This window comes from Acomys minous, assembly GCF_964271855.1.
Source record: "Acomys minous genome assembly, chromosome: 20".
NCBI lineage: Eukaryota > Metazoa > Chordata > Mammalia > Rodentia > Muridae > Acomys > Acomys minous.
In genome coordinates, this window is record NC_140502.1 from 18,714,148 (window position 1) to 18,786,236 (window position 72,089).

Here is a 72,089-nt window from a genome sequence, read left to right on the forward strand (position 1 = left end):
CTCGTCCTAGAGACCACACAATGAGCTACAAACTGATGAGCATCCATGATCCCTGGGAGAACAGCCATTCAACCTGGGATTCCCTCTGCTGTGTCCTGGACTTGGTCTGTCAGGAACAGTGAAGGAGCCTCTGAATTCCCTTTGTGACACAGAAACCCAGCTGTGCACTCAGTCTGACCTGTGTTCTCAATGCTCTGGAAACACGGAGTTTGCTCTCATCAAGCATGTGGGAAAATGCCTGTGAGGGATCCAAAAGAACCAGATGAGTGCCAAGTACAGAAAAGGACAAACTCATTCTCACTACAGTCACCAGTTAGGGTTCTGACACAGAACAAAAGCCCAGAAACATATGTGTCGGGAGCCTCTCACCCTCTGGGTGTGTGGGAGGAGGTGACCTGAGTCCCTGGAAGAGGGCTCTGGGCTCCACCATCCCATGCAGGGCTTCAAGACGGTGACCTCACATTCTCAGTTCTGTGATGGGTCTGCCTATGTGCTCCCTGGGCCTCTATGAAATGTCTCGGACCTCTCTCTAGGTAATTCCCTTAGGTTAACCCCTCTTTTCCAAAGGAAATACATAGAGAGAGGAAATATGTGTGTCTAGTGGAATCAACCCCTCCCACCAACCATGCTGAATCACTTACAGTAGACGAAGAGGTATATGGGTGATACTGATACAAGTTCTGCTTGCTTATTATAGCCTTCTAGAATATAGTATCCTGTGTCCTTCTGGGTGACATTGCGGATCTGCAGAGATCCGTCACCGTAGATTGTCTCTCTGCCACTGTATGCACGCCCCGTCATATTTCCTTTAGCATTCACTGCATACAATACAATCTCATGACTCTTTTCTCTTATCTCTTTTAACCAAACAAAGGATGTATGAGTGTCTGGAAGATTTATAACTTGGAGAATGACGTTTGTTCCTTCAAACACAGGAAATGGCACGAAAGTAATGCTCATTTGGGTAGTGGTTGTTGTGTGCCAGCAGCTTAAAAGGGAGGCTAAAAGGGAAGAGAGAGAAACAATCAACACTGAGTGGGTGTGATCATCACTCAAGTGGGTAGGTAGAGGTGTAACTTCCCACCTTAATGGAAGTGAGCAATATCACCACCATTCCCTCAGAGTCTCTCACTGTGAACTTACCTCTCTTAGAAATTCTCTGCTCAAGTGTCTGCCTGGCTTGGCCTTGAGTGTCCCTATATTTGGTGTGAGGATGCTTCACTGACCTCTTTCTCTAGGAGGTCTTCACTATCTGAATTTTTTTCTTTTTCCTTTGTGGTACCAAGCAACCCCTTATATTACCTTGCAGATACTCTGACATCTGGCCCACTATGACCAGGGCTATGTGAGGACAAGGCTTAGTCTGCCACATTAAGATTATTGTATTTCTGGAAAAGACTTGGACATGAATGGAGGGAGGGAGGAAGGAAGGAACAAAAAAAAGAAATGAAGGAACAAAGGTAGGAAAGAAGGGTGTGTCCATGGGTTAATCTACATAGTTGCCAGGTTTGTAGCTAACAACAAATAATTATGCTCAAGGATAAATTAAATATTCTCATATTACTTATGTATCATATGTGTGGGTTTGTGAAGGCTCACATCTCAATATATGCACATGGGAGTGCATGCCACAGCAAATATGTAAAGGGCTGAGAGGAGCCTGCATGAGTCTGTTCTCTCATCTAAAGTGTGGGAGCTGACGACTGAATTCAGGTTGCCATGGTCTCCACACACTGAGCCATTTCGCTGGACACTGCAGTTTGATTTCTATTTGGAGGGTCCTCTAGTCATGATTGGGAACATCAATCTTCACAAAAGAGCAGCCAACATGATTTGGTTTGAGTAGAGAGCATTGGGGCTCTTCTCTCCTCATCACTACCTGTCCCCAGAGAGCTTTAGGAAGCTGAATCATTCCCTCACTGTATCTTTTGCCCTATAATGTCAAGAAGAAACCCCAAATCTCATTTTGGGCTCCTGTCCTCTTTAGACAACTCAAGACTGACTTGTAATTCTCCTCCACCCACACATTGTGAGGGATTGGGGACACTTACCCATGAGCAGGATCCCCTGCCAGAAGTTCTCTTTGAAGGAAAGCATGGAGGAAACCACCACCAGACTTCTCATGTGACGTCCCCTGAGGAGAAGAGCTTCAGCTTCTGCAAGGCCCACAGCCTCTTCTGTCCTTCTGATCCCTGAACTGATTGTCTTTTTAGGCAGAAGCACTTCAGAGAATCCCACGGACTGTGAGTGGTGGGGTCTTTGTCCAAGGAGCTACTCTGTCCCTTCCACTCTCAGTGCTGCCTCTGCATCCTTCTCAACTTTTCTCTTTGCCTTTCTCCCCCAAGCAACACATTGAGCAACAAGGCTGATGAGCATCCCCGTGACCTCAGAGAACAACAGCTCATCCCAGGGCTGATATCTGCCATGTCCTGGCCTTGGGTCTGTCAATATCAAAGAAGGAAATGCTATCATGTCTGTGTGTCCTTGTGACACAGAGACAAAGCAGAGCACCCAGTCTGCCCTGGGTCTCCATTGCTCTTGGAATGTGAGATTTCCCAGCAGGAAAGTGACAGAGATACCTCTGAGGTCTTGACAGACACCAGCTAAGTAATGACCAGGGATGAAGATCAACCTTTTATTACTAATGTCACTAGCCAAATTCCTGAGCCAGGAGAGAAGCCCAGGAGCATTTGTGTGAGGAGTTTCACTTGCTCAGCGTTAGGGAAGAGGTTGTCAGTGTGTCCTGGAAAGAATTGTGGGCTCCCTCTTCCTATGGAGGGTTTCAAGGCAACCTTCCCGCATTGTGTGTTAGCTGAGCTGTGTGTTGGGGGAGCCTAGGTTCTTTCTAATCTTTCTAGGTCACCACTGTCCTCGTTCTAAGTGATTCCACTGAATAAATCCTGTATTGCCCTTGGAAGATGCTGGGGAGGGGGCACTTTAATGTTCCTCAGACAGGGTTGTTCTCAGATGAAAGAAACTGAGCCAGGACTTGGGAGGGAGCTCCAGGTTAGTAGGGACAGGACGGATACCAGTTTCCTGGCAAGGTCATGGCTCAGGGAAACAATTTTCTGAGTGTTGAGTGTGTGTACTGATATTGCTCCCTGGAGATCACTGTGAGAACTGCAATGTCTAGGCCAACAGTGGGCGCGGTCCTCAAGTCAAATGTGACCTGCACTGGTCCTTTCAGCACAGGTGTGAGATATGCCCTGTCATCCTGCCTACTGTGCACTCCAGACATTCAATTTCCATCTAATATGGTGTGGATCTAGACAAAGTTCCATATTTTTCCTGGAAAGTCCTGGACTAAAGGTGGAATAAGAGTTCATGCAGAGGATGGAGACCCTTATGCTCAGAAAATTTCAAAGAAAATTTCTAGGACATTGGCTATGCTTTCGAAGGCGAGGGGACTAACAGAGGGACTGTACCTTCATTTGAAGGCCCATCTTTAGCACCCAAATCCTTCCTTTTCTTTGCCCACCGTGTGCTTAGGGGCATCTGCTCATGACTACATAGAACATTGATTCAAGGGTCTGTGTCCTCTGCTCTTCCTTCACACTGTTCTAGGTATCTGGGTCTGGATCATTTTGTAGCACTGAAAGAAATCAAGACAGAAAACAGGATTCCGGCTGGCTAATCCGCTGGCTGGCTGGCTGGCTCATACCTAGATAGCTATCTCTTATGTAACCAGGGACAATCTGCATAGGGACAGTGCTGTCCACAGAGGCCTGGCCCCTCCTGCATCAATTAAGACAACCCCTCCCAGACCTGTCCACAATCCAACCTCATTAGGAAGTTATCCAACTGAAACACTTTTCCCCCAAAGCAACTCTGTGCTGTGTCAAATTGGCTAACTACAACATTGTTTCAGACTGTTAAAGCCTCGTTGTCCACTGGAAGACTGCAAAAGTAGTTCCCCATTCTCCAAGTAAATGTCGCTCTCTGTTCCCTGCAGCGATCACAAGCACTGGTGTCCACAGTCCTTCACAGCCAGACCCTCAGAGTTAGGACACAGATAACAGCATCTACACCGGGTTTCACTAGTCCCACTTCCCAGTGATGTCCACCACTGACATTGTGAGAAGTAACTGAAACAGCATAACCAAAACCCTGCTTTCGTCCTGACTCAGGACAAGCTTCCCAGGCACATACATCACCTCCCTCTTCCAGCTCCAATTGAATCAGAACAGATGCCAATGAACACCTGAGACAAGTCAGGAGCTGTGAGCATGTGTGGTAAAAGAGTGTGAACAAGGTTCAAGGCTCTGATTGGTCCTTCTGTGTCTTCAAGAACAAAAAAACATGAAAGCAAATAAAGGGGACAGGAAGGCATGAATGAGTGACTGAAAGAAAACCCTACTTGAGCTAAAGTACATTGTTCCCAGTGGATGAGTCCTCCTACTTGGAAAAATACCCCCACTCATATTGAAGACCAATCCAAGATTAACCAGAAGAAATCAGAGATACAGAGAGAGAAGAAAGAAATGAAGAAATGGAGCTGGAATCTCATGAGAGTTTTTGTAAAAATTTTTTTTCCGTGAGCGTCAGTTGGTAATTTACTTCTCAATTCATAAGGATTCACCCCAAAGCTCAGTGCTGTTATTTCATAGATCCACTTTCCAGGACTGTATTTCTTGACTGTGGCACCATTGAGGTCATTGACAGAGTTAGAGCCTAGGCATATATAGATTCCACCATTATTAGTAGAGATGTTTAGGATAAAGAGCTCTTGGGAGTATGACTGAGACTTACCATAGGTAACCAAGAGTACTGTGCAGGTGGGTGGGAAGCTGCATGTCAGGAGAGGTTGAAGTTTGCCCCTAGATGGAAATGAATATCTGAGGAGGATATAATCAGGGTCTCTGGACCATCCAAAGCAAACAGAATAAAGTCACATGTGATGTCAGAATGGTGAAGGGGAAATCCTGGTCTGTGGAAGGCTATGGTATCTGTACTACAACCTCAGTTAAGTAGTTATTCTTCACTGCATAGGTATCTGTACACAACAAGCACGTCTGATATCCACAGTAACCAGAAGGGGGCACTGGATCTCCTGAACCTCATGTTACAGATGGTTGTGAGCTGCTGTGTGTGTGCTGAGAATTGAACTCGGGTCTTCTATAAGAGCATCCTTATAGAGCAAGCCTTATAGAAGGCTCTTAATCATTGAGCCATCACACCAGCCCTCCAAGGTAGATGTTTTCAGAGGCAGATCTGACTGGTAAAGAGTACAGAGAAAGAACATGCTGGAACGATGGCAGGAAGGGACATGTGAGTTTGGCAGATGTGGGTTAGGGATTTAGGACACTAACTTTCTCCATATGAGAACATTGTATTTAATACCCAGGATTAAGGACAATCCATGCAGGATTACCTCTCCAAAATGCACCATAGGGTGAGATGAGAGGCAGACAGTAAAGTTATTTGAAATCAGTGACTCCCTAGGCAGAGAGTCCCTGTGTTAGAGACAGGTTCTACTGAAGGAGGAGGACTAAGCACAGCCCTGACCCTTATTTTCCAGAAGTAGAGACATCAGCCCACCAGAGAACACATGATATCCTGTCTAGTATATGACCTTTGGATTCCTGGAATTCTGCTGAAACGCTCCATCCTGAGGTGGCTTCGTTCTGGAGTCAAATCTAACTGTCTGTTTGTTCTCACTTCCTGGACCAGGTGTCCTGTCAATCTGCTGACCACCAAGATTAACATCAGCTTCTCTCCATTCCAGACACCTGAGAAGGCCTCCGGGGTGGAGACACTGAATACGTGACTGCAGACAGACAGCTTCTGCTTTCTCACATCTGTCACTGAGACTGTTCAAGCTTGATGTGGTCAATGTATTGGCTGTTCCTCACTACCCCAATGATACATGATTTGGGGTGTGAAGAAAGGAGATTTCCTCTGCAATCCATGTTACTGCTCTTTTTAAATTTTATTTAAGTAATTTGTTCAGATTACAACGCAATTGTTATCCCATACCTTGTACCCTTCTGTTCCTCCCTCCCTCCTGCTTTCACCCTATAGCCCTCTACTATGTTTGTGACTGAGGGGGAACTCCACCCCAATTATATGGTCATGGCTATCAAGACCCATGTTTATAGTCTCTTTATTATTTCTCTTAATGCCATCAGGCCTTCCCTCCACGGAGAAGTGGTCATATATGGGGCACCAGAGTTTATGTCAGAGTCAATCGCCACTCTCCACTCAGCTGTGGAGAATGTCCTTCCATTGGCTAGATCTGAGTAGTAATTTGATGTTTACTGCATATATTGTCCTTGGTTGGTGCAGTAGTTTGAGCAGGACCCCTGGGCCCAGATCTGCCCATCATGATGCTATTCTTGTAGGTTTCTCAGTCCCTCTGGATCCTTCTATTTCTCCATTCTCCCATTCTTCTATCACCTACAGCCTTTCAGGAGGTCCCCACATCTATCTATCCCAATCTCCTGGTAGGTGAAGACTTTCGTGGGACACGACTTTTGGGCTAGTGTCCAATTATAAGTGAGTATATACCATGTGAATCTTTCTGCTTCTCTGTTAACTCACTCATTATGATCATCTCTAGTTCCACCCGTTTGTCCACAAATTTCAGGAATTTATTGTTTTTAATAGCTGAGTAGTATTCCATAGTGTAAATGTACCACAGTTTCTTTATCCATTCTTCTACTGAGGGACATTTAGGTTGTTTCCAGGTTCTGGCTATTATGAATAAGACGGTCGTGACCATGGCTGAGAATCTTCTGAGTGTATTCCATGGAGTGGAATAGCTAGGTCTTGAGGAAGCTCCATTCCCAGTTTTCTCAGAAAGCACCAGATAGATTTCCAAAGTGATTGTACAAGTTAGCATTCCCACCAGTAATGAAGGAGTGTTCCCCTTTCTCCACATCCTCGCCAGCATGTGCTTTCACATGAATTTTTTGTCTTAGCCATTCTGATGTGTGTAAAATGGAATTTAAGATCGTTTTGATTTACATTTCTTTGATGACTAAAGACGTTGACCATTTATATAAGTGTTTTTCCACCATTCACTATTCCTCTGTAGTGAATTCTCTGTTTAGTTATGAGCCCCATTTTTCAATTGGGTTATTTGGTTTGATGGTGTTTAATTTCTTGAATTCTTTATATATTCTAAATTATAGACATTTGTCAGATGTAGGGTTGGTGAAGATATCTTCCCAGTCTGTGGACTGTTACTTTGTTGTGTTGATAGTGTTTCTGTCTTACAGAAGCTTCTCAGCCTCATGAGGTCCCATTTATTAATTGTTGACTTTAAGGCCTGGGCTGTTGGTGTTCTGCTCAGGAAGCTGTCTCCTGTGCCAATGTGTTCTATTGGCTCTTCCACACTTTTTCTTCTAACTGATTTAGTGTCTCTGGTTTTGTGCTGAGATCTTTAATCCATCTGGACTTGAGTTTTGTGCATGGTGATAAATATCAATCTCAATGGATTTTTCTCCATGTAGACATCCAGTTCAACCAGCACCATTTATTGAAGATGCTATCCTTTTTCCATTGAATAGATTTGGCTTCTTTGTCAAAAATCAAATGACCGTATGAGTGTGGATTCATTTCTAGGTCTTCAATTTGATTCCATTGATCAACCAGCCTATTGCTCTGCCAGTACCATTCGGTTTTATACTGTTGCTCTATAGTACAGCTTGTGATCATGTATGGAAATTCCTCCATGGGATCTTTTGTTGTACAGAATTCTTTGAGATATTATGTTTTTTTTGTTTTTCCATATGAAGTTGAGAATTTATTTTTCAATGTCTTCAAAAATTGTGTATTTTGATAGGGATTGCAGTGAATCTGTAAATTGATTTTGGTAAGATGGCCATTTTTACTATGTTAATTCTCCCAATCCACAAACAAGGGAGAACTTTCCATCATCTGATGTCATCTTCAATCTCATTCCTCAACTGTGTTCTCCCTGCTGAGACTCAGAAATGGGAAATGTCCAAGTGACCTCACCTAACTGTGGCTCTAATGGCAGTGCTCTGGCTGGTTCCATTATCCAGGTGATTCATATATCCAATTAAAAAATAATAAAGCTATATAAAGTCAATGCTGTATTTAGCAGGGAAAAAAATCTAACCTCCCTAGCCATATAAATGTGGACACACATCTGAACTTGAACACAGACATACACCCAAAGTAGCTTTAAGTCAATCTATGCACAACAAATTCATGATTATGTATACCTATGTATCTGTGTGTATAGGTACATTTGTATGCATGTGTCTGTGTGTGTATTTATAAAGTATTGCTGGAAATTCTAATATCTGCTATCTCATCATTGCAAAGGCTGCAACCAGTTATCCCAAAGCGATCATCGCTGGAAAGTAAAACACAAGAAAATGTCCTCAAATCCTTACAAATGAAGATGGTAATGGATGAAACAAATAAAATCCATAAACAAATCAGGAAGATACAGTCAAACAAATTGGGAACCTTAGAGAGGCCATGATAGAGGCTGATAGATAGGAAATGAAGAAATTACTCAAAGAAATTCAGGTATAAGCAAGTAATCATGTGAAGGAAATCAATAAAATGGTTCAAGATCTGAAGATGAAAATGGTAACAATGATAAATGCAGAAACTGAGGAAAGACTGGAAAGAGAGAACTTAGAAAAAAAACAGGAACTGCAGAGGTAACCATCACCAACAGAATACAAGAGATAGAGGAAAGAATAGCAGGTACAGAAGAGACATTGAAATAATTTAATGCAAGCATCAAAGAAAATGTTAAATCTAAATCTAAAAAAATTGTGACGTGAAACATTAAGAAATCAAGGACAACATGAAAAGACAAAATCTAAGGATAATAAGAAGCATTCATCAAAAGTCTCCCAAACAAAAAAATCCCAGGGCCAGACAGTTTCAACACAGAATTCTACCAGATGTTAAAAGAAGGGGTAATGACAATACTCTTCAAACTACTCCACAAAATAGAAATGGAAGGAACATTATAGAACTGTTCTATGGAGCCATAGCAACAATGATACCTAAACCAAAGACCCAACAAAGAAAGAGAACTTCAGGCCAATTTCTGTTATGAACATTGATGCAAAAATACTCACTTAAATACTGACAAACTGAATCAAAAAACACATCAAAGATGGAACTCACCATGACCAAGTGAGTCTTCTTTTTTTATCCTATTATGGTTGGTCTTTTCATAGTGTCCCAGATTTCTTGCATTTTTTATTTCATAAACTTTTCAGTTTTAACACTTTTTGATTGGTGTATTGATAACTTAAACCACGTCTTCGACACTTGAGATTCTCGCTTCCATCTTTTGTATTCTGTTGCTGTTGCTTGTGTCTGCAGTTCCTGTGCTCTTCCCTATGTTTTCCAAGGGCCTCCTCTGCTGCTCTGCTATTTCACTGGCTGTGTCCCAGTCACTAATGGTATTTTATCAAGCTGAATTTATACATATCTAAAGAATCAATCAAATGAGAAAAAATGAAGGCCCACAGACTGGCAGGGAATCTTTGCCAGCTATGCATCTGACAGAAAGTTTAATATCCAGTGTATAAAAGGACTCAAGAGTCAATGAGTCAAAATAAAAATGATCTAATCAATGAAGTGGGCCTGGGACCTGTACTGAGCATTATAAAAAAGAAGAAAGAAATGGCTAAAAAAATCTCTAAAATAAAATCATCATCCTTAGCTATTAGTAAAATGCAATTCAAACGAATTTTGTTAATTCATTTTACCTAAGATAGAATGTCAAAAATTCACCAAAAAAGTGGACAACTGTTAGGGGTGATGTCATCCTATTCAAGCTATTCTGAACCCAGGGAGTGCAGGTAGGGTGGGAGGAGGAAATTCTGCACACAGACCGTTAAGCTAGAGTAGCACAGAAAGACTAGTGAAATTGACCTGTGTCCAAGACCAGTAATGTTGATTCATTGCTATCTAAGAGAAGCCATTAATGCACAGTGATTCACACTCTGTGTTGGGCATAGCTTCCACTGTGGGCACCTTTGCATTAATATGCAGAATGGAACCATGCCTGAAACATTAGAGCCATGATTAAACACATCCCTTTGCTTTTGGAATCAGAGCCCTTCTCTCCTGAAAGCATTCACACACATGTACACACACACACACACACACACACACACACACACACACACACACACACTCACACACTTACACACGCGGTTAGATTTCTTTTTTTTTTAATTAATTAATTTATTTATTTTTACATTTTTTCTCCTTTATTAATTTATTCTTGTTACATCTCAATGGTTATCCCATCCCTTGTATCCTCCCATTCTTCCCTCCCTCCCAATTTCCCCTTATTACCCTCCCCTATGACTGTTCCTGAGGGGGATTACCTCCCCCTCTATATGATCATAGGGTATCAAGTCTCTTCTTGGTAACTTGCTGTCCTTCCTCTGATTGCCACCAGGTCTCCCCGTCCAGGGGACATGGTCAAAGGTGAGGCACCAGAGTATGTGAGAAAGTCATATCCCACTCTCCACTCTACTGTGGAGAGTGTTCTGTCCATTGTCTAGATCTGGGTAGGGGCTTAAGGTTTACCGCCTGTATTGTCCTTGGCTGGTGCCTTAGTTTGAGCGGGACCCCTGGACCCAAATCTTCCTATCATAATGTTCTACTTGTAGGCTTCTAGGACCCTCTGGGTCCTTCTACTTTGCCTTTCTCCCATAAGGACACCATGTGCTCAGGATATTAGTGGGTGGACCCAATGCTTTAGGATTGGGCATATCATGACAAAATGTCAATTCATTGATGCATGTGGATAAAAGAGTATTACAGAAATTCAGACTTCAGATTTACACAGGAAACCTGATTTCCACAATGACATTAAGCAGATCATTTTGGAAATCAAATCTGCAGAACTATTAGGTACATTATAAAGAGACACAAACTGTTCAGAGCAGAGATGGACATAATATTGGCATTCAGACATCCATCTGTAGGAAAAGGAACATTCTATGACTCATGGAGACCCAGGAAAGCAAGGCTGAGATTGATAGTCTCCCGTTCTACAGAGCATGGTGTCTGCTGTTGAGACTTGGTCAGGCCTGGCATAGGCCTTTTTTTGGCCTTCTTCCCTTTCATCTACCATGACATCATCTGGTGTGACATGTTTGTAATATCATAAATGGCTTTTCCATGAGTTGTCCCTTGGTTCAAATTTGTGGATGTATCCACCAAGGATTTCATGCCCTGGGGCTGGATCTCTGTAGTCTCAGATGAAATCATACTGCCTGTGGCAGAAGAAGATCCTAAAATAATATTTTTTTAATCAATAAATTTTGTTTAATCTGAATGCAAGGCCTCAGAATCAAAGCTTGTGGGAATAAAGCATTGAACAATTCCATGGAGGAATGAGGAGTCTTGTCAGAAAAAGCAGGGCATGATTCAAGGGATATCTTCAGTCACCAATAAAATTACAAACAAACATGCACACACACACACGTGAGCCACGTGTATGTGTGCTGGGCACTGCAGAGTTCACCTTATCATGCTCACAGATGGGCAGATACTTTGTTAGCATGCTGTTCTCATGGCTTTTTGTCTCTTGCTTTCTGCAGGTTCCAATTCTTGTGTGCTCCTACAGCAGCAGTGAGTGCTTGGTCAGAATAAATTACCATTTAAACAGTAAAGGAGATGTGGTGATCGCCGGATTTTTCCCTACTTTTACTGCCTACCCACTCAACAGAACAATTGATTGGAGAATCACTAAATTTACCAGAGATTTTATGATCGAGTAAGTCTTTTATCCATGTATTCCTTTTCAATATTTGGCATTCATGTGCCCCTGGGAAAGCACAGATTGAAGCATTATCCCAAGTCTTTACCCCATTAACTCATCTCCTCTCTTCCATTCCAGTATCTTTATGCAGTGCTGTGGCTCATCTGTTACTTTCAAAGGACAAGAAGAATTCTGGGTTTTATTCATTTTATTTTCCACTACAGACTGGGCATTTCCCCATATTCTTTCCCATGCCTATAACTCCTCAGAGTGTTGATGTTTTCAGTGTTAGCTTTACAGGAGAAAGATTATATAATAGAAGATTGATGGGATTCTAGAAATCTAGCTGTGCTCCTGGAAAGAGACATAATGCTACTGAATTAGTGACCAGCGATATCTTTGTGTGAGGCTGAAGTGACAAATAATGTCTGTGTTTGCTTAGGAGCAGGAATGTCAGAAGTAGGAATTGGGACCTTTATTATGCTTCAAAAATACCTTCATCTGTCTCTGATTATTTTATCTGATTTTTAATATTTATATTCTCTGATAACTTGCCATTTTACCTGTTTTCCTGAATATATATCCAGTTGTTGTTATTCACTGTCATGAATGTGTTCCTGTGCACACAGTGACTGTGATGCTGCCTCTCAAAGATGTTTCTGGGCATTCTCAATGATACAAGATTGAGACATGGTGTCAGACAAGTCTATTTGAGTTTCTTAGGTCCTACCAATGAGAAACAATCATGCATGTTAGTGCTTAAAGGATGTCAGGTGTATTTTATCTCAGGCAGATATGCCCACAGCTGCTGTAGGCAACTGCACAATAAGTATCTGAAAATGAGAAATGCAGCTTGGACTCAAGTCTGAACTCAAAACAGAACATGGTAACGCATATTCTGGCATTAGGTTGGAAACAATGGATGGAAAGTCACCTAAAATAAGCATAGGAGGGGGAATGGATCACTGTCAGTGTGGTGTTACTGTGTCTGCTGAAAAGTGGCTGTGGAGTAAGTAATCAGTTCAGAAGTGGAAGGGGAAAAATGTTCCAGTTAGAATGTCATTTGACATTAAGGATATTGTAATAGGTTTAGTCTAAAATGGACCTACAAAGGCAGCATGGGAAATTTAAAATTTGGTATCCCGATAAAATAGTCTACTGTCCTCAGGGATCATTGCTTACTTTAGATAAGATTGCAAAGCTGTATGGTCTACCAGACATTTGCACCTTGTATGCTAAGGAGACTGGTCTGCTTCACAGCAGATACTGTCCTCGTCCCTCACCTCCTCTCCTTTCCAATCTCAACAGTCCAGGAACCGCTGTGCATCAGCCTGAGTTCCTCTTCAGGGTGTACAGCAGCATCCCCGTGTCTGCTAAGATCACACTTGTAATTACATGATCTCCCCGGGGCTGGCTTGTCTAATATGTACAGCAAGAGAGTGCTGCGCAAGTGTGACTTAATACCTTATGAAGTTAGAAATGAAGCTAAAATAGTTAAAATTATAAAAGCAATCAACAATTAACATCTCTGATTAAGGCAACACATTTCAAATCATACTTTTTATAAAAAGTGGGACACATTCAAGTATATTATACTCTTCAAGGCTCACAAGCGATTTCACACTTTTGATAAAGTTTTTCACACAAATGTAAGAGACTTTACCTGTAATTTGAAAGAGGAATTGTTCTTTCATTGGTTAAGTTTCCTCAGATTCTATTTGTAACTTCATAAGTATATTTATCTTAATTACCATAAATGTAAAATATTATAAGTATTAGCACATCTAGCATTATATTCTCTGACATTAATTTTGTCTTGTCTAATTTTCTAATTGGATTTTACTTTCTTGTTGTCAAAATTATGAAGACGGTAAGTGAATACTTGATAGGCTCAGAATATGCAAACTATGACTACCTTCTAATTAAAGTGGATTAATTTACAAGACCACATGTATCTGCACTATAGGATCTTTATGCATAGTGGTTAACTTCCCTGCAAAATAATAATGACAGGCACTTCTCTCCCTGTGTAGGAGAATGATTTTCCTTCAAGTTAACTTAAAAATAGGACTGACTTAGTCATTTTACCAATTATGTATCTATTTGTATATTAATAACTTGAAATTATTTTTGTATTAAAGAATATATAAGGTCAGATTTTAATATTTTTCTTTTTCTGTGTGTATTTTGCATTATTTGTTGTTTTTTAAAGATTTATTGATTTATTATTAGTATTCAGGGATCTGGCTACATGTACACTAGCAGGGCAAAAAAAGGGAATCCAATCACATTATAATTGGTTGTGAGCCACCATGTGGTTGCTGGGAATTGAACTCAGGATCTCTGGAAGAGTAGTCTGTGCTCTTAACCGATGAGCCATCTCTCCAGCCCCCCTTTTTCACTATTTTTCAAATTAAAGGACATAGTATCTGCTTATTGGTTATTGAAAAACACTTTATGATGCAATATTTGTTGTAAATATTTATTATAGTTCGTGCTGAATATATAAAATGACATAAACTTTTAGTTGTACAAGGTGTATTTATCAGTTATCAAAGCCATATTTTTTTCAAAGCCATATTTTCAAAAATGGCATTTCTTTTCAGTTTTGTTAAAAAAATATTTACACTAATTACTTTAAGTTTTGCATTTCCATATCAGTAATACTATCAGTAATATTTGTACACATTCATTTATGATCATGACATCAATGTCTGTTTGTGAGGTAGAAGATGATAATTCATCCTATGTGAATTGTGCAATGATTGATTACAGTAACATACCCTTCTTTTCAACTTTAATCATTTTAATTGTACATCTTATAACAAACCCTGTGCTACCAAACCCAAATGTCTTTCTGGGCATCAGGGTAGTGCATGCCTTTAATGGAAGCATTTCGGAGGGACAAACATTTCATTTTGGTTTGTTTGTTTGTTTGTTTGTTTGTTTGTTTTTGTTGTTTGAGACAGGGTCTCTCTGTGTAGCCTCAGCTGTCCTGGACTCTTTGTAGACCAGGCTGGCCTCAAACTCACAGAGATCCATCTACCTCTGCCTCCCAAGTGCTGGTATTAAAGGCGTGCACCACCACACCCGGCTAAAACTGCCTGGATGGAACTTAGAGAACCAAGATCAACAGTACTGCTTAGTTTTTTGTTTTGTTTTGTTGTGCTTTGGGGGGATTGTTTGTGGTTTTTTAGACAGTGTCTCTCTGTGTAGCCTTGGCTGTCTAAGACTCACTTTGTAGACTAGGCTGGACTCGAACTCACAGTGATCTACCTGCCTCTGCCTCCAGAGTGCTGAGATTAAAGCCCTGCACCACCACTGCCCAGAGGCACAGATATTTCAAGGCAAGCATCATCTACACAGAAACTCTGAATCACCCAAACAAATATACTGGTACTCTTTGCAGAAATTATCTTTTTAACTTATCTTAAGTGCCAGGGATACTTTATAAATAGAACTAGCAAAACAGCATGGTTTGTAAATACTTTTGGTGAAAATTCATGTATATTACTGTCTGGGGAGGATACAAACCTCTCCTGGTTTTTTTTATTTTTTTTTTGAGACAGAGTAGCCTTGGCTGTCCTAAACTCGCTTTTGTAGACGAGGCTGGCTTCAAACTCACAGTGATTCACCTGCCTCTGCCTCCTGAGTGCTGACATTAAAGGCGTGCACCACCACCACTTTTGAGTTGCCCACAGTGTGTTTGTGTCTTGGTGTCGAGGAGGACAAAATGTCAAGCTCTAAGCCTGTGTGCTCACAGTGAGATGAACAACCATTGTCCTGTTAAGTTTTGCATTGTTGTGTACGTAGTGTGTAGAAACATAAAGGAGTCCTTATTTACATCACTTATCTCTAGAAATGTAAAAAAAAAAGCTTTGAAACTAATATATTTTGTGTTTCAAAAATTCTCAATTTTTATAACATAATAGGAACAAAATACTTATATTTTGAAGATACTTTGAAAGTATTGTTCTATGTGGGGGTCACTGAAGGCAGTTGAGTACATAGTAGACAAACAATACTTTCGGTACACATGTTTTCTACCTAGAGGTACACAAAAGCACAAGGCGTGTTAAATGTAGTGATAGAACTGACTAATGCTGTCACTTAACTTCATAATTCCTCTAATTTTCACCTGTATTAGAGGTCTATTGCTGAAAAGGGGGTGTTAAAACCACAAACCATCTCTGTGCTGGGGTTGATCTGTGCTTTTAAAACTAGTATTCTTTCAGTGGTGAAGTTGGGTGATCCTGTGTTTGACATGAATGTGATTGGGATTGTATTGCCCTGTTGTTGACTTTTTCCTTTAATGAGTATAAAGCACACTTCACCAGCTCTTCTGGATAGGTTCTGTTTGATGTTGATTTTGTTGCATCTCTTTTGGGGGGTTAGGGGATCTTTTAAGACAGGTTTTCTCTGTGTAGTTGGCTGTTATGGATTTGCTTTATAGACCAGGCTGGTCTTGAACTCACAGAGATCCACCTGCCTTTGCCTTTCCGAGTACTAGAACTACAGGCATGTGTCACCACACCTGGCTTATTTTGCTATAACTTAAGACAGCTATGCCTTCTTAGATTAGTTTTTCTTACTTTTATTATTTTCAATATATTGAACTCAGTTTTCCATCTCTCCACTTCTACCATCCCTACTCCAACTCCTTCTCCATCCAATCCACACCTCCATTTTCCTTCAGAAAATAGCAGGCCACTCAGGATTATCAACCAAACACTACATGGCAAGATACAACAGGACTAGGCACAAATACTCCTGTCAAGGGTGGGTAAGGCAAACCTGTAGGAGAAAAGGGGTCCTAAGAGCAGATGAAAGAGTCAGAGACACCCCTACTCCCACCATTAGTAGTCCCACAAGAACATGAGCCAGAAACCCATAACATATGCAAAGGATCTAGTGCAGACCAATATACACTCAGCCATTGCTACTTTAATTTCTGTGAGCCCCTATGAACCCTGCTTATTTGATGCTGTGGACTGTGTTCTCCTGGTGTTCTTAACCCCTCTGTCTCCAAAAATTCTTCATCCCCTTCTTCTATGTAGTTCCCAGAGCTCCAAGAGGCACTCCCAATGTAGATCTCCAAATTGGGCTCTCTCTCTCTCCGCCTAATGTTAGGCTGTGGGTCTATGCATTTGCTCCCAACAGCTGCCATCAGAGGCCTCTATGATGATGACTGAGCTCGACACTAATCAGTGGATATAGAAGAATATCATTAGGAATGTTTATTGATTTTTTTCTGCCTATGTCCCTAAGCTATCAAGCGTCTGTTTCCTGGTCATCCAGGCAGTGTTCAGCATGGGTTCCCTCTCCTGGTGTGGGCCTCAAATCAGACCAGTCATTTGTTGCCCAAGTTCTGCCTCTCCCTGGCCTCAGCACAATTTTTCAGGCAGGATACATTGTAGGTGGAAGGTTTTGTGTCATTGGTGTCCCGGTCCTAACACTGGAATGTTTGCCTGGTTACAGAAGATGGACGGTTCACGCCCCATATCCTCATTTACTAGAAACCCTCACTAGGATCACACTTGTAGAATCCTGGAAGCTTCTATTGCACTGTTTCCACATCACTCCCTAAATGTACCCCCAATTCCAGTCATCTCTCCACATATTCTCCCCCTTCATCCCATCCTCCACATATGCCTGACCACTACTATTCTCATCCCCACCATCCACAATCCATCCATAAAACCTATTCTACTTCCCCTTCCCAGGGACATCTATGCATTCTACTTTAGAGGCCTCCTTTTTATTTAGCCGCTTTGTGTCTTTGGGTTGTAGCATAATTATCATTTACTTAACAATTGATATCCATTTATATATGAATACATATCATGTATGTCTTTCTAGGTCTGAATTACCTCACTTGGGATGACTTATTTCTAGGTCCATCTATTTGCCTGAAAATTCCATAATGTCCTTTTTCTAAAAGCTGAATAATATTCCATTGTATAAATATAAAACATATTCTTTACCCATTCTTCAGTTGAGAGACATCTACATTGTTTGAAGTTCCTGGATATTATGAATAAAGCTGCTATGAACATAGTAGAGCAAGTGTCCTTGTGACAGGATGGAGTATCCTTTGAATATATGCCCAAGAGTGGTACAGTTGGATCTGAGGTAGTTCAATTCCCTGTTTTCTAGGGAACTGCCACATTGATACCCAAAATGGCTGTAGAAGTTTGCACTCCCACCAGCAATAAAAGAGTGTTCCCCTTGCTCCACATCCTTAATGACATGAGCAGTCACTTGCATTATTAACCTTAGTCCTTCTGACAGGCATTTGATGGAATCTCAAAGTCATTTTGATTTGTGTTATCCTGAGGACTAAGGATGTTAAGCCTTCTTTTAAGTGCTTCTCAGCCATTTGAGTTTCCTTTTTTGAGTATTCTCCATTTATCTCTGTGCTCCTTTATTTTAACTAGAATATTTTGTCTGCTGATGTCCAGATTCTTGAGTTCTTTATATATTTTGGATATTAGCCCTCTATCAGATGAGGAGTTGCCAAAAATCTTTTTTTATATTGACAATTTCCTTTGCCTTACAGAAACCTTTCAGTTTCACGAGTTCCATTTATTGATTGTTGGCCTTAGAGCCAGAGCTAGCCCATCCAAGTTCTGTTCAAAAAGTCATCTCCTCTACTAATACATCCAAGGCTACTCTCCAATTTCTCTTCTGTTAAGTTCTGTATCTGGTTTTGTCTTGAGAGCTTTGAACCACTTGGACTTCAGTTTTGCTCTGGATAATAAATATGGATCTATTTCATTCTTCTACATACAGACATCTAGTCAGACCAACACCATTTCTTGAAGATGATTTTTTCATTGTATATTTCTGGGTTCTTATTAAAAAATCAGGTGTCCATAGGTGTGTGGATTTTTGTCTCAGTGTTCAATTCAATTACATTGATCAACATGTCTGTTTTTGTGCCAATACCATGCAAGTTTGATTGCTATTGCTCTGTAGTACCCCTTGAAATCAGAATGGTGATAACTCCAAAATGTTTTTTTTTTTTTACTATTTGGGACTATAATAGCTATCCTGAATTTATCTTTTTCATATAACACTGAGTTTTGCTCTTTTGATGTCTGAGAAGAATTTTCACTGGGTTGGAATTTTGATGAGGATTGCATTACATTGCATTGCATTGCATTGAATTATATTATATATTGATTATATTTGGTAGGATGACCAATTTTACTGTTAATCTTACAATCCATCAGCATGGAATATCTTTTTCCATCTTCTGATATCTTCTTCAGTGTTTTCTTCAGTAACTTGAAGATCTTGACATACAGGTCTTTCACTTGTTTTGGTAGTAGCGCCAAGTTATTTTATATTATTTGAGTATACTGTGAAGGGAGTGTTTCTACAATTTCTCTATCAGTCCACTTGTCCTTTGTACAAATAAGGACTGCTTTTTTTACTTATTTTGTATCCATCCACTTCACTGAAGGTGTTTACTGGCTGTAGGAGTTCCCTGCTAGGACTCTGGGCTTCACCCATGTATATTATCATATCAGATGCAAATGGAGATACTTTGAATTCTTTATTTCAAGTTTAATCTGCTTGATCACTTTCAGTGTCTTATTGCTCTAGCTAAAACTTCAAGTACTATATTGACTGGATAGAGAGAGAGCAGACAGATTTGTCTTGAACCTGATTATAGTGGAATTTCTTTACATTGCTCTCTATTTAATTTGATGTTGGGTACTGGCTTGCTATAAGTTGCCTTTATTATGTTGAGGTATGTTCCTTGTGTCTTACTCTCTCTAGCCTGCTTACCTTTATTTACATTTGCTTGGATACCTGAAATGAAGCCTACATCGTCATGGTGGATTATATCTTTGATATGTTCTTGTATTCGGTGTGCAAGTATTTTATTGAGTATTTTTGCATCAATGTTCATTAGAGAAATTGGTCAGAAATCTCTTTTTATGTTGGGTCTCTGTGCATTTTAGGTATCAATGTGACTGTGTCCTCATAGAATGAATTTGGTAATGTTCCACTCATTTCTATCTTTTGGAGTAGCTTGAAGAGTATCAATATTAGCTCTACCTTTAAGGTCTGGTAGAATTCTTCACTGAAACCATCTGGCCCTGGGCTTTTTTTGGTTGGGAGACTATTAACAACTACTTCTATATCTGTAGGAGAAATAGGACTATTTAATTTGTTTATCTGATCTTGATTCAAATTTGACAAGTGGAATTGATTAAGAAAATTGTCCATTTCACTTAGATTTTCAAATTTTATGGCATATATGCCTTTAAAGTAGGATCTTATGATTCTTTGTATTTCTTCAGTGTCTGTTGTTATGTCTCCCTTTTCATTTCTCATTTTGTTGATTTGGATAGTGTCTCTCTGCCTTTTAGTTAGTTTGCCTAACAGTTTGTCATTCTTGTTGATTTTCTCAAAGAACCAGCTCCCGGTTTTGTTGATTCTTTGAATTGTTCTCTTTGCTGTAATTTATTGATTTCAGCTCTGAGTTTGATTATTTCCAGACATCTACTCCTCTTGGGTGTTTCTGCTTTTTTTCTAGGACTTCCAGATGTATCATTAAGTTGCTTACATGGGATGTTTCCAATATCTTTATAAAGGTACCTAGTGCTATGAATTTCCCTCTTAGTGCTGCTTTCAATGTGTCCCGCAGATTTTGGTATGTTGTTCTTTTATTTTTGTTGAATTTCAGGAAGTCCTTAATTTCTTATCTGACCCAGGTATCATTAAGTAAAGAGTTGTTTAGTTTCCATGTGTATGTGTAGGCTTTTTGATTTTTCTGGTCTTGTTGAAGTCCAGGATTAGGCCATGATAATCTGATAGTGTACAAAATATTATTTCAATCTCTCTGAATCTATTGAGGCTTGTTTTGTGACCTACTATATGATAAATTTTGGAGAAGGATCCATGGGGTATAATCCTTTTTGTGTGGGTAAAAAATTCTGTAGATATCTGTTAGATCCATTTGATTCATGACATTGGTTAGTGTCTTTATTTCTCAGTTTAGTTTCTGTTTTGCTGACCTATCCTTTGGTGAAAGTGGGGTGTTGAAGTCTCCCACTATTAATGTGTGGGGATCAATGTGTGGTTTAAGCTTTGGTAATAGTTCTTTTACAAATGTGGATGCCCTTGATTTGGGAGCTTTGATGTTTGAGGTTTTCAAAGCCTAGCCAAAGGCAGGATAACCGGCTTTATCTACACTACCTCAAACTGATCCTTGGGCTGCAGAGCACCAGCACCTGCCTCTGCTCATGCACTGAGGAGGCCAGGGTGTGGAGCAAAGTCCCTTGGGGCTGAAACAAGGTTGCCTGCCAGATCCAGGGAAGGATTCCCTGATCTCAAATGAGGGCCCTCGACCTATAGACACTCACCAACAAACTGCTCTCAAAGACAAGTGAAGGACACCAGAAATTACCTCCCAACATGAGAAACAGTAAGATCACTAAAGGCCAGCTTAAAAACACAAACAATAAAAACCAAAACAATATGGCATCTCTAGATCCCAGCTATCCCAAAGAATTCAACCCTGAGAACTCAAACACAAATGAAGAACAAGAAAATGAGCTCATATCCTGAGTAATGGAGATGATACTGGAGGAAATGAATAAAATCTGTAAACAAATGCAGGAAGATGCAGCCGAACAGACTGAAGGCATTAAAGAGGCACTGGAAGAAATTTAGGAAAATACAATCAGATAAGAGAAATCAATAAAACACTTCACGATCTGAAGTGAAAATGGAAACAATGATAAAAGCACAGACAGAAGAAAGCTGGGAATGAGAGAATTTAGATAAGAAAGCAAATAATGCAGAGGTAAGCTTCTCTAACAGAATTCAAGAGATGGAGGAAAGAATATCTGGAGTAGATGATACAACTGTAGAATTTGATGTAACCATCACAGAAAATGTGAAATCTGAAAAAATCCTGACACAAAGCGTCCAAGAAATCAAGAACACCATGAAGAGACAAAACTTGAGGATAATAGGAATTGAGGAAAGAGAAGACGGCCCCAAGGCCCAGAAAATATTTTCAAGAAACTTTCCCCAGTTTAAAGAAGGAGATTCATATAACCAAACAGGAGGCCTACAGAACACCAAATAGAATAGACCAGAAAAAGATCCTCCCACCACATAATAATCAAAACACAAAATGTACAGAATAAAGAAAAAATATTAAAAATTACAAGGGGGAAAGGCCAAGTAACATTTAATGGCATAGCTATCAGAATTATACATGACTTCTCAGCAGAGACCATAAAAGCCAAAAGAGCCCCGGCACAGGTCCTGAAAACCCTAAGAGATCATAGATGCCAGTCAAGACTACTATTCCAATCAAAACTTTCAATAACAATTGATGGAGAAAACAAGATATTCCATGACAAAAAAATTCAAACAGTAATGATCCACAATTCCGACCTTCCTGAAGTTACTAGAAGGAAATTTCCAATACAAAGTGACAACTACAACTAAAATTACACAGGAAATATATAAGTGCACTGTTTCAATAACATAGCCACTCAAAAACTCTACTGCAACCAACATCAAAATCAAGGGACTTAACAGTCACTGGTCAGTAGTATCTCTCAACATCAATGGTCTCAGTTCTTCAATAAAAATATACAGACTAACTGAATGGATGCATAAACAAGATCCAAGATTCTTTGGCATTAAAAAACATATCTCAGCCACAAGTATAGACATCACCACAGGGTAGAAAGCTAAAAAAAAAAAAAGGATATTCCAAGCAAACAGACACAAGAAGCAAGGTGGTGCGGCTATTTTAATATCTAATAAAATAGACTTTCAACCAAAATTAATCAGAAGGGATGAGAAAGGATACTTCATAGTCATCAAAGGTAAAGTTAACCAAGATGGCATCACAATTCTGAACATCTATGCCCGCAATACAAGGACACCCACATTTGTAAAAGAACTATTAACCAAGCTTAAACTACATATCGATCCCCACACATTAATAATGGGAGACTTCACAACCCCATTTTCTCCAGAGGATAGGTCAACAAAACAGAAACTAAACCAAGAAATAAGGACACTAACCAATGTCATGAATCAAATGGATATAACATATATCTACAGAATTTTTCAACTAACACAAAAAGATTATACCTTTTCAGCACCTCACAGAACCTTCTCCAAAATTGATCATATGTTAGATCACAAAGAACACTTCAACAGATACAGGAAGAATGAAATAATACCTTGCATATTATCAGATCACCATGGACTAAAGCTGGACTTCAACAACAATGGAAATAACAAAAAGCCTGCACACACATAGAAACTAAACAACTCTCTACCCACTTGCTCTCCACATGTGAAAACCTGATCTTTTTGGTGAAATGAGGAGTAGAGGCAAAAGAATTCCCACCCTCTCATGGGCTACAAAATATCCTGGTATTATATAAGGTGGATGATGATGACCCCAATATGAAATTGTTTTCAGTCTAGCATTCACACACACACACACACACACACACACACACACACACACACACGTGTACATACACTACACTACACACACACACACACCACAGGAGTCACATCGCATTACATCATAGAGAAATATATACACATCACACAAACATACACATAACATTAATTGTTATAGAAATTGCAATTGTTGTTAAGACAGGTTGAATGACCTGGAGTTTCTTGAATTAAGCAGTTTCTTAGTAGCTGGTATCTTGATAAAGAAACATTTGTTTTTTGTGCTTATTAACACTGAAAGTTAACTTCTGGGAGACTAACAGAACTGTCCCTAACTCACAAACATAATTCATCACAAGTACAAGGCAACTGAATTAATCCTATTTGGAGCTCAATTTTTAAGATATCCACATTCAGGGATTTACAACATCTTAAAGAAATAAAACTAAGGGCCATTTTATTTATATGTAAAAAAAATACAGCAGAGGCTTCTTAATATATATGCATATATATGAAATAAGTCTCAGAGGAATCACCAAATAACAAGAAATAAAAATCCATAACTAGACATTTCTTACCACCAAATGAAACATAAACTTCTGGAAATGAGTTCACTGAGTTTTTGGCTAAATGGGCCTATGGAAACATCCAAAAAACCCAGGCTACTTCCAAGGTTATTGGTTGCTCTACACAAAATGAAGGTAAGGCTGCATTTCTGAAGACAACACCAGCAGGATTTATTGAACATGGAGAAGTTGGTATGGTGCCTACCTAGAGCATTTTTCCTATGCATTAGTATTTACAATACTGGAAGATACTCTGCATGCTACCAAAGGAAAAGGGTAAATAACAACACAGCTACAAACCCTCTAATCAACAATGGTTCCCTACTACAAGATGCCAGTGTGCAGTCATGAAATAGTGGCACAAAGCTTGGGGGACTAACAAAGCAATATTTGGTTGGATTTATGGACTACTCCATGAGAAGAAATCCAACATTCCTAGGGTTGCAAAGAAAACAAACATAGATAAGCCATGGACCTAGGGAGAAACCAAATACTATTGCTCTGCTAAAATAATGTAGCAATAAAATGACTCCTTAGAAGATTCTGCTATATTCTTAAAACACTGTCCCACTCAGCCATCATCAAAGAAGTTCCCTGAGCAGTAACTCACTTGGTCCTAAATGGGAGGTACCCACAAAACTCATTCAGGGATCAGCAAATGCTGAAGGAGGTGGAAAAATGGTAAGAGCCAGGCATGGTGAAGGACATTGTGCATAAATGACCTTCTAAACACAACAGGACTTATACATATATGAACTCCCAGAACATGTGGAAGCATCAACAGGCATGTACTAGTCTAAGTGAGATGGTGTACCAGTGCTGAGAGAGCAAGTGGACACAAGCCTCCTATTTCAGAAGCTCTTGGCAAGCTATAACAAGCCCCCATCCAAAACCTAGTGACAAGAACAAAAATTAGTTTTGTCCAAAAGAGTCTCCTTGGATATACAAACAAGTAAGGCCAAGCCCCATGCTCAGTAGTAGATGGAAAATAAAATAAGAAAACTCACTGGCATTTTGAGAGGCTAATTTTTTTAATTTGGCATGTCTTTTGTGTACATATTAAGTTTTGTGCTTTTTGTTTTGTCTTTATGGTTTTCTGTATATGAAAACACATGTGTCTACACAGCTCTATGTATCTCTGTGCATTTTGTCCTTTTTCTTTGGCTCTTTTTCTTCTGTTTATTTGTTTGTTTCCTTGTTTTGTCCTTTTCTGGCTAGATTGTTTTTTGTTTTAATTCATTATCATTCATCATCGTTATTTATTATTATTATTATTATTATTATTATTATTATTATTATTATTATTATTATTATATGTCTTTTTGCTTTCTAATACCAGAGAGAAAGAAAGGGTGACTTTGGGAGTGAGGGGATTTGAGCAGGTCCTGAGAAAATCGGTGGAGGGGAACTGAAATCAGAATGTGTTGCTGAGGGCATGTCCAACTAATGCCTGACCTAACCTGAGACCCACCCCATGGGAAAGAGCCAGCCCTTGGCACCTTTAGTGATACTCTGCAGACAGGAGTGTAGCATAGTGTCCTCTGAGAGGCTACACCCAGTAGCAGAACCAAACAGATGTGAAGACTCACAGCCAAACATTGGGCAAAGCATAGGAAGTCTTATGGAAAACTAGGGAGGATGGAAAACCTGGATGTGACAGGAGCTCCACAACAAGATCAACCAAGCCAATTAACCAGGGCCCAGAGGGGCTTGTAGAGCCTGAAGTACCAACCAAAGACCAGGCATAGACAGATGTAGCAGACTGGGAGCTCGGACTTCATGTGGGCCCCCTACTAAGGGGAATGTGTGCTATATCTAACCTGGGCTCAGTTGTCTGCTTTTTGGTCACTCAACCCAGTAGGACTGCCTTGCCAGGCCACAGGGGAATGATCATGTCAGTCCTAATGGAATGTGATGAGCTGGGTGGGAGGGTAAAGGGTCTCTTCTTTTCTGAAGAGTACTGAAGGGAGGATAGAGAGAAAGGGAAAGAGTGTGGTACTGAGAAGAGGGAAAGGGCTACAATAAGGAAGAAAAGTGAATAAATAAGTAAATAAATTTGTTTTTTAGATTATTTTCAATTAAAAGTAGAAAAATAAATATCACTCCTATTCTAATTCCAGCAAATACTGGAAAGATACTTAAACATGGATTTTTGGAAACAGAATCATTTAAACTATAAAACCCATTGCACTAAACTTGTACAAATGTTATGTGGTGTGAGTCTTTCTCCTAAATATTATTCTACCTTCTTCCAGGTTTAAGTTGAGGAACTACCAATGTATTTTGGCCATGATGTTTGCCATTGAGGAGATCAACAGCAACCCCTATCTTTTACCTAACACATCCCTGGGGTTTGAGGTTCAAAATATCCCGCATGGACAAAGAAACACTCTGGTCTATATTTTTGGCTCACTTTCAGGGTCTGGTCATGCCATGCCTAACTACAGGTATGCAAGAGAGAGCAATTCAGCTGCTGTGCTTACAGGACCATCATGGGAAATATCTGAACACATAGGTACACTGCTAAGTCTCTACAAATTTCCGCAGGTGAGAGGGATTGATGGGGGACAATATAGTGGCAGCTCTACTCGATTACATTTTAGGTGGCTGTGAGGGAAAAGAGGGAAACTTAAGTCACTTTTCATTGATAGGAAACTTATGCAGATGGTTGATGATACATCTATGTCTCTGTAGCTTAGAATAGAGAGAAGGGAAAAGATAGAGTAGACACAGCACACTGTTGAACCTCTGAATATTTTCTGTACTTTTTTGGAAAAATCCATGGAAGTTCAGATTTGACTCCAAAGTTTGATTGCCCTAGAGGCTTCAAACCATTGATATAGAATTAAGTTTAATTTTATGACTCTATACTTATTTTTTATTGTGTTTTTCTCTACAGCTTACTTTTGGGCCTTTTGATAGCATCTTGAGTGAACAAAGACAGTTTTCTTCTCTGTACCAGGTGGCCCCCAAGGACACATCTCTGACACTTGGCATTGTATCTTTGATGCTTCATTTCCACTGGATCTGGGTGGGGCTTTTCATCATAGATGATCACAAAGGTGCCCAGACTTTATCAGATTTGAGAAGAGAAATGGATAAAAATGAAATCTGCATAGCATTTGTGGAAATGATCCTAGTCAGCAGGGGTTCATTTCTGACCAAACCCTGGAAAAATCAGGCTCAAATCCTGGAATCCTCAGCAAATGTGATTATTATTTATGGGGACTCTGACTCTCTGTTAAGCTTAATGGTAAATATAAAACAGAAGTTACTTACATGGAAAGTCTGGGTCCTGAACTCACACTGGGATGGTTCGAAATTTGATACATATTTCATGGTAGATTCATTGCATGGGGCCCTTATTTTTTCACACCATAATGAAGAGATTGTTAGTTTTACAGATTTTATCCAGACAGCCAATCCCTCCAAATACCCAGAAGACATTTATCTTCATGTATTATGGCACTCATTTTTCAATTGCTCACTTTTTAGTAAAGATTGTAAAATTGTGGACAACTGTCTGCCTAATGCTTCCTTGGGATTCTTGCCCGGGAACATGTTTGACATGGCCATGAGTGAGGAGAGTTACAATGTGTACAATGCTGTGTATGCCGTGGCCCACAGTCTGCATGAGATGACTCTCAATCAAGTACAATTTCAAACTCATGGAAAAGGAAGGGAGATGGTATTCTCCCCCTGGCAGGTAATGTCAATTCAGCTGTATTGCAGCCTTAGCAGCACAACACTCTAAAGGTTTGTAAATGCATTCAAACTAGGCAATACATATTTCAGATTATTTTGTCAAAAATCTGCAAGAGAGACTGTGTAAGGAGACATCATTTTTTCAGCCAATACATAGTTGCATTACAAAGGTTCATACAGTATTTTCAGTGTAAAAATTTCAATATGAAAAGTCCATTTACTTCCTGCCAGAGATTTCACACAACAGAAAAGAGACAGATAATTATCACCATGTGCCTGAACACTTCTAAGTGCTATTTTGTGTAAATGAACATTCATAAAATTATTATTTTTACAGAGCAAAACTCTGAATATTTTTAATTTTTAATTGGGTATAACTACATTTTCAACAAAGGTCCAAGTTTCCTCCATGGACATCTGTGACTTAGGAGTGCTTGGTTCCAAGTTTTCTAATGAAATTGATTTAAACATATTAGAAGCAGAGTGATGCTGGCATTATCCCTGAGTATCATTTGTTCAATGAGATTTACACCTATATTTAAAGGGGCTTTTCACATCAGGGATTAAAATCAACAAGAGATGTTCCTTGAATCTGCCTCTGTTGCCCTTCTCTGGAGGTTGGTTATGTAAAATGAGTGCATTGCATCTCTTTTAGCTTCACCCTTTTCTAAAGAACACACAACTCATCAACTCTGCTGGAGACCATGTGGTCCTGGATTGGAAAAGAAAATCACATACAAAGTATGACATTCTCAACTTTTGGGATTTCCCAAAAGGTCTTAGGCTAAATGTGAAAGTAGGAACATTTTCTCCAAATGCTCCAGAGGAACAGAAATTGTCCTTATCTTATCACATGATACAATGGGCCACAGGATTGACAGAGGTGAGTTGCAGTGTTCTGACCAGAATGTAAATCTCAATGGAAACTTTGCTCACACAGGGCCAATTCACAGGCATATAATGACCACCTATATAGAGAATTGTCCTAATACCTATTTTGCAGGATCAACCATTTAATTTCCAATGTGCTCATTTCCTTAATATCATAAGTACAGTATGTTTTTTCATCATTATCACAGATCATCCAATGGAAGATTTATTTTTGATCCCAGCTTGGAAAGTTTCAGTCAATGGTCAGTGTGCCTTTTGTTTCTAGGCCCCTGTCAAGACAGAAGAGCATGATGTACATGTTTGTTTGGCTGTTGCAAAAAATTGCTACTTAACAAACAATACAGGAAGATTTTTCTTGGCTCACCGCTTGAGAGTATATTCTTTCACTGCAAGAAATGGTGTGTTTAGGGAGTAGAGGCAACTGTTCACATTGCATCACCAGTCAGAGGGCAGAGAGTGCTGAATGCTGCTGCTGTCATTCATTCCTGACTTTCCTTCATCCAGGGACCATGGCCAATAAAGTAGGACCACTCACTTTTATAGATGGTTTTTAAATCTCAAGTAACATAATCTAAAAAAGATCTTTCACAATACTTCTCTTAGATGGGTTTTCACAGTGATTCTAAACATCTATCAAAATTGACAAGATGAAACAATACCATGGAAGAAAACTATATTTATCTTTGTATCCAGGGGTCAAGATATAATAGGTTTATAGTCACAATAAGACATGATACCAAGAACTTAAATTTTTACTTCTACACTTTGCCTTATAGTCTTTCAACATTTTTCCAAGGAAGCAATGTTTTAAAGCCAAGCATTGACCACATGGACTAGTGAATGACTCACCCTAGTAGTAAAACACACACACGCACACGCACGCACACACACACACACACACAGATACACACACACACACACAAATTAAACTATCTGCATTTAGAGATATTAACATAAACAAATTAGTGGTTCTACATTCAAAAACACTCTGTTGAAGATTCTATAAAAACCTTACCATTCCCTATCACTCATTTTATCCTCAGATTCCTCAGTCTCTATGTAGTGAGAGCTGTCATGCTGGATTCAGGAAAACCCACCAGGAGGGCAAGGCTGCCTGCTGCTTTGACTGCACTCCTTGCCCAGAGAATGAGATTTCCAATGAGACAGGTAATTGTCGGTCATGCAGAAAAAATCCCCACCTGTCCATCATCTGCACTGTCTAAGCAAATGGAAAACATCTGTAAGAGAACTGCAGCCAGTTCACATCAGATGAGTTAATCCTCTTCCTTCCAGCTGTTAGAAAATTACCAGTATACCACTGAAATAACACACTCTTGACATTGAAATTCATATCTGCTTTGTATTTTTGAACTATTGTGGAAGTGACTGCCTACAGAAAACCACTGTAGACCACCAGGGTAATATGCTTCACTTCACCATGCATTTTGTTTTAGTTTCTTTCCTAATGCTATGACAAAGCACCATGACCAAGAAACTTATTGTATTTATTTTAATATATTTTATTAATTTATTCATATTACATTTCACTTGTTATCCCATCCCTTGTATCCTCCCATTCCTCCCTCCCTCCCATTTTCCCCTTACTCCCTTTCCCTATGATTGTGACTGAGGGGGACTTCTTCCCCCTGTATAGGTATTTTTAAAAGCATCTTATTCGCTTACACTTTAGATGGTTGGATTCCATGAAAGCAGATCAGAGGCATGTATGGTAGTTTGAATGAGAAGGAACCCCATATGCTCATATTGGCTGAATATTGGTCTATAGTTGTGGAATTGTTTGGGAAGAATTAGGAAGTGTGGTCTTGTTGAAAGAGATCTGTCACTGACAGTGGAATTTCAGGTTTCAAAAGCCCACTTCATTTCTATTTACTGCCCCTCATCTCCTCTCTCTGTCCCTTATTCTTGTAGATCAAAAGAAAACTCTCTCTCACACTCATTCATTCTCTCACTCTCTCTCTCTTTTCCTCTCTCTCTCTCTCTCTCTCTCTCTCTCTCTCTCTCTCTCTCTCTCTCTCTCTCTCTCTCTCTCTTTGCCATGTTCACCATCTGGAACTCTTAGCCTGCAAGTTAAATTCTTTCTTTTGTACATTGCCACGGTCATGATGTCTCTTCACAGCAACAGGACACTAACTAAGACAGCATGTCAAGGGGAGTAGTTGAGAGCTCACATGCTGATCCACAAGTAGGAGACAGAAAGATGCACTGAGAATGGCAAGATCCTTAGAGCCTTTTCACATACCTCTCCTAAGAGTCACACCTCCTATTCCTTATTTTAAAATAGCTCCAATTAAGGGGGTGGGGCAAGGCATACAAATATGTGACATAAGAGGGGCACACTCTCATTCAATACACCCTATTTTATACCCTGACACCCGTGATATTGTGGGCATATTACGATTTTTTTACTTTAGTTATATAATCATCATATATGCTACACAACACATACTAAATACAGCCTCCCCTTCTCCCCTCCTCCAAGTCTACCACCCTTTATCTTCCCTCTCCCCCAAATCCACTCCTCTTCTGCTTCCATTCAGAAAATGGCCTGCCTCCCAGTGATATCAACCAAACATGGCATTACAAGGTACAATAAGATTAGACATAAACCCTCATATCAACGCTGAATAAGGCAGTCCAGTAGGGAAAAACAGGTCTCATGAGCAGGCAAAAGAGTCTGGAATACACACACTCCCACTGATAGAAATCCAATTTTTAAAAAACCCCAACGTTTAAATAACACTACAGCATGTATGGTGAGGGCCTAGTGCAGACCAAAGAAGGCTCCGTGATTGCCACTTCATTCTCTGTGAGCTCCTATAAGCCCTGCTTAGTTGATTAGTCATGTTTTCCTGGTGACCTCAGCCCCTCTGTCTCCTACAATCCTTCCTCTGCATCTTTTCTGCACTTCCCCAAACTCCCCATAATAAATAGCTGTGGGTCTCTGCTCCTGCTCCCATAAGCTGCTGGAGGAAGCCTCCGGTGATGATTGGGCTAGGCTCCTATCTATGAGTATAGCAGAACATAATTCGGAATCCTTTGGCTTTTGAGGTCAGTAGTATGCAGTTCTACCCTAGTTCTCAGAGTCATTCACTTTCAGGTCCCTGGTCATCCATGTACTGTCTGGCACAGCCTCTCTGTCTCTGTCTCTGTATCTGTCTCTCTCTCTGTCTGTATCTGTCTGTCTGTCTGTCTGTCTGTCTCTCTCTCTCTCTCTATCTCTCTCTCTCTCTCTCTCTCTCTCTCTCTCTCTCTCTCTCTCTCTCTGTCTCTCTCTCTCTCCCCTCGGCTTGGCCTCATTGATTGGCCACTCCCAAGAGCTATGAGCCACTATTGGTGGCAGAACATGTTGTAAGCCAAATGTTTGTGGCTAGGCTACTGTTCTAGTTCCAAACCTGGATCCTAGCCTAATACAGAACATGGACACTTTAGGTTCCATATCCTCATTACTACAAGCCCACTCTAAGATCACCATCATAGGCTCCAGGAAGTGTCCACTTCACAGGGTTTCTACATAGCTCCTTGAATGCCCGCCTATTCTCTCCCCACATGCGATCCCTCTGTCCTTGTCCTATGTACTCTCCTCCACCTTATCCTCCCTGTTCCTAGCTCCATCCACCCACAGTCCACCCACAAAACTGATTCTATTTCTCTTTCTGAGGGAGATCCTGAATCCCTCTAGAGCCTTTGCTGTTACTTAGACTCTCTGGGTCTGTGGATTGTAGTATGATCATCATGTGCTTGCCAGCTAAAGTTCATTTATAAGTGAATACACATCATGTTTGTCTTTCTGAGTCTGAGTTGCCTCACTCAGGATCACTTTTTCCAGTTCCACCTATTTGACTGAGATTTTTTAATATCATTTTTCCTAAAATCTGAGTAACACTCCATTAGGTAAATATACCACACTTTCTTAATCCATTCTTCAGTTGAAGGGGATGTAGATGATTTGCAATTTTGGACTATTATGAATAAAGTCACTGTGAACATAGTTGAGCAAGCGTCCATGTGGTAGGATGGAGCATCCTTTGGGTATATGCCCAAGGGTGGTATATTTGGGTCTTGATGTAGGTCAATTTCCAATTTTCTAAGGAACTGCCATATTGATTTCCATAGTGGTTGTTCACGTTTGTACTCCCACCAGCCATGGAGGAGTGTTCCCCTTGCCCCACATCCTTACCAACATGAGCAGTCCTTTGTGTTATTGATCTTAGTCATTCTGACAGCTATAAAATGGAATCTCAAAGTCATTTTGATTTGCACTATCCTGAGGGCTAAGGATGTTAAATATTCCTTTAAATGTTTCTCACCATTTGAGTTTCCTATTTTTAAGAACTCTCTGTTTCGCTCTGTCCCCTGTCTTTGAATTGGAATATTTGGTTTGTTGATATCTTGTTTAAGTTCTTTACTTATTTTAAATATTAACCTTCTTTTGGGTGAAGAGTTAGTGCAAAAATTTCCCATTCTATAGGCTACCATTCTCTCCTCTTAATGGTGCCCTTTGCCTTACAGAAACCTTTTCGTTTCATGAGTTCCCACTTATTAATTCTCTATCTTGGTTCGATTGCTAGCTATCAGTGTTCTGTTGAAAAAGTCATCTCCTATGCTAATGAGTTCAATGCTACTTGCCAATTTCTCTTCTATTATATCTACCATATGTGATTTTATATTGGTGTCTTTGATCAACTCGGACTTGAGTTTTGTGCAGAGGGATACATGTGGATCTATTTGCATTCCTCTATGTGCAAACACCTAGTTAGGCCAACATCATTTTTTGAAGATGATTTCTTTTTTCCATTGTATATTTCTGGCTTCGATACAAAACTCAGATGTCCATAGGCATGTAGATCCTCATTGGATAATATTGACCAACATTTCTGTTTTTATGCCAATATCATGGATGTTTTTATTCCTGAACTTCTGTGGCACACCTTGAAACCAGGGATGGTGATACCTCCAGAAGTTCTTTTATTGTTTAGGATTGTAGTAGCTTTCCTGGTATTTCTGTTTTTCCATATGAAATTGAGTATTGTCCTTTCAAGGTCTATTGTTATTTCTCCCTTTTTGTTTCTGCTTTCATTGATTTGCATACTGTCCCTTTGTGTTTTAGTTAGTTTGGCTAAGGGTTTGTCTATCGTTTTAACTTTCTGAAAGAACCAACAAGTTTAATTGATTCTTTGTATTGTTCTCTTTGTTTCTGGCTTATTGATTTCAGCCCTCATTTTTATTATTTCCTGTCATCTCCTCCTCTTGTGTGTATTTGCTTCCTCTTGTTCTAGAGTTTTCAAGTGTACTGTTAAGTTGCTAGTGTGAGAACTCTCCAATTTCTTCATGAAGCAATTGTGCTATGAATTTTCCTCTTAATGCCACTTTCATTATGTCCCATAAATTTGGGTATGTTATGCATTCATCTTCATTTTTATTCTTCAATTTTTCTTTATTTCTGCCCTGTTTCCACAGTTGTTCAGTAGGGAATTATTCAGATTCCATGGGTTTATACATTTTCTTTGGTTTCTGTTATTGTTGAAGTCAAGCTTTAATCTATGGTGGTTTGATAGGATACAGGGAGTTATTTCAATTTTCTTGTGTCTGTAGAGACTCCCTTTGTGACCAAGTATATGGTCAATTTTTGAGAAAATGCCATAAGGTGCTGAGACAAAAGTGTATTGTTTTATGGTTGGGTAAAATGTTCTGGTATCAATTAGGTCCATTTGATTCATAACATCTGTTAGTATCATTATTTCTTTCTTTAGTTTTTGTCTACATGACCTGTCCATTGGTAAGAGTACAGTATTGAAGTCTCCACTATTAGTGTATGTGAGGTTAGATGTGTGATTTAAGCTTTAGTAATGTTTCTTTTACAAAGATGGGTGCCCTTACATTTGGGGCATAGATGTTTAGAATTGGGATATCATATTCGTGGATTTTTCTTCTGATGAGTATGAAATGTCCTCAATCTCTTTGATTGAATTTGGTTTGAAGTCTATTTTGTTAGATACTCGGATAGCTACACCAGCTAGCTTCTTGAGTACATTTACTTGAAAAATATTTTTCCTATCCTTTACTCTGAAATAGTGTCTATCTATGATGTTGAGGTGTGTTTCTTGTATTGTATGCAGAAGAATGGATCCTGTTTTATATCCAGTCTGATAGCCTGTGTCTTTTTGTTTGGAAGTCCAGTCCATTGATATTGATATTGATATTGATATTGATATTGATAGATTTTAGTGACCCATAATTGTTAATTCCTGTTCTTTGGCTGACGGTTTTGATGGTGCTGGTAGTGCAGGGGTGTGTGTGTGTGTGTGTGTGTGTGTGTGTGTGTGTGTGTGTGTGTGTGTTTCGCTTGGGCTTTTGCTAGGATGAAATTTATTTATTGTGATTTTATGGGTGGGGTTAATCTCCTTGGGTTACAGCTTTTCTTCTAGTACTTTCTGCAGAACTGTATTTGTAGGTAGATATTGTTCACATTAGACTTTGTCATGGATATATCTTCTTTTCTCAACCTATGCTTATTGAAATTTTTGGGGGGGATACAAAAGTCTGGCCTGGCTTATGTGGTCATTCATAATCTGCAAGACATCTGTCTAGGCCTTTCTGGCTTTTAGAATCTCTGTTGAGAACTTGAGTGTAATTCTAATAGGTCTACCTTCATATGTTACTTGTTTTTTTCCCTTGTCTATTTTAATATTTGTTTCTTTGCTCTGTAAATTTAGTGTTTTGATTATTATGTGACATGGGGGGCTTCTTTTCTGGTCCAATCTATTTTGTGTTGTAAACTTCTTGTACCTTTATAAGCAGATCCTTCTTTAGGTTAGGTATACATCCTTCTATGATTTTGTTTAATATATTTTCTGCATTTTGAACTGGGAATCTTCTTGTTCTATTTCTATTATTCTTTGTTTTGCTGTGTTCAGAATGTCTCAGACACTCTGGACATTTTTGTTAGAAAAAAATTTTTTAATATTTAACATTTTTGGAATAAGGGGAAAATGGGAGGGAGGGAAGAATGGGAGGATACAAGGGATGGGATAACCATTGAGATGTAACAATAATAAATTAATGAAAAAAGAGATGTAACAAGAATAAATTAATAAGAAAAATTTTTAAAGGAAGAAATTTTTGAAAAGGTTTAACATTTCCTTTGTCCAATGAGTCTATTTCTTCTATCGTGTCTTCAACCCCTGAGATTCTTTGTCCCATCTGTTCTATCCTGTTGGTGATGTTTACTTCTATAGTTCCTGCTCACATACCTAGATTTTTTTATTTCCAGAATCCCCTCAGCTTCTATTTCCACTTTCAGGCCTAAAACAGTTTCATTTCCCTCTTTGTTTTTCTTGGCTCTCCTCAAGGGATTTGTTAATTTCCTCAATTTTTTGTTTCTCTTTCCTTGACTTCAGGATTATTTTCATTTCTTCATAAAGTACCTCTGTCATCTTTGTAAAGTTGGTTTTAAGGTCCTTTTCTTGTGCTTCAGCTACACTAAAATGTTCCTGTCTTGGTGGCTGGGCTCTAGCAGTGGCATACTGACCAGTCTATTGTTGATTGTGTTTTTGCCCTGGCATTTAGGAATCTGAGTTTAGAGTGGTTATTTCTGAGTTTGCTTTCTGAGTTTGTCTTTATTGGATGGGTGTTTTGTGCCTTGATTTCTATTTCTTCCTTGATCTTCTAGTCTTTGTGGCCTCATTTTCTGGCAGCTGGCTTCACCTCTGGTCCAGTTGGAGAATCTCTGCCGAAGTTGGGGTCTGGGCATCTGGTGACTAGCTTGCCCTTTGATGTAGCAGGGGGTCTTTGTTCTTCTGACTGGTGTGGCCTGCACCTGTTCCTCTAACAATTTTTTTGGTCTTATTAAACTTTTTCTTTATACTTTGGCTTACAACTTTGTGGTTTTTATAATGTAAGTGTGCACATGTGAGAAAGAGAGCTTTTTTATTGTTATTTTGTTTGGTTTGTTGGGATTTTGTTTGTTTCTCTATTAAAGATAGGGAAAGAAAGGATGTAGAATTGGGTGAGCATGGAACTGGGGAGGATCTAAAAGAAGTTGAGGGGGCTAAAGTTATAATGTATTATATAGGGAATATGGATGATGTATAAAGAGAGTTAACTATATATTAAAATTAAAATGCACATAGAAATATGGATAGTATTGATAAATTGAAAATCTGGGGGGAAGCCATAACTGTACATCATAATCTAGGAGTAAATTGACAACCTTCCAGGAAAAAGCTGTTGAAATATTGTTCCATGAAGACATGAGACTATATGAGTACTTCTGTATTTATAATTACGCCGATGCTGTTGTTTTGATAACTGTGTCACTGATGAAACATTTCAAGGCTCCAAAATTTCAGAATACCAATTCACCCAGGTTCCTTCATAGAATGGGGAAACTTAGAAAACACCTTGAATTTCTTGAATGTAGGTACATGTGTGGGATACATATAGGAAAACATCATTATAAGATTAGGATGTCACAGGGCATCCTCTCTATTGCACTGAAGCCCCTTGCCCTCTGATGAATAGAGATGTATTAATAAGGAGATAATGCATGCCAGTGCTTTAATGACTTCTAAAAACAGATACAACAGGGTCACTAAAAGCAAGGATACTATGTGAATAATAATAACAGGAAAAAGAAGCATTAGGTCTGTTTAATTTGTATCTGCATTAAGTAGAAGGGAAACTGAGTTTGGAATTATTATCTGAAAGTGCTTTTATATTTGTATTGGAAACAAAGTGAGATAGTACAATATGTTGGGGCTTGGAAGCTTCTTAGAATAAAAGCAGAAACCTAAGACTACACTTGTGATCACCTGCATTTCTTCCAGATATGGATCAGTGTATGAAATGTCCAGAAACTCACTATGCAAACACAGAGAGGAGCCACTGCCTAGAGAAAACTGTGACATTTCTAGCCTATGATGACCCCTTGGGAAAGACATTCAGCTTTATGTCCCTGACCTTCTCCTCACTCACAGCTGTTGTTCTTGGGGTGTTTCTGAAGCACAGAGAAACTCCCATTGTCAAAGCCAATAACCGAGATCTCAGTTACGTACTTCTCATCACTCTGACCCTCTGTTTTCTCTGTCCCTTCCTCTTCATCGGCCATCCTACCACAGCAACCTGTGTCCTCCAGCAAAACATTTTTGGACTCCTCTTCAGTGTGGCTCTTTCTACTGTGTTGGCCAAAACTATCACTGTAGTTATGGCCTTCAAGATCACTGCTCCAGGAAGAGTTTGGAGATGGTTGCTGATCTCAGGTGCCCCTAACTTCATTGTTCCTATCTGCACCCTGATCCAAGTTGTTCTTTGTGGAATCTGGCTGGCAACCTCTCCTCCCTTTATTGATAAAGATGCTCACTTAGAACATAAGCACATCATCATCATTTGCAACAAGGGATCAGCTATTGCCTTCCACTGCATCCTGGGATACCTAGGATCCCTGGCCCTAGGGAGCTTCCTCATGGCTTTCTTGTCCAGAAATCTGCCTGACACATTCAATGAAGCCAAGTTCCTGGCTTTCAGCATGCTGGTGTTCTGCAGTGTCTGGGTCACCTTCCTCCCTGTCTACCACAGCACCAAAGGGAAGGTCATGGTGGCTATGGAAGTCTTCTCTATCTTGGCTTCCAGTACATCACTCTTGGGCATCATCTTTGCCCCCAAGTGTTACTTCATATTATTAAGGCCAGAAATAAACTCACTTGATCACATCAGGGACAAAACATATGGAAGGAAGAAAAATCTTATTAAAACCTAACTCCTGTGTTTGTTAAATAATGTCTTTGAAGACTGATGGTTCTTCACCAGCTGAACACTCATGTATAAAATTAGAATTTGGCATTTTGTACCATGGGCTATTACTTCTTTAGGTAATCATTTTAGGCTTGGGCTTATGGGGATCAGCAGCCATTCTTTCTTTAATGTTGAAATATATGTCACTCACTGAGACAAACTGGAGGTCTGTAACAGGGTAGGCTACAGAGAGAATATGGGGATGTCTCTACCTAAGACTATTAGCATGGTGGTACACAGACTTAGGAAATTATTATCTAGCCAGGCAGGACCTATAGAAGTAAGAGGGGAACACCAACCCACCTAGAAAACCTTCAAACCAAAATTTATCCTACATAAAAGATGTGCAGAGATAAAGATAGAGACAGAAAGAATGACCAACCAATGCCTCGCCCAACCTGAGACCCACCCCATGGGAAAGAACTAGCCCCTGACACCATTAATAATACGTTTATAGACAGGATCCTAGCTTAACCATTCTTGAGAGGTACCACAATCTCAAAGTCAAGAGTTAGGCAGGTTTTGGGGTGTTCTGTAGAAGGGTGGGGGGAGTATAGTAGGACCTAGAGGAGACAAGAATGCTGCAGGAAGTCTAACGTAGTCAACTAATCTAGACCCATGAAGGAGTACAGAGATGTAAACACTAGTCAAAGGGAATGCATGGACTGGAACTAGTCCCCCTATAAATATGTAATTTATGGGCAATTTGATCTTCATGTGGGTTCCCTAGTAAGGTGAGCAGGTGTTATCTATGACAAGGACTCTGTTGTCTGCTTTCAACCACTTTGCCCTAACTGGGCTGCCTTGCTTGGCCTCAGTGGTTGAGAAGGAGCTCAGTCCTGATGCAACTTGATGTGCTGAGGTGGGTTAGTTGGGGAACTACCCTTTTCTGAGGACAAGGAGAGGGTAAACAGGCTAGGAGGGAGTGGCCAGCAGGAGAAGAGGGAGGGAGCTATGATCAGGATGTGAAATGAATATATAAATTTAAAAGAAATGTGTGTTGCATTCTGAGTCCTCCTCTTGCACTCACTAGTACCTTTGTATTATTGATATAATTTGATAATGAAATCCTAATTTGTGAGCTCTTCCACTTGGATCACTCACATGTTTTATCAATTTGAAGACTAGATTCCAAGAAGATTTATTTCCTCTATCAATTATGTGTGCTGATGAACAGATTCAAGAGCCATATATGCACATGTTAAGGTTTTCTTAAATGTTTTGTAATTTTGATGTTCAATAGAACAAATTTGTGTCAATGTATCATCTTCTTTCTGAAGCCCTTAAACTTTCACAAACATGTCATGCGTTCTTTTTATATTCATTTTTATGCGGAAGAACTCTAATTACTTTGCATTTCACATAACTTTTTCTGAAGATTATTCAACACCAGGTCACTGCATAATGAGCTACATACTAAGTTATTGAGAATTTAGGATTTCCTTTTATAACCAAATGCCAAATGGCAACCAGAAAAAAAAAACAAATTTCTGTCAGTATATGAAATCACACTTTGAATTACGGTGATATCAAATGTGCAGATTTAACTACTTCTGCTGACTTTGTACTCAGTCCTCTGTTTTGCTCTAAACATTTAAGCAGTCTTTATCCTTTTATTTCTTCACAGTCTGCCACCTTTTGTAAAACTGGCACATATTGATGTTGTGCTAAAATACATTTTAAAAAGTGTTTTACTGTAATTATTTGCCTATGCTCATCAGGAAATTATTTTTAGAAATGATGTTGAGGGTAAAGAGCCCTGGTGAGGGTGGATGAGGCTTTGCATTGACAAGGCAAGACAGTTTGGCAGATCAGTTAGAGACTGCATAGAAACTGGATGGTGTTTTTCCCTTGTGGTGGTTTAAATGAGAAATGTACCCCATAGGTCTCAGCCATATAAACTCTAGGTCCATAGTTGGTGGTGATGCTTGGTGAGGTTTAGGATGACCTATGTAGGAAGATGGCCCCTGAGGCAAGCCATGAGACTAAAAAACCCTGCAGCGTTTTCAGTTCAGTCTCTGAGTTGTAGCTGTAGTTCAAGAGGTGAAGACCCTGGCTTACTGTTCACCCCACAATACTTGTAGCTTACTGCCATGCTTCCCTGCCTAATAAATTAATTCCTCTGTAGGTTGGCATGATCATGGTGTTTTATCATAGCGACAGAAAATTAAACTAGATTCATAATTGCCTCATATCAGAGGAGGTGGGGTTATGTTTATGGAGTAAACAGAATAAATCTAAATGTGGACTCAACAGAGACAATGTTTCTGTCTTTAAAAGGCTGCAGTGGATCTTAAAGCCATGTCAACCTCTAAAACTACTGAATAAACAGGTGGTTCTGTGCCAAGCACACAGCTGGATTTCAGCGCCAGAACATCCTACATACTGAAAACCCCCAAGTATACTCACATGTGTTAACTGAACCTGAGATGCCACCTTTCTGCATCACAGTTGCTAACGCTGAGATTATCCAGACAGGAGAAGTCCCTCTATGTCATTCTTGGCCCCAAGATGCACCTTGTTGGATGTCTGTGAGGAAGTCCATGATAACATGGCCAACCTAGGTGTTCATATAGGTTGTTCTCTGTCATGAAACTAACAGGAACAGAGCAGACTGTCTCTGGCCCTGAGTCTTTACACAGTTGTAGCTATGGTGGAACCTAACCTATCATTTATTCACTAGATCACACTGTGTTGCGCTCATTGGATTCTGGATTACACACTCATAGTGATCTGAGTCAGTCCTAACGAAACTGAAAAAAAGGGAGAGTCCTGTTGCTCTCAGACATACTCAGTCTGTCGCCTTCTGAGAGGCTCTGCTTCGCCACAGTACAGATTATTTCATGAGTCTCAAGTTCACCTACCAATGCTACCAAATCCTCACTTTCCACTGGACTGGAGTTGCGTCTTATGGCTGTATGAAACAGTGCTGTGCAGACAACACAGAAGAGATTGCCCCGTGTGGGACCTCTGATAAGCGCAAGGGTCTTTCTCACGAGTGTTGAGATCTCACCTCCTTGCCAACCAGAGTCCAAAGAAAATGCATGAGGAGGCAAATCACAGGCAGATGCAGGGGATCCGTGTGTTCAGAGATACTCAGGCTTCATGTGCTGTATGGGAGAAACACAGGCTTTGTCATTTGTGAGCTGAGATGCAGAGCTTGATGATGGTAAATAGACCTTGGACCACACTGTAGCACAGAGTGTTGTGTCCCTCCAGGTGCACTGACCTCCACTGCTCAGTATAAGAAAGCACCCTTCAAGGCTTGTACAGATAGGTGGTGCTGAGAGTTCCCATGTCACTTTACTGAGAATCCTCACAACTTGTTCTCAGGACTTGGTGTGTGACAAGAAACCTCTCCTTTCAGTTCAGTTGTTCAACTAAATAGTAATACAAGCCATCCTGTTCATTTGGTTCATGGTGGCTGACACAAGCCACTGGTTCCCTAAGGTTAAAACATGAGGAATGATCTACAAATGTTAAGTGTCAGGGCAGGTTTTAACATTCCTTCTCTTATATCTGTGGACCTTGTAGAGAGATTTATTGAGGTTCAGGTGGATATTGCTTATGTAACATGTAGAAAATAGGGGCAAAAGCCAGGTGTGGTAGCTAACACACCTACCAAAAAACTGGCTCCTCATTCCACGTTCAACAAGTTGTTGCCCCTATCATCTTTTTGTTTGTTTGGTTGGTTGTTTGGTTGGTTGGTTGGTTGGTTTTTCCAGACAGTGTTTCTCCTTGTAGCCCTGGCTGTCCTGGACCTTGCTTGTAGACCAGCCTAGCATCAAACTCACAGTGATCTGCCTGTCTCTGCCTCAAGAATGCTGAAAGTAAAGGTGTGTGCGAGCCACCACCAGGTAATGCGAGCATGTTTTTTAAGTGAACATTGTTTAATGCTGAAAGCAGTAACTAGGGATAGAAGAATATGCCAGTTCAGTAGGGGCACACATGAAAACCTACATCCAACTCAGCACGTGGTGGGGACAAGTGAACGTATTCTCTCTAAGAGCAGATTGACACAAGGATGCTGCCATGGCCACTTCTTTTCAGTCATCCCTTAGGAATCCTAGACAGAAATATTAGGCAACTTAAAGAAATGAAAGGCAGCCAGTTGGTAAGTAGTAAAATATGTTTATATATGACATGAAATTATTTTTAGACAATCTTAAAGATTCCACAGAAGTTTCTGGAAACTCTTGGGCATATACACCCACCTGAGTCGTACTTCAGTAAACTTCTATTGACCACAATTAGAAGCCCTGTTTTGTTACGTGCATAGAGACAGAAGTAGATGAAGTTACACAGTGATGGGTTTAAAAATGACTTGAGAGTGCACAGTGTTGATGGCCACACGACAATGTGACTGTGCTTCATGCCACTTAATCACCCACTTTGAAAGGACCAAAGTGGGAAATCCCATACATGTCTCAAAATTTGTTAACAGGAAAAAGAATTTTGTACAACTTCACATTGTGAAAGCCACTGCCTGAATAAGCAGAGTTCAGTCATGCCTCTGTGATCAATTTTATCCCTGTGCATCAAACAAACTCTGCACAAAAACCATTTAGGTTCAAGTTATGTCCACTGGAAAAGATGGACAGTACCTTCCCATGCCACCCTCACTCACCTCACATGGATGACTGGTATGAATGACTTACATGAATCAGTTATTCACAGAATATGCTTAGGCGTATAAAAGTGTGCTTATCTCCTTGAAAACATTGCACCATGTTAACAGGGGACTCAGAACACCTATAAGTTTGGAGCTCCTGAAATGAGTTTTCATAGATTCTGAGGGTTGGCTATATGTTTGGTCCACAACCTAAGTTATTAATGCCTTTTCAAGTCTCTTTAATATATTGATGTATTTCTCCCCCTTTGGAAACTCAGTCTCTATGTCCTGGCTGGTTGTTGTACATGATTATCCCAGCATTACAGGTGTAACTCGACATGCTGCCTGTACCTAACAGGTACCTAACAATTTTAACCATGTAACTTTTTCCAATTTTTGTATCTAATTGACAAAGAATTGTCCCCAATCTGCTGTAGGATGCGAGGAGGGATCACTCATTTATAACAGTCAGGCTGAGTGGGAAACTGGTCTTCAAACTGACTGGGTTGGAGACCTCACACCGATACTCTCAAGCATCCTCCATCCTCACAGGATCTATGGTGAGCTGGCACTTTGTCGGAGACAGCGTCATCTTCTCTGTAAGCAGAATCTGGTTATTGAAGAACCACTGCATGGAGATTCCAGTGTCGGATGAGAGACAAGTGAGGACCACAGAGCTCTGGACTCTGACTATGGTGCCGGTGGCCTGAATAATGGGCTGTGTCACAGGCTCTGAGAAAAAACATAGGAGGGCACTAAATGACAGTCATCCTTCAGAGAGTTCAACCAGACCCTGTGTAGTCAACAGACACCTCAAAGAGCCTCCAGGGTAGAGACATTGGGACTGTGACAACAGACAAATTTATTATTTGGACCTGCCACCCATGGCCTGTTGACTCTGATTTTGACACAGAGTATGATGTGCCTCAGTTTCCCTGTAATTGGACATGTGGTACATAATCATTGCTGTGTCCATGAGTTACACTTAGATATGAGCCAAACTTTGGAATGGCAGCAGCTGCTCAAATAAGCAGCATCTGTTACCATTTACCTGCAGAAGAGAGTTCCTTGGACTGGACCCATGAAGACAGTGAGCTTCCTGGAGTACTGTCTCCTCTGTCCCTCTCCTTGAGAACATGTCCTTCCTATAAGTCATCTAAGCCCATCAGATCAGTTGGCGTATGACGTGTTACCTCTTCACTGAGCCTGAAGAAAAAGAGATACCCAGCTGACCCATGCAACTGCAGCTGTCAGGGCAGTGCACAGCTGCTCCCACACTCTATGTGACTTGGACAGTCAATAAAGCCCTGTTCCCTGTCAGCCCTAACAAGAAGTCCGATTCTAGATCTGAGGAGATGCTCACTGGGGACAACTAGAGTTGAGTCTGGGACAGAGACCTGGACCCATGGCTTCCTGATATTCACTTCATAATAATAAAACCATGGTTCTCTCATCTAGTCCCTGCCAGACTTCTGTAGATGCTTTATCAGGGCCATGTTTGTGGTGAGAGCCCCCAAGAGTCTGAGGCTAACTGGTTCCCTAGGGCTGGGTTACCCAACACACAACCTCCTCTACAGATGGAGTCGGGTGAGGGATTCGTATCTATTTCAGTATTTCTACTCATTGTGAGTCCTGCAATGAGTGCTCAAACTCCAGTGTAGAGACACAAAGCAGAAGAGAGGCAGGCATAGTCCACACTTGACAGTCCTGTGTATATAAAGGGAAATCAACCCCACCAGCACCCAGATGACACAGAGAATCACTTACTGTATATGTGGAGCTGCACGTGTGTCTCCTGAGTTTCAAAATGCATGTTTAAGGTTCGTAGGGTGTAGAATGCAGTGTCTTCCTCCTTGACATTGTGTAGTAGCAGTGACCCATTGGGGTACACTGTCTCTCTCCAACTGTGTGCAGGCCCCAGCATACTTCTATTCGTGGTTATTACACTCCATGAAATTTCATGTTTGTAGAGAATGGCTACCCCTTTGTGCCAGAAAAAGGAACAAAGTTTCTCTGGCATATTATGAACAAGTAGGAGAGCATTACTCCCTTCAACAATGTTGAGGGGTACCGGTTCAATAATGAGCTGGCCAGCAGCTGAAGGGTGAATGCAGGCTGAAAGGGCGGATAGAAGGGAAAACACATAGATTTTGTCAATATTGAGACTTTTATCATTGGTGAAAAGATGGGCCCTGGGTCCTGAAAGCCTAGATCCATCAGTCAGAGGAGGTGGTTGGGAGTGTCTGTCCACTCAGAGGAAGTAAGCAAATAACGTTTTGATGCAGCTTATCATATCACTTCCTCTATGTTGAAATCTTTCCTCATGTTGTTTCTGCCCTCAGTGTCCTCACTAGGAAAATGGGGGGGATAGGTGACTTCCCTGACCTCTAATTCCTCTATCGAGCCCCAGGCTTCTCCTTTTATTCTCTTAAATATTCTCCTTTCCTTGTTCCAACCAGCCCCTGACTTCACTTCAATGAGGGATTTATTCTCTGTCTTCCAGTCCACTAGAGCTAGGGTCTTGTTATGATAAACTATTTTGATGTTTCTGGGTGGTCCAGAGCTTGGACGGGCACAGATACTTAGGGGTGGTGAGCAGGCATGGTGGCACACACTTTTAATCCCAGCACTCAGCAGGCAGAGGCAGGTAGGTCTCTGTGAGTTCAAAGCCATCATGGACAGCCAGGGCTACAAGGAGAAACCCTGTCTCAAAAAAAACCCAAAAGTAAAAAACGCTGGGTGGTGAATGAAAGTCCCTGGGCCTTGCAAGTCCAGGTGTTAATGAAATTCTCATATTTGGAGGTATTGACATTGCTTAAAACTCCAGACAACATTAACTTATTCACTTCTGCAGAGGGTGGGGGATATGGTTGGGTATGGGTATATGAGTTTGTGGAGGTGTAGGCAATGCTGTGTGATGCGTGGGTGCTTGTAACAGCACCTAGATGGAGGTCTGAGAACAACTTAAGGGAGCTTTCCCTATCCTTCCTCCTGGCTCTGAGCTCCCCTCTTCCTCCCCCACCCGTCTGGCAGTGTTGTCTTCGGAGAGTCATCAGGAGCCACTACCAGAAGCTGTACCCTTTAAAAGGAAATACACAATGGTGCCCCATGGCCCCTGCTGCCTGTTCTGCCCTCCCTCTGTGGAGAACAGCATTTGATCCATTCCTATCCCAAGCTCTTCTGTCTTCCTCCCTCTGAGCTCAGCCTCCTCCCAGGTAGGAGCCCTTCCCAGGGTAATGCTTTCTGTTGCGAAGGATGGTGTTCTAGGTACATCTCTGTCCCTTCCACATATATTTCTGCCTGGTGTCCTATTTGCTAGATTAGATAGATAGATAGATAGATAGATAGATAGATAGATAGATAGAATAGGTAAGTAGGAGAGAGAGAGAGAGAGAGAGAGAGAGAGAGAGAGAGAGAGAGAGAGAGAGAGAGAGATGTTTCACTCCTCTGCACCACAAAAAAACAACAAGGCTGATGGCCATTTCTGTGCCATAGGAAAACAACAGCTCACCTGAGGGCTGCCCTCTCTATGTTCTCCTAACATGTCCTTTATAACACAGAATCCTACCTGAGGACCTAGTCTGCCCTGAACTCTCAAGGATGTGAGAAGGTAGAATTTACTCCTTGCAGGAAGTTGACATGGCTGGAAAGATACTGGCCAAGAGAAGCAATGGCAAAGGGAAAGAGCTGTCCTCACCGAAGTGCCCAGTCAGAGTGTACTCTAATGAAGCCCAGGAGCTTCCTGAGTCCAGGACTTGTGCATGCAGATGTGAAACCAGAAGTGATCTGAGTCCTGAAGAGAGGACACTGACTCTAACTGCCTAGGGAGACTTTCAAGGGGACCTTCCATCTTCCTGTGCTTGCTGAGTCATGCATTGGGTCTGCCCATGCCCTTCCTGGAATATGGATGACATGTGTCTAGATTTCCCCATGGGAGGTACCAGGAGAGAGGTGTGACTTCACAGGATCCTCTGGCAGGGTAGTGCTGCTTAGAATCCCAGGAGCAGCCAGTAGGTCTGAGAAGTTTGGGCCAGAGACCTCAGGTTTGTAGGGATGGGAGTGGAAGCCAGGCTACAGTTAATCTCCTAGCTCCTGGAAATAATTTTCTGGGTGGTGAGTGTGTGTCCTTCTATAGCCACCTAGTGATTAGCAGGAGAACTGCACCTCGGGTCCGGATCAGCACTTCTGTTACTAGCTGCCTGTAGAAGAGAATTCCAGAGCTGAACTCCAGAGAACAATCACTTGAAAGGAGGACTTGTTCCTTTTTTCCCACCTCTTGAGGAACCTGACCTTTCTGTGGGGTCTCATGAGTCCTTCGGGACAGTTAGTTAATGGCCTGGGCACCTGTCCAGCTATTCTCCCTGATGAGTCACTGGAGGAGATGATCAGAGAACCAACCCTAACCATGGCTCTCATGGCAGTTCTCTGGCTAGTTCCACAAGCCAACAAAGCCTTGTCTCATATCAGTTCTAATAGGATGGCAAGACCAAGCAGTGAGATAAAGCTTCTAATGTCATCTGGAGCCCATCCAGGCATAGAAATTTGCTCTCTGTGAGGACCCCAGGGATTCCTCAACTAGGGCCTGCCTAACTCCCAGAGACTTTCTCAGGTCCATGGGCACAGTGAGGGACCCAAGTATGTGGGCTGACTATGACATCCCTGGGCTGGATTTACCCTAGGACAGGTAAAGAGGTCCTGATCTAATGCTGTTGGTCTACCCCATGTGTGTCCTGTAGTAAGTGCCCTATCCCCAATGTGGAGACATGGTTCAGATGGAGAGAGAGAGAGAGAGAGAGAGAGAGAGAGAGAGAGAGAGAGAGAGAGAGAGAGAGAGAGAGAGCGCACAGGCACAATCCAAACCTCACAGTTCAGTGTATAAAGGAGGATGCAACATACTCATATGATGGAAGCCACTTAATTATATGAAGTCGTGCATGTGTTGTTGCAATTTTGAACTCTCTGTTTAAGTTACTAATGTGTAGAATCTTGCCTTCCCTCACTGGCCTATCCTGGACAATTTTTTTTTCTGAGTCACTCCATCATAGTTGGGAACAGCACTCTCCAGAATATAGTGGCCAATGTGATTGACTTTGAGTAGAGAACAATTTGGCTTTTTTGCACATCCCTTTACCATTTCCTGTTCACTGAGAAGTCCCTGCTGCTGAATCTTTGTCCCCACCTCTGTGTCAACTCCACTCAGGGGCAAGCAGACACCTTGAATTCCTTCAGACTCTTGTCCTCCCTGGAGACTCCAGTCAGGGCCTAAGCTCCACCCTGCCACACAATGTCAGGGAAGTCTATTTTCACTTAGGGTACCAGTCCTTGCCCATAATGCTCCTTGTGTGGATGAACAATGGGGCCTCCATGGTCTCTGGTGCATGTGCCATATTCTCACATTCTGCTTCAGTGTCTCTGTGGTCCTGCCTCCTTCTGAGCTGAGTCTGCACTGAGGCAGAAGCCACTCCCAGAGTCACATGGATGTGGGTGGGGTGCTTGTCTCCCTCTCCTTCTCTTTATGTTTCAGTCTTCAGACTACACAGTGAGAAACAGGCTGAAAAGCACCCCTGTGAGCCAGAATCCAACAGCTCTCCCCATGGATGATCTCTGCTTCATCATGGCCTTGACTCTGTCACCACCAAAGAAGGGGACCCAGTGCTCCTTATGCATCCTTGGTGACACAGAAACTCCATTGGACACCTAGTTATTCCCATGTCCTCAATTCTGGAAAGGCAGAATTTGTGCATAGCTGAAAGGTGACAGAGATGTCTGTGAGGGCTGGAAAGGGACCAGCTGGGTGAAACCAGGGATAGGACACTCATCTATTATCACTAGTGTTACCATTCAGAGTCTGACCAGGACAAATATTCAGGATCAATTAGTTGTATCAGGAGATCCATGTTCTGCGTGTGCAACAGAGGGTCACCTCAGCGCTGGAGAGGAGTGAGCTCACTCTACAGTGAAGGATTTCAGTGACAAACCTGAGTTCCAGCCTCCTGTGTTGGCTGAGATGTTGCTCAGTTGTGCCCACATCCACCCTGACATTTTAGGGATGCCTCAGTCCTTTGATTGGCAATTGCCCTGTTCATCACTCTCTCCCCAACTCAAGATGCTAGAGGGGAGAATTGGGACAGGGTCCCCTAGTACTCTCCTGGGCTACAGCAAACAGCCAGTAGGCCAAACTGTCCTTGTGGGAGGGACCTCCAGATCTGTTGGGACAGAAATGGAAACGATTCTCCTCATCTTCTCCAGGAAACAGCTTCTCAGTGTTTGACTGTAAGATAATACTGTCCCCTGGTGATTAATAGGATGACTGGTGCATATGTCTGGAAGCTGTCAAGATGAGCAGAGCCTGCTACTATTTGCCTACAGCTGGGCCTCAGAGGACAAGTACTTGCCAGGAGGACCTATGTCCATTGTTCCTCCCTTTGGGTACCCTGAACTTGTGAGGTCTCATAAGCTGATGTGGACAGTTGGCTCATAGCCTGATGACCTGCTCAGCTCTGCTGTTCATGCCGAGTATCAGGAGGTTCCTAGGTGACCTTGCTTAGCTGAGGCTCTCAAAACAGTGCACTGGTTGGTTTCCCATGAAATACGGATGGCCAAAATCCATTGATCCCTATCAGCTGCTATAGTAAGACACCAGCCCTGGCAAAATACGTTTCAGGAACACTTGTAGTCCAAGCTAGAACAGAGGGCTGGAGCCAGGACTTCCTGCTGCTCACTTCTCTGAGTGGACATAAAATCGGCCTGTTGCCAACAGTGTCTTTCTCATACCATGTTCATGGTGAGAACATCAAGAGACTGGACTGAGTCCAATGTTCCTTGACTAAGAGCCCCTTTCTTATTATATATATAATCTATGAAAGGAGAATCAGAAAAGGAGTCTAATCTATGTCACCTTTTTCCACCTGTGTGTCCAGTACTAAGTGCTCAAACACCAACATGGAGACACAGTACAGAGGAAAAGAGGTCACATGCCAAGTGTGACAGTCCTGTGTATCTAAGCCCCACCCAGCACTGACTGATTACACACAATCACTTACCATCCACCAGGAGTTGCACATGCATCACCTCCTCTTTCAGATCTCTGTCCAGCATTTGTAGGGTATAGAATCCAGCATCCTTCCCAGTAACATTGTGGATCAGCAAGGACCCATTGCTGTAAACAGTCTCTCTGCCACTGTGTGCAGTTCCATCCACACTTGCCTTCTTGGCTATTACATACAGAGAACCCTCTTCATTCTTGAACACGCCTACCCCCTTGTACCAGAAAAGAGCTTGAATCTTCTCTGGGAGGTTGTGAACAAGTAGAAGAACACTTCCTCCTTTAGCAACATTGAGAAGCACTAATTCAATGGTGGGCTGAGCAGAGGTGGGAGGGCGTCCACACGTCAAAGGGGAAGCTAGAAGGAAAGATAAAGATCCATCTTAGAACTTTTGTATTTGGTTAAGCTGGAGCCCTGTGTCCTGAAATGTGTTCATTCCTCAGCCAAGCTGTGTGAGTGAGTGTCTCCTTGCCTTATTTTATGGAGGTCAGCAAATTAGCTCCATAAACTCAGTGTCCCTGCACTTGGCGTTGTATGTACATGGAGCTCTGACTTGGGTATCACTATAGCTCTAGCTCAGTGCCCTCATTCCCCCATTCACACTCTGCGTAGATTGATATTGGGTGATTCCTCCACTACTTCCCTCCCTACGAGAACTGAAACTTCACTCTCTAACTCTTTTTGTTGTTGTTCTGTTCCTCTTGTAGTTTCTGTCAACACCTGACTTCACCTTTTATGTTCATTTTCTTCAAGCCCTCTACGGCTACATTATTGTGAGAACCGAGTTCTGTATCCATTTTTTAACTGTTGTCCTTAAAAATTCAGGCATTCTACTGGGCATTAAGGAGACCAAAAGGAAGAAAACCATACTGTCTTGCAGAACTTTCAATTACCGGAATGGGATTTTACCAGGCCACAGCTTTACCTTCAATTCCAGAGGTGGCAGCCATTAGGTACTACCAAGACAGGGGCCACCATGGACCACCAGAAGCCTGCAGCCATCACAGGCTCCCAGATCTACCTGCAATCCCAGAGGCCTACTGCCATCAGGTTCTCCAGGCCTGCCAACACCAGTGAAAACCAGGTTGACAAAGACCAGCGTAAGAACACACTCAACAAGATCCAGAGCAATATGTTACCACCAGAACTCAGCTATCCTACTGAAACAAGCCATGAATATCCTAACACAGCAAAAGGTATTTCAGTGATCCATGTACTAGGATCTTGACTGTGGTGCCATTGAGGACAGGGACAGAGTTAGAGACAAGCAGATATAGGTTCTGCTATTATTAATAGAGATGTTTGGGATAAAGAAGCCTAGAGAGTATGACAGGGACTTACAATGGGTAAGCCAAGAATACTGTGGAGGTGATTGAGAGGCTGCATGTCAGGAGCTCCTAACTACTAAGTGCCTCTGTTTCTTTTGTTTCACATGAGGATTATTAATCCCAATTGATTTTGTGTCAGCAATAGTGATCATTTGTTGAAACCTATGTGACCATTTCTGGAATATTCTAAAGTGCCTTATGAGTTATGACATGTGAGATTTTTCTAATACACCACTCTCTAAAAGTGGACTTCCCTAGATGAAAATGGATATCTGAGGAGGATATAACCAGAGTCTCTGGACCATCTGGAGCAACACAATAAAGCCACATATGATGTCAAAATATTGAAGGGGAAATACTGGTCTCTAGAAGGCTATATGATCTGTACTTCAACCTCAGGTAAGTATAGCTATTCTTGGCTGCATACAAATCTGTCCACCACAAGTATGCCTGGTATCCACAGAATCCAGAAAGGGGCATTGAATCTCCCCAACCTCAAGTTAAATAATGTGGTGAACTGTTTTGTGTGTGCTGGGAATTGAACTTGGGCCTTCTACAAGAGCACACAGTACTCCTAATCATTGAACCATCTCACCAGTCCTCCTGGGTAGATGTTTTTAGAGGACGATTTGACTGGTAAAGGGAAAGAGCAAGAATTTGCTGGAACTATGGAAAGAAGGGACATGTGAGTTTGGCATATCTGCACTTGGAATTTAGGACACTAACTTTCTCCATACGAGACCATTGTTTCTAATACCCAGGATTAATGACAATGCATGCAGTAATACCTGTTCAAAATTATACACTCGCAAAAAAAGAGAGGAAGACAGCAAATTTGTTTGAAATAACTGACTCACTGAGCAGAGAGTTCCTGTGATAGATACAGGATCTACTGAAGGAGGAGGACAAAAGAAAGGACTGTCCCTTACTCTCCATGGGTAGTGACATCAGCACACCAGAGGACACACGATTTTCTCTCTACTACATGGCAATTGGATTCTTAGAATTCTGTAGAAATGTTCCATACTAAGGTGGCTTACTTCTGTAGTCAAATCTAACTGTCTGTTTGTTCTCACTTCCTGGACCAGATGTCGTGACAAGCTGCTGATCACCAAGATTAACATCAGCTTCTCTCCATTCCCGACGCTTGAGAAGGCCTCCAGGGTGGAGACACTGATTACCTGACTGCAGACAGACAGCTTGTTCTTCTTCACATCTGCTGTCTGTGGTGGACTGATGAGCCTCATGTCATCACTGTTTTGGCTGTATCTCAGTTCCCCAATGATACTACACAGCTGTGGGTGTGAGGAAAGTTGATTTTTAGCTGGTCTGTCAGTACCAAACCAGGAGGCAGTGGGAATATCACAGCACCAAGCCCTAGTCAGGTGGCTACAGAGGCACCTGAAAACAGCAGGCAGCTCACTCTCTCAGATCAACACTACTGTAGACAGAGATAAGCAGCAGAAGCTTAAGGCAACTATGCAAGCTCTAGTGGTGCCCATGGAAATTCTGTGGTGACTCCCTGGACAGAGGTCAAATACTGGAGTCTGAAATGAATTCTTCATGGAGAAAGGAGGTCCTCCTTTCCACAGTTCTACAGCTCAGTGTAAACGTCCTGTCTGAGATATCTGTAAGTTAAATAGATGGTGCTCACAGCAATATTTCATGAGGAACAAGGACTTAAGCACCTCCAGCAGTACAGAAGGGTTTTGAGAATGAATGTGTCTCATTAGCTGAGAGTTAGGACACTGACAACCTTATATTCATAGGGGGAAAAATAACTGGTGGCGAGATTACACCTGGGGGTTGTGTCATGTGCTCCTCAGTAAGTCATGGAAACAAGGGAGCTTGACCATACTCCTTCTGTTCTCAGGAGGAGATTTTAAATCTCAAATTTTAGATTGCCAAGGTCAATCATCTGAAGACATGAATCCAACAGACAAGTATAAGCAACAGAATACAAAGCAAGGAAGAGATAATCTCAGGAGCTGAAGATACAATAGAAGAAACTGATACATCTCTCAAAGAAAATAGTAAAACAGAAAATTCTGTGACACAAACCATCCAAGAAATCAAGGACACCATGAGAAGACACAACCTCAGGATTTTAGGAGTAGAAGAAAAGGAAGGTGCAATGTTCCAAGGACCAGAAAATATTTTCAAGGAAATCATAGAGGAAAGTTTTCACAATCTAAAGAAAGAGATACCCTGGAACAAATAGTAGGCCTAGAGAATACCAAATAGGGTAGACCAGAATAGAAATTCCTCCTGCCACATAATAATCAAAATACTAAATCTGCAGAGCAAGGAAAGATATTAAAGGCATCATTGGAAAAGGCTAAGTAGCATATAAAGACAGACCCATCAGGATTACACCTGACTTCTCAACAGAGACAATGAAAGCCAGAAGTGCCTGGGCTGAGATCATCCAGACACCAAAAGATCACAGATGCCAACCCAGACTACTATATACAGCAAAACTTTCAGTCACCATAGATGGGGAAAACAAGATTTTCCATGACAAGACCATATTTAAACAATATTTAAACACAAATCCAGCTCTACAGAAGACAGTAGAAGGAAAATTTCACCACAACGAGGTCAACCACACCCAAGAAAATGCAGTTTATACATAAAGTCACAACAGCAAAACCAAAACAGACACTGCCACACACAATCACCACCAACTCCACAATCAAGAGTTCCAATCACTTTTGGTCACAAATATCTCTCAGCATGAATTACCTCAATTCCCAAGTAAAAAGACAAGGTTAGCAAAATGGATATGAAAACAAAGATCCATCATTCTGTTGCATTCAAGAAACACATCTCAGCAACAAAGATAGATGTTACCTAAGAGAAACGGGATGGAAAAAGTTTACAAGCAAACAGCCCAAGGAAGCAAGTGTGGGTAGTCATTTTAATATCTGATAAAGTAGACTTTCAATTAAAATTGATCAAGAAAGATGGAAAAAGACACTTTGCTCCCATCAAAGGAAAAATCCACCAAAAGGACATTACTATCCCGAATATCTATGCCCAAAATGCTAGGCTACCCACATTCATAAAAGAAATAATTTTAAAGTATAAATCACACATAGATCACAACATAATAATAGTGGGAGACCTCAACACCTTACTCTCAACAATGGACAGATCTTCAAGGCAGAAACTAAATAGAGAAATAATCAAGCCAATGGAGGCCATGAATCAAATGTACATAAAAGACATCCACAGAACTTTTTACCCAAACAGAAAAGAATTTACCTTCTTATCCACTCCACAAGGGACCATTTACAAAATTGACCATGTAATTGGTCACAAAACAAACCTCATCAGATAAAAAATTGAAATAATCCGCTGTATCTTATCAGACCACCATGGCCTAAAGCTGACCATCAACAACAATAGAATTAACAAAAAGCCTATAGACACATAGAAACTGAACAATGTTTTACTCGATGACAACTGGGTCAGGAATGAGATAAACAATGAAATGAAATAATTCCTAGAATTCAATGAAAATGAATGGACAATATATACAAACTTTTGGGACACATTGAAATAGCTAAGAGGAAAGTTCATAGCATTATGTGCCTTTAAAAATATAGAGACATCATATAGAAACAATTTAATGGAACACCTGAAAACTCTACAAAAAAAGTAGACACACTCAATGGAGTAGGTGGCAGAAAATCATCAAACTCAGGGCTGAAATCAATAAATTAGAAACAAAGAAAACAATGCAAAGAATCAACAAAACCAAGAACTGCTTCTTTGAGAAAATCAACAAGGTAGACAAACCCTTAGCTAAACTAACTAATATGCAAGGAGAGAGTCCACAAATTGAAAAAATCAGAAATTAAATGGGAGAAATAACAACAGATATAGAGGAAATACAAAGAATCATTAGGTTTTACATCAAAAACCCATACACCACAAAATTTGAAAATCCAAATGATATGGACAATTTCCTTGATAAATTTCAGTTACCAAAGTTGAATCAAGATCAGCCAAACCAATTAAATATTCTTATATCCCCTAGGGTAATAGACACAGTTATCAAAATTCTCCCATCAGCAACAACAAAAAAAGCCCAGGGCCAGATGGATTCAGCACAGAATTCTCCCAGACCTTCAAAGAAGAACTAATAGCAATAGTCCTCAAACTATTTCACAAAATAGAAACAGAAGGAGCACTACCAAACTCATTCTATGAAACCACAGTTAACTTAATACCTAAGCCACACAAAGACCCAACAAAGAAAGAGAATTTCAGAAAAATTCCCTAATTAACATAGATGCATAAATAATCAATAAAATTCTGACAAACCAAATCCAAGATCACATCAAAATTCTCATCCATTATGACAATGTAGGCTTCATCCCAGGCTTGCAGCAGTGGGTCAATATAGGGAAATCCACCATGTAATCAAGCATATAAACGAAGTGAAGGAAAAAACCACATGAATCTTTCTTTAGATGCTGAAAAACATTCGACATGATCCAATACCCTTTAATGTTAAATGTCTGAGAGTGATCTTATATACAAGTCACATACCTAAACATAGTAAAGGTAATATACAGATATACAGCAAGCCTATAGCCAACATCAAATAAATGGAGAGACACTTAAACCAATCCCACTGAAATCAGGATACATGATAATACTGTCCCTTCTTCATTTCTTTTTAACATCATGCTGGAAGTCCTACCTGGAGCAATGAGACAGCTAAAGGAGATCAATGTGATACAAATAGAAAGGAAGAAGTTAAACTTTCAGTATTTCACATAATATGATGTATACATCAGTGACCCTCAAAATTATACCAAAGAACTCCTTCAGCTGATAAACAAATTCATCCAAGTGGCAGGATACCAAATTAACACAAAAAGTCAGTAGACCTCCTGTATATAGATGGCAAAAGGGCTAAGAAAGAAATTAGGAAAATCACTCCATTCACAATAGTCTCAAATAATATAAAGTATCTTGGTGAAATATAATCTAGCAAGTGAAATTGATGAAGATCTCAGAAAATGGAAATATATGCCCTTTTCATGGACTGGGATAATCAACATAGTAAAAATGTCCATTCTATGAAGAGCAAATCTACAGAATCAATGCAATACATATAAAATACCATCATAATATTTTACAGAACTGGAAAGATCAATTCTCAACTTCATATGGAAAAAATCTAGGATAGCTAAAATGGTCCTGTACAATAAAAGATCTGACAGAGAAATCTTCATCCCTGATCTCAAGTTGTACTATAGAGCAACTGTAATAATAATAGCATGGCACTGACATAGAAATAGGGCAGTTGACCAATGGAATTAAAGTGAAGACCCAGAAATAAATTCACACATTTATGGTCATTTGATTTTTAACAGGAAAGCCAAAAACATACAATGGAAAAAAGATAGTGTGTTCAACAAATAGTGCAGGTCTAACTGAATGTCTACTTGTACAAAATACAAATAGATCCATATTTATCACCCTGTACAAAACTAAAGTCCAAGTGGATTAAAGACCTCAAGGTAAAACCAGGCACACTGAATTTTTTAGAGGAAAAACTGGAAAAAAGACTAGAACTCACTGGCACAAGAGACAACTTCCTGAAAGAACACCAACAGCTCAGGCTCTAAGATCAAGAATTAATAAATGGGACATCATGACACTGAAAAGCTTCTGTGAGGCAAAACACTGTCAACAGAACAAAGTGACAGCCTTCAGATTGGGAAAAGATCTTTACCAACCCTACATCTGATAAAGGGCTAATATCTAAAATATATAAAGAACTCAAGAATTTAAACACCACCAAACAAAATAATCCAATTTTAAAACGGGGTACAGAACTAAACAGAGAATTCTAATAGAAGAATATCAAATGGCTGAGAAACACTTAAGGAAATGCTCAATATCCCTAGTCACCAAGGAAATGCCCATCAAAATGACTTTGATATTCCACCTTAAACCAATGTGAATGGCAAAGATCAATAACTTTAGTGACAGCACGTGCTTACAAGGATGTTGAGAAAGGGAACACACTTCCACTACTGGAGGGAGTGCAAACTTGTACAACCACTTTGGAAATCAATATGGCACGTTCTCAGAAAATTAGGGGTAGTTCTACCCCAAGATCCAAGCTATGCCACTCCTGGGCATATATCCAAAAGATGCACTATCATACAACAAGGACATTTGCTCAGCTATGTTCATAGCTAGATGTCCCTCAGCCAAAGAATGTATAAAGAAACTGTGATATATCTACACAATGGAATATTACTCAGCTAGTAAAAGTAGGAAATCTTGAAATTTGCGGGCAAATGGGTATAACTGGATATGATCATCCTAAGTGAGTTAAACCAGACCCCAAAAGACATGCCTACTGTATACTCAATTATAAGTAGATTTTAGACCAACTTAGATGTCCTCTGAGAGGCTCCACCCCGGGGGGGTGTATAGGGACAGTTACCGAGATTTGAAGCTGGACAATGGACAGAGTGCTGAGAGTTGTAGGTAAAACTTGGGGAATGAATGTCTAGGAGGGAGCAAGAGCTCCGTAGGGAGACTGCCAAGGCCTGTGGATCGAGGCACAGGGGCGACATCACAAAATGATGCTCTAGTCAAGGAAAACAGAGGCAAGATCCGAGACCCCTTTTTCAGCTGTAGCCAATAATTAGATGATTTTTCCACACGAAGGCAAGAAGGAAACTGCTGCTGCTGCTGGACCTCTACCATGCATTTGGTAGTCCACTACTTCCGCACTGTCCCTTGGCACAGTAGAAAGGGATGAAGACTACGGTTATGATAGGCTCTTCCCAGAAGTCTGCAGGAGAGTCCTCCTTTATGCCAAAGACAGAATTCTGTATAAAAATGGGCAAGCTTAGATTTAGGCAGAGCAGATTGCTGTTCTCTGCCAAGGTAGGATAAGCAAATCCTCAGTAATTCCTGCCTCAAAGATATGTCTGGCAGAGATATTGGCCTAGAAAGCAGAAGATGAAACTCCAACATTACAAAGAGTGTTGAGTGACTGCTCAGGCAGTAAAATTAGGAAAGATGTTTACTTCAAGTTGGACAAATAACATTTATATACCTCATGATTGTCTCATGGTTCCTCTTTCTGTATGTAGTTTGATGTATTCATGTGTAGTAATATAAATGCATATGTTAAAAAAGAAACATAATTAAAAATCAATAAATAAAAAATATGAAACAGCTATAGTAATAAAAACAAATGGTACTAGAACAAAACCAGACATTTCAACTGATGGAACAAAATAGAGGAGCCCAAATTTGAGTGTATGTAATTACAGCCATCTGATATTTGATGAAGATGCTAAAAACATGCACTGGAGAAGGGACAGCATCTTCAACAAGTGCTGTTAGGAAAAATAAATGTAGAAGAATTATATTAGGCTACTATCAATCACCCTGCACAAAAATTAACTCCAAATAGATCAAATACCTAAATGTGAGATGTTAGGTACTGAAAGTGCTAGAAAAAATGCAGACAGAGCCTACATGATACAAGTGAAGAACATCAAAAGAAAAATGAAAACAAATCCACTGCGTGACAAAGTACACCATTCTCACCATTTGGCCAAACGACTTGACATCCTACTTACTCCACAGATACCTGTTCAGCCATGTGCATTGTTACTGTATTCATAATAGCTAGAAAATGGGAGCAACTTATACTTCCTTCAAGTGATGAAGCGATAACAAAACTGTGATACATATAAGTAGTGAAATAATATTCTGAGTGTGGACTCAGGTCTTATGGTGCCCTGTAGAGAACACAATAGGAGACCTGAAGCTTATGTCTGTGGCTACAACAGGAATGGTCACCAGGCTCTACTGCTATGACCTGGCCTGAAACATTGGCACAGGTGCATTGCAGAGCTAGTCATCCCTCTCACTGTGACTCTGGGCTGTGTCAGGTGAGCAAGGGTAGAGTTTGTATTTTTTCTAGTAACTACTGGTCTAGAGACAGAAATATGCATCCAGAGAATGGGCAGACTCAGGAGGGTCTGAATTTTTCAAAACCCTCAAAGGAAAATCTCTGGAGGCTCAAGGCAGTGTATGCCAGAAGAGGGGTTGCACCTGCACTTGGCATGACTGTATCTTGGTCTTTTCTCTTTGCACAAAATATACGAAATTTTATGTATACAAATACAGAGAACGTTATTAATGGTCCATAAGGATATGCTAAATATTCTCCACTAAATATTCTGTGTTCTAGTTGCCTTTCCACTCATGTGATAAATATGTTAATATCAGCATAACTTGCGTCATTCCTTGAGGTCACACCCATCACTAAGAGAAGGCAACATAGAATTAAATGTAGGGTGTTCAAAGCAGGAATTAAAGGAGAAAGCTGCTATCGTCTCTCTCTCTCTCTCTCTCTCTCTCTCTCTCTCTCTCTCTCTCTCTCTCTCTCTCTCTAAACCTTAGCTATATTTCTTAGACATCCCACACCACCTGTATAGGGGTAGAGCTATACTAAGTGTCTCAACCCTTCTGCATTCATTAAAACAATCAAGGCAAACCCTCTCAGGCAATTCTGCAGGCTGGCCTGATTAACATAATGACTCAGTAGAGATGCAGTTCCCACACGGGTGGCTTTATGCTGTTTCAGCTAAGTCCTGCCCCTCCACAGCGATAGTCTACCAGAAGTTCTTCATTCTCCAACTCGGTGTCCCTCTCCATCCAGTTTCACAGTCACATATGCCTGCATCACAGCCCCTCACAGCTAGACCTTCAGAGTCAGGCTACAGATCTGAGGTGGATATTCAGGATTTCCACCTGTTTGCAATTCCAAGATCCTGAGCCCAGGGACACTCTGATGCCCCTGACAAAACTGACATTGTGTGGAATAATGGAAACCACATCATGAAAATCCTGGTTTCATCCTACTTGGTCAGGCTTCCCAGGCATGGGCATCACCTCCTTCTTGTGGCTTCAATTGTATCACAGAAGAACCCAATCACCAGGTGAGGTAAGTCATGAGCTGGGAGCCTTTAGGGTAGAGTCCCACAGACCAGCTTCATGATCAGAAAACAGAATGTCTTGATGGTTCTGTGGTAGGGAGGATTGGTAAGTGGGGAACAGCTGAATAAATGACCAACTGTCAGTAAACAATTAGTCATAGGGAACTAATTTTTGAAGGGAGAATGAGGAACAGAGGAGAAAAGAAATTTTGACACCGAGGCATAAATTGCTGTGCAAATGTAAAGGTTTTCAAGCCCAGAGAACTTTATTTTTTCTTCTCTCCCCGCCCCCCTCTCTCTCTAACCGCAGAACTTTATTTAAAGTCAAGTTCAATGTTTTTCATTACAGATTACATCATGGATGTGGAGAAAGGAGAATACTCCATCATTCCTGCTCAGAGTGCAAACTTGTACAACCACTTTGGGAACCCAAGGAGATTAACCCCACTCGTAAAATCACAAGAAATAAATTTTACCATAGCAAAAGCCAAAGTGAAACACACACACACACACACACGCTGGAGACAATGTGGAGAAAGGGGAACACTCCTCTACTGCTATTGGGAGTGAAAACTCCTACAACTACGTTGGAAATCAATCTGGCATGTTCTCAAGAAACTGGTAATAATTCTACCTCAAGGCCTAGCCATACCGCTCCTGGGCATATACACAAGTGATGTTCCACCACACAACAAGAACATTTACTCAACTATATTCATAGCAGCTTTATTCCTAATAGGGAGAATCTGGAAATAACCTAGATGTACCTCAACTGAAGAATGGATAAAGAAACTGTAGTACTTCTAAAAAATGGAATACCACCCAGTTATTAAAAACAGAGCAATCTTGAAATTTTCAGGAAAATTGATAGAACTTAAAGAGATCATCCTGAGTGAGGTAACCCAGGCCCAGAAAGAGACACAGGTATATACACACCCATAAACAGATATTAGTCTCATAATACAGGATAACAATACTACAGTACAGAGCCTGATGTACCAACCAGGGACCATGTATGATGTGGACCTAGACCCTCTGCTCAGATGTAGCAGCACAATGTCCTTGTGGGTCCCACAGTATGGGGAGCAGGAACTATTTCTGATATGCACTCTGGCCCCCAAACTTTGGTCATGTCTACCTGGCAGGGCAGGCTCACCAGGCCACAGAGGAAGAAGAAACAAGCAGTCCAGATGAGACTTGATAGACTAAGGTCCAGTGATAGGAGAGGAGGGTTCTCCCTTTCTAAAGACTATTGGAGAAAGAGAGGGTACGAAGGAGGGAGGAAGGGTGGGACCAGGAGGTGATAATGGAGGGAGCTACAATCAGGATGTAAAGTGAGCAAATTAAAAATAAAATGAATTTTTAAAAGAAATACAACCTTTTTTGTTTGCTTTGTCAGTTTATGATATAAAATACTGTCATTTCAGGTCGACTTTATATCTTGGAATGCCAGCCTAGATAAAGAAGTGTTTAGCTTAGTACGGAAACATGTAGTTACTAAAATCTCTCCCATTGTAAAGGTTTTGTCTGTCTCTGTGAAAAAATCCTTTTGACTATGAAATGATCCTTTCTCTAATGTAGAGAGCTTTTGTTCAGGGTATAATCAGGGCTATAAAGTTTGCTGGGGCCATGTGCCTCCTCATCCATTTCAGAGAGAGAGAGAGAGAGAGAGAGAGAGAGAGAGAGAGAGAGAGAGAGAGAGAATGGTCTTCTTCCTTTCTTTCTCTCGATTTTGTTAGCCAATAGATCCATGAAGAAGTTAACAGACTCAGGGCCCTCAGATAAGCAGGCATACTTTAGCCTAGGGCCCTCTGAGTTGTTCCCTAGATCAAAGGGCCTCATTCACACCCAGTCTAGAACTGCTTCCCTAACTGCAGGGGGAAAAAGTGATCAAAAGTTTTACTCATCTGTGGCAGAACAGTCCATCCTCAGCTACAGAGGGGAAACCGTGTCTCCTTCCCCTCTTTTCTGTACTTTAATTAACTACCATTAGTGCCTGGGCTCTTGCAGTCTCCAAACTTAAAAGGTTTTTGAATACAGGTATAGAACAAGAAAAAGAGAGGTCAGACACTGACTAACCCCAAATGAGAGGAAAACACTAGTCACCATTGCCAACTGACTCCAAAAGAGAGAAAGACACTCCCTAATCACTGATGACAATCTGCATATCTCAGAGGTATTCTGTGGATGCTAGAGTGAGACACTGGGCATAAAGGTAAAACAGAAAAAAAATCTTAGGATGAACCGATTAATTTTGATTAGATTTGGTGAATATAAAACATTACTGGCTAGATTTTGGTAGTCAAACAAAGAAGCAGGAAGTGGCCATGGATGGAGTAAACATTCAGGGGTAGTTTTAGGAATGAATTTCAATGGTTTCTAGCAAAGGGAGAAGGGTAAAAGGCAAAACTTGTTAGTGCCGTGTTTGACTGACATGTCCAGGTCTGTGCTTGCCATGCTCAGGCCTACGAAAGCCCTTCACCTAGGAGGTGAGGTAAAAGCCTCAGTGTTTCTCATGGTCCCCACTGACCCACAGGTGCACGGCACCATAAAGTGTTTTGTCTGTCCAGTTGCACTGAAATCTATGCGTAAGTGTGGGGCAGAGTCTTGCAAAGTGTTGCTCTTCAGGACTTACACTACAGAAAGGACAAAGTAAGACTGCCCACTGAGCTTCCCTGAGAAGATCCCACAGCCTGTCCTTAGGACTTGTGTGTACAGAAATCTAACATGAGAGACAAGGAGCAGGCTTGGTATCCAGCTAGGTACCCAGGCTAGAGCATAACATGAGCCAAACCACCCAGATGTTTGATAGTGACTAACATGAGGCACCAGTCCCCAAATGGCAAAGGACAAGTCTAATATTGATATAGGAGATTAAATGGGGACTGGCAGGCTTGAAATAGAGGCATTAATTTCTCACCAGCCTGTAGTGCCCTGCTACCCATGTGTGAGGGCCATGCATGTGAGGTACTTCCTGAAATTCAGATAGTTGCTTACTTTCTTTTCATTTATATGTGTAGAGATATTTTGGCTGAATGAATATCTGTGCACCACAAGTATGACTGACAAAAGAGGACTTTGGATTTGCTGGAACTGCAGTTAGAGATGGTAATGAGCTGCTATGATTGTGCTGGGAACTGAACTTGCCTCCTATACAAGAGCATTCAGTTCCCTTAACCACTGAATTCTCTCTCCAGCCTTCTTAGGTGGATGTTTTCAGAGGCATATCTGATGAGTGGAAGGCAAAGAGCAAAAACTTGCTGGAACTCTGGTGGGAAGGGAAATGTGTGTTTGGCAGATCTAGGATAGCGCTTTGGAGTGCTATCCTACTCCATAGTAGACAATTATTACTAATACCTAGGATCTAAGGCAAATCCATCTGAGAATTATTTCTCTAATGGACCCAATGGGGTGAGATTAGGGGCAGATGATATAATCAATAACTCCTGGAGCAGGGAAACAAGAGTGAACTTTTCAGTATCTGTTTTATGAGATGGGTCTCTAGTTGTCTCTGGCCTGTGTGTTGGTCCAGCCTGTTTACTGATTTTTTTAAATCTATGTGTACTTGAGTGCGGTCTGAACTTTTTTTTGTCCTCGTTGCATGTATCTTCTCTCACGTGCAAGGGCCGGTCTCTTTTCTCATCGAGGGTTGATTAGAAATATTATAATCTAGGTGGAGTCCCCAGGTTCCCTTCCTGAATTTCAGGCTGAGGATGGTTCCACCCAGTCTACCTCAAGGTTAATATCAGGGAGTATTCATGTTGTGTCTAAGGGTAAAGCCTGTCAAGATAGCTTTTACCTGTGATAAAGCTTACAATCTTTTTTACACATCTCCCTTTTAAAAAATAATTAAGAACTATATATACAAATATACATATCTACAGAATCACCAGGTATTAAATACATAACCAACTTCTTTTATATTTGTTAACCTGGGAGAAAGTATTTTACTATCTTACTAAAGGAGAGTCCTTTTTCTTTATGAGAAATTGTAATTATGAATTTATAAATGTGTTTTTAATTTTTAAACTAAAGCTCTTAGTACCACTGTGTATATTTAGTCTTTAATTTCATCAGAGACCCAAGAAGGAAATTTATTCTAATAAGGGAAGTGTTGGAGGGCAACTTTTAAGTGTGGATAGGACAGAGAGAGCAGACCACTTGGACAGTCACTGGATTTATTTTTAATCATTGGGGCAATCAGTCTTCAGTCTTATCGGCCCAAAACATTTAACAAACTGCTATTTGAAGCAGGAATTTTGACAGTTTGGTCCACGTAGTTTCTTTAAAGTTGGACAGTTAACTTTTTAGCATCATTATTCATAATAATGGACAGTTAGCCTGTCATCAGAAGTAGAGATGAGAGCAGTTTCTCAGTCTAGTGACCATTTTGTCATCCTTGTCTCTTGATGTCCCCATCTTTAATGATGTATATGGAGATGTGGCCAGGAGCAGATGCCTTTTTCTGCCAGGAAAGCCCTTATCATTAAATGTCATATTTTGTGGATCTCTGAAGAGTTTGAAGATCAATTCTCTATTTATTTTTACAGTTATCAATCTATTTTTTGAAGACATGTACAAGAAATTAAATAAACCTGCTTTATGACAAAGTAACTTAGTATCTAGTAAGATTTAAGGTAACTAAATACCAAATTTTATCTCCGATCTTTTTGTACAGATTAATAGTTTTTATAAGACATTACCTTTTTGAATGAGTGGCACATGAATAATACATGAAATAAACATTGAACAAAATGATCTTAAGTTTTTAACATATAATAAATAATATTTTGTCAACATATAACATACAATACATAAGGCAAAAAATGAATAGCAATATACAATTTAAGTTTTTATCAATGTGAAGGAAGAATTGAATAAAATAGTTTTAAATATTTATCAATCAAATGTTTTAATTAATTTTTATTAATCTATAATACCAATGTAAGATTTTTGAAGTTAGTAGATTTAATAATCTACCTTTTATTTTATAAACCTATACCCTCCCTTCCTTGCCCCCTTTTTCTTAATATTAGATAGGATAGAATGATAAGAGAGAAAGAAAGAAGAAAGAAATCCCCAAATGAAACTTTTATAAATTGTAACACCCCCCCATTAGGCAAAAATGAGAATTGGTAACCCACCTAAAACATCCATTCCACTTACTGGGAATGGAGCCATCATGTTTTCAAAATTACTTTGTGTTGTTTAGTAGAAAAACGTTTTTGGGGTACTCTAGAAAAATGGTATATTGGCCAGGTATTGGAAAACATGGTTGAATCTGTTTTTGGGATTGATCCTTTTGGCTAGCTGTTTTGTGGCTAATATGTATGTAATCTTTGGAGGAAACAGTAGTGCCAGAGGCAGAAGTTCGATCTTTATCATTGTCCTGTTTTTTGTTTTGAAAGTAAGCAAACTTTTGAAATCATTAGTTTGGTATGTTAGTAAATATATAATTTTCTAAGGAAGCAACAGTTGAGACACCTTGCTGGGGTGCCAGAGGCATTTTGTTGGGGTTGAATCACCCAGGCTGTCTGTTTCGCCTTTATTGTTCTCCTGTTTTTTGTTAAAGTAAGCAAACTTTTAAAATCATTAGTATAGGCATATTAGTGCTATATAATTTTTTAAGGAAACAACAGTTGAGGCACCTTGTTTGGGGTGCTGGAGACATTTTTTTTGTTACATCACCCAGGCTGTCTGTTTTTTTTTAATTTTATTTCATTAATTTTTTCTTATTATTCTCCTATTCCTCCCTCCCTCCCATTTCCCCTTACTCCCCTCCCCTATGACTGTGCCTGAGGGGGACTTCCTCCCCCTGTATATGCTCATAGGGTATCAAGTCTCTTCTTGGTAACCTGCTATCCTTCCTCTGAGTGCCACCAGGTCTCCCCCTCCAGGGGACGTGATCAAATATGAGGCACCAGAGAACATGTGAAAGTCATACCCCACTCTCCACTCAACTGTGGAGAATGTCCTGTCCATTGGGTAGATCTGGGTAGGGGTTTGAAGTTTACAGCCTGTATTGTCCTTGGCTGGAGCCATAGTTTGAGTGGAACCCTTGGTCCCAAATCTGTCTATCGTAATGTTCTTCTTGTGGGTTTCTAGGACCCTCTAGATTCTTCTACTTTGCTATTCTCCCATACTTCTCTCATCTAGAGTCCCAAGAGGATGTCCTCCCCCTCTGTTCCAGTTTCCTGATAAGTGAAGATTTTCATGGGACATGCCCCTTGGGCTAGTATGCAGATATAAGTGAGTATATGCCATTTGAGTTGTTCTGCTTCTAGGTTAACTCACTCATTATGATCATTTCTAGATCAATCCATTTATCCACAAATTTTGGGAATTCCTTGTTTTTAATAGCTGAGTAGTATTCCATAGTGTAAATGTACCACAGTTTCCTTATCCATTCTTCTACTGAGGAACACTTAGGCTGTTTCCATGTTCTAGCTATTATGAATAAGGCTGCTATGAACATGGTTGAGCAAATTTTCTTGTTGTGTGCTGTAGTATCTTCTGGTTATATTCCAAGGAGTCATCTTGAGGAAGCCCTATTCCCAATTTTCTGAGATAGCACCAGACAGATTTCCAAAATGGATGTACTAGTTTGCATTCCCACCAACAATGAAGGAGTGTTCCTCTCTCTCCACATCCTTGCCAGTATTTGGTGTCGCTTGAATTTGTAATCTTAGCCATTCTGATGGGTGTACGATGGAATCCCAGAGTTGTTTTGATTTGCATTTCCCTGATGACTAAGGAGGTTGAGGATTTCTTTAAGTTTAGTTTCTCCACAATTTGATATTCCTCTGTTGAGAATTCTCTGTTTAGTTCCAAGCCCCATTTCTCAATTAGGTTATTTGGTTTGGTGTTTAATTTCTTGAGTTCTTTATATATTTTAGATATTAGCCCTTTGTCAGATGTAGGGCTGGTGAAGATCTTTTCCCAGTCTGTAGGCTGTCACTTTGTTCTGTTGACAGTGTCTCTTGCCTTACAGAAGCTTCTCAGCTTCATGAGGTCCCATTTATTAATTGTTGACATTAAGGCCTGGGCTGTTGGTGTTCTGTTCAGAAAGTTGTCTCCTGTGCCAATGTGTTCCAGGCTCTTCCCCACTTTTTCTTCTAACTGATTTAGTGTCTCTGGTTTTATGTTGAGGTCTTTGATCCACTTGGATTTGAGTTTGGTGCAAGGTGACAAATATGGATACAGATGCATTTTTTTACATATAGATATCCAGTTAGACCAGCACCATTTGTTGAAGATGCTATCCTTTTTCCATTGAATGGATTTGGCTTCTTTGTCAAAAATCAAATGACTATATGTGTGTGGATTCATATCTTGGTCTTTGATTCAATTCCACTGATCAACCCGCCTGTTGCTGTGTCAGTACCATGCTGTTTTAATTACTGTTGCTTTATAGTACAGCTTGAGATCAGGTATGGAGATTCCTCCGGAGGATCTTTTACTGTACAAGATTGTTTTAGCTATTCTGGGTTTTTTGTTTTTCCATATGAAGTTCAGAATTGAACTTTCAATGTCTTTTTAAAAATTGTGTAGGTATTTTGATAGGGATTGCATTGAATCTGTAGATTGCTTTTGGTAGGATAACCATTTTTACTATGTTAATTCTCCTGACCCATGAGCAAGGAAGATCATTCCATCTTCTCATGTCATCTTCAATCTCTTTCTTCAGAGTTTTGAAAAATTTTTTAAACAAGTCCTTCACTTGCTTGGTTAGAGTAACTCCTAAATATTTTATATTGCTTGTGGCTAATGTTAAGGGTGTAGTTTTCCTAATTTCTTCCTCTGCAAGCTTGTCATTTGTGTATAGGAAGGCTACAGACTTTTTTGAGTTAATTTTGTATCCAGCCAATTTGCTGAAGGTGTTTATCAGCTGTAGGAGTTGTCTGGTGGAATTTTGAGGGTCACTTATGTAGACTATCATATCATCTGCAAATAGGGCTAATTTGACTTCCTCCTTTCCCATTTGGATACCCTTGATCTCCTTTTGTTGTCTTATTGCTCTGGCTAGAACTTCCAGTACTGTATTGAAGAGATATGGAGAGAGTGGGCAGCCTTGCCTTGTTCCCGATTTTAGAGGAATTTCCTTGAGTATCTCACCATTTACTTTGATTTTGGCTATTGGCTTGCTGCATATAGCAGGTAGGCTTTATTCCAGGTATGCAGCGATGGTTTAATATATGGAAATCCATCAATATAATCCACCATATAAACAAACTGAAAATAAAAAACCACATGATCATCTCCTAGGACGCAGAGAAAGCATTTGATAAAATACAACACCCATTCATGTTTAAAGTCTTAGAGAGATCGGGGATACAAGGTACTTTCTTCAACATAATAAAGGATATATATGCTTTATCTTTAGTGTTGTTTTGTTTTGTTTTGTAAATAATACAGGGCCCTGCCTACATGTACACTAACAATCCAGAAGAGGGCATTAGTTCTTTAAGCTGTATGAAACAATGTCAAGTTCTTGTAAGAACCAGGGTAGCTCTTAAGATTCACTTGTTATATGGTCAGATCTAATCTAAGTTTTGTTGATAGCCATATTTTTTTTACTCTCTGTGGAAACATATGTATACTCATGACCCCATCTCAAAATTATTGTAGGTTTTTGTTTTATACTTGACAAATCTTTGTAGAATATTGGTTGTCTCAGTTCTTCAGTCTTTTTACCACCCAATGTCTCTCTGTAGCTGATGTTCTTTTATCATTAACATTAAGAAAATTTAGAGTCAACAAAGACATCCCTGGGTGTCTTTACCCTACCCTTTTGTTTAATAAGTATCTTTTAAAGATACAATTAGCTCTTTTTACAACTGTTTGTCCTGTGGGGTTGTGAGGTATAGCAGTAACATGTTTTATATTATAATATATAAAGAAGTTTTTTATCTTAAAGGACACATATGTAGGAGCATTGTTAGTCTTAATTTGTACATTTCCATAAATGTTATTATTTACAGTAAGTGAGTAATCACATAGTCAGTCCTTTTAGAATTTAAGGCAGTTGTCCATTCAAAACTTGAATTTGTATCGATGGTATGATGTACATACCTCATTTTTTCAAATACTGTAAATGAGTGACACCAGGCATCCCCATCCAGGGGACGTGGTCAATTTTTTATGTATGTTTTCAATTTTTTGTTTTGTTTATTTGTGAGAAATATCTATTTTATGATTTGTCTTCCCTTTGTATAAGAAGCCCAGTAGGAGAATGTTTTGAAGGCAAAATAACCAGAATGTAACCAAGTTTAGGGTCAATTCTATCCACATATATCTTTTGAAGTTTTTGTTTTACCAGAATTAAGTACTATATTGAAGAGAAATGGACAGAGTTGACAGCCTTGCCATGTTCCTGATTTCAGTGGAGTTGATTTAATTTCTCTCCATTTAGTTTGATGTTGGCAACAGGCTTTCTCTATATTGCCTTATAATGTTTAGGTATTGCCTTGTATTCCCAATCTCTCTAAAACTTTTAACATGAAAGAGTGTTGGATTTTGTCAAATACTCTTTCAGCATCTAAAGAGATGGTCATGTGATTATTTCCTTCAGTTTGTTTATATTATGGATTGCATTGATGGATTTTCATATATTGAACCACTCCTGCATGCCTGATATGAAGCCTACTTGGTCATGGTGAATGGTACTTTTGATGTGTTCTTGGATTCTGTTTGCAAGTATTTTTGCCTCTATGTTCATAAGGGAAATTGTTCTGAAATTTTCTTTCTTTGTTGGGTCTTTGTGGCTTTGGTATCAATGTGACTTTTGCCTCATAAAATGAGTTTAGTAATGTTATTTCTGATTATGTTTTGTGGAATAGTTTGAAGAGAATTAGTATTAGGTATTCTCTGAAGATCTGGTAGACTTCTGACCTGAATCCATCTGGAGCTGGGTTGGTTTTTTTTTTGTTTTTTGTTTTTTGTTTTTGTTTTTGTTTTTTTTTTGGGGGGGGGCCTTGGGTGACTTTTGATGACTGCCTCTATTTCCTAAGGAAATACAGGACTATTTATTTTGTTTACCTGATATTGATTCAATTTTGATAGTTGGTATCAGTCAAGAAAATTGTCCATTTCATATATATTTTCAAATTTTGTGTCATATAAGTAAAGTAAGCCCTAGTGATTCTTTGGATTTACTCAGTACCAGTCGTCATGTCTCCTGTTTCACTTCTGATTTTGTTGAGTAGAGTACTTTTTCCTTGCTTTTTAGTTAGTTTGGCTAAGAGTTTCTCTATCTTCTTGATTTTCTCAAAGAACCAGCTCTTGGTTTGTTGATTCATTGCATTGGTCTCTTTGTTTTTAATTTATTGATTTGAGCCCTGAGTTTGATGATTTTCAGCCATCTGCTCCTCTTTAACGAGTCTGCTTCATTTTGTTCTAGAGCTTTCAGGTGAGCTGTTATGTTGTTAGAATGGGATCTCTACAATTTCTTTATCAAGACACTTAGTGCTATTAATTTTCCTATTAGCACTGCTTTCATTGTGCCCCATAAGTTTGGATATGTTGTGCCTTCATTTTCATTGGATTCTAGGAAGTTTTTAATTTCTTTTTTAATTTCATCTCTTCCCCAGAGGTCATTGAGTAGGGAGTTACTCAGTTCCATTAATTTGTAGTCTTTCTCTTCTTTCTGTTTTTGTTGAGTTACAGATTTAGTCCATTGTGGTCTGATAAGAATAAAGGTAATATTTCAATCTTCTTGTATCTGTTGAGGTTTGCTTTGTATCCAAGTATATGGCCAATTTTAGAGATGGTTCTGTGAGTTGATGACAAGAAGGTGTATTCTTTTTGTTTGGGTGGAATGCAGATGTGAGCACCAGAGAGATGGCCCTGCCACTCACTTACTATTGTTGGAGAGGCCTTGAACCAGGCCACCTGTCTATCATGTGCAGAGGCCTTGAGAAAGACCAATTTACTCACCCTAATACACATTTCTAAGTAAAGATTTGTGGACAAAAGGGTATACTGTGGGACACACTACAGCCTCCACATTGAGATTTATTTGATAAATTAAAAAATTCATTTAAGGGGAATTTTCTAAAGACAGAGAGTGGATACAAATGGAAGGGCAGATGAATCAACCTTTATCCCTACCTACAGGGCCAGTTCTACTCTGCTGCCCAGGCAAGGTGCAGTGACATCTCTCCTAAGTGTTGCATTTAGTGAGGGGCAGAGCCAGCTGTCCTGCTCTCATGACCTGGGAGCCAGGTCTCCTGCCTGGTGCAGTTGGTGAGGGGTAAGGCAGAGGAGGGCATCTCTCCCTTACCCCATGGGGAATTGAAGTAAATGACTTAGAACTCACAGTCAATGAAATGCTTTTAAAAGTTGAAAATCATCTATTTTCTATTAAAGGAAAAAGTTGGTTCTTCAAAGTGATAATGGCATTAGATTAACTTTGGTTTAAAAAAGATTGATATTATTAACACTAGAAGTGAAATTTGAGGCCCACCTGTCCATTTTATAGAACAATAAAAATTCCATAAGTACTCAATAGTGATGGGCTAAGTGTAGAGGAATTAACATCAGTCAAACAAAATCCTAGAATCCCAAAGCCTACAGAGATGGAAGCATGAAGGAACACAAAACTGATTCTAATAATAACTCATAAGACTGAATCAATAATTGCACTCAGCAAATGAGAATAAGTTTTATTGTTGAAAACAGCCAAACTAGGGATAGAAGACTATGCTGATGCAGTAGGGGTGCACATCAAAACCCACAGCCAACTCGGAACTCAGTGGGATCACATGACAGCTTTTCCTCTAAGACCAGGTTTGACATAAGGGTGTTGCTGTGGCCACTTCTGTTCAGTATTATCTTAGAGGTCCAAGACAGAACAGTTAGGCAACACAAAGAAATAAAAGGTTGCCAACTAACTGAAACTAATATTGCCCACAATTAGATGTCTTTTTTTTTTTGGTCAAAAGCGTAGACAGGCCAA

The 72,089-nt window shown here is 40.2% G+C and overlaps 2 protein-coding genes and 1 pseudogene across 3 annotated transcripts in view; 1 reads left to right on the top strand and 2 right to left on the bottom strand.

The window, feature by feature from the left end:
• Positions 1-910: 910 nt before the first annotated feature.
• On the top strand, positions 911-38,116 carry LOC311590804 (vomeronasal type-2 receptor 116-like; the record flags this gene model as incomplete). The annotated part of the gene is made up of 7 exons (XM_084770063.1): positions 911-949; positions 11,562-11,737; positions 26,001-26,292; positions 26,645-27,451; positions 28,106-28,333; positions 29,385-29,508; positions 37,188-38,116. 7 exons carry the CDS (start codon positions 911-913, stop codon positions 38,114-38,116), a joined length of 2,595 nt encoding a protein of 864 aa, XP_084626189.1.
• A 5,098-nt stretch (positions 38,117-43,214) lies between these two features.
• LOC311590805 (cell adhesion molecule CEACAM3-like) lies at positions 43,215-50,759 on the bottom strand (annotated as a pseudogene). The gene is made up of 4 exons: positions 50,735-50,759; positions 49,807-50,166; positions 44,531-44,878; positions 43,215-43,495 (listed from the first exon to the last, which is right to left on the bottom strand). The product of its transcript is annotated as a cell adhesion molecule CEACAM3-like (transcript).
• Positions 50,760-57,874: 7,115 nt separating this feature from the next.
• The window catches only part of LOC311590806 (pregnancy-specific glycoprotein 22-like), a gene marked incomplete at both ends in the record, with an annotated part of 21,326 nt that continues 7,111 nt past the window's right edge, over positions 57,875-72,089 (bottom strand). The window contains one exon of the mRNA XM_084770064.1: positions 57,875-58,006. Coding sequence (XP_084626190.1) covers positions 57,875-58,006 — 132 coding nt within the window. The remainder of the gene's footprint in view (positions 58,007-72,089) is intronic.